The 71746-nt window shown below is 45.0% G+C and overlaps 1 protein-coding gene and 1 long non-coding RNA gene across 2 annotated transcripts; one reads left to right on the top strand and one right to left on the bottom strand.

The window, feature by feature from the left end:
* The first annotated feature begins 25501 nt into the window (after positions 1–25501).
* Positions 25502–31766, top strand: HMGB1 (high mobility group box 1). Its single transcript, XM_081214548.1, has 5 exons — positions 25502–25654; positions 27818–27981; positions 28209–28354; positions 28855–29029; positions 30072–31766. Exons 2-5 carry the CDS (start codon positions 27832–27834, stop codon positions 30246–30248), a joined length of 648 nt encoding a protein of 215 aa, XP_081070674.1. The 5' UTR covers positions 25502–25654; positions 27818–27831; the 3' UTR covers positions 30249–31766.
* A 10269-nt stretch (positions 31767–42035) lies between these two features.
* LOC308604972 lies at positions 42036–57669 on the bottom strand. Its single transcript, XR_014013585.1, has 3 exons — positions 57581–57669; positions 57198–57317; positions 42036–42566 (listed from the first exon to the last, which is right to left on the bottom strand). It is a non-coding gene; the product is annotated as an uncharacterized lncRNA (long non-coding RNA).
* Between the last annotated feature and the right edge of the window lie 14077 nt (positions 57670–71746).

Genomic DNA, 71746 nt, shown 5'->3' with positions numbered 1-71746 from the left:
TTGGTTTTCCACATTGGAGGGTCCTGGTTGTATTGAAAGGAGGAGAGGAAGGAGCCAATGGAAAGAGAGCTAGGGGATAATTTTGGAAAAAGAGGAGATGACCGAGGTCCTCAACGTCCCTGTCTAGGATGGAAGGGAGAGGAGGCTGAACGCCATGGAGGGGATAGTTTTCCCATGTGGAGGAATATGAGCTCTGAATGTCTAAGAGGCTCTGAGAATGCTGACAGTGTTGGTAGTGTGTGTGTTAGGAGGGTGGGCGTCTTCGATCTGATGGAAGGAATGTCTGTATGGAGGATTATTAAGTAACCATCAGCCTGAAGTTGACTATAAGAGAAAAAAGTACCAAAATTTGTTCAACTGTCTTTCCTCTTAAATGACTTGAAGTTTCAAGGAAATTGCCTGGAAAAGCAGTCCTTCTCCTCTCCCATTGAATATATTGTACTTTACTTTAAAAATCCAACAAAAAATGCAACATTTCTTTTATGAAGAATCTCCATGGAAAAAGGCAAGATAGGCGACTGGTTTCTTGGTCCATTTCCCTGCATATTTATTTATTTGTTTGTTTGTTTGTTTTTGGCTGCGTTGGGTGTTCGTTGCTGCGCGTGGTCTTTCCCTAGTTGTGGTGAGTGGGGGCTACTCTTTGTTGCAGTGCGCAGGCTTCTCATCACAGTGGCTTCTCTTGTTGCAGAGCACAGGCTCTAGGCGTGCAGGCTTCAGTAGTTGTAACACATGGCCTCAATAGTTGTGGCCCGTGGGCTCTAGAGCGCAGGCTCAGTAGTTGTGGCACACAGGCTTAGTTGCTCCGCAGCATGTGGGATCTTCCCAGACCAGGGCTCAAACCCTACACTGGCAGTCCCCTGCACTGGCAGGCGGATTCTTAACCACTGCGCCTCCAGGGAAGCCCTACCTGCATATTTTTTGATAAGGCTTTTATTTGATGCTCAGCATTTGCACTGCCAGGAACTTTAAGATAAATGCATTTCCTGGATATGTGTGTTCTACGGCAATGGCCAACATTTCCCGCTTCTAATCACTGGCCACAAGTGCCCAGTAGCTATCAGGGATAGAACTGATGGTGCGAGGAGGAGACCTGTGTGTGAGATTGTGCGTGTAGGCAGATTGCCGAAGAGGCGATCACTTACTAGGGACTGGAGTTTGGTGGGTAACTGACTGATAGGAGGCCTGAAGGGGGAGGCGTGGGTGTGGACATGGGCTGCATTTGCTATCAGGAGTGGTCAACATTTAATACATGGGCAGAATTGACAAGGAAGAGATTCTCTCCTGTCTTCACCCTCTTCCTTCTTTTGGCCATCCCTGCTTCAGAGGCCCGATGGTGTCATTAAAATTTACTTGGAAAAAAACCCACCTCTGAATAGTTGAATTTCCTGCAAGTTAATATACATCAGCTTTGGAGCTAAAAAGGTTAGTGGCATGTCAGGCTGCATTACAGGAATAGAGCAGCAGAAGAAAGGAGATGGTAATCCTACCTTCCATCTAGAGGACTAGATACTGTCCTAGGCGTCCCATTTTTAGAGGGGCACTGACCAACCTGGATCACAAGCAGAGAAGAATAGCCGGGGCCACCATGGTCTCTGAGGAATGACTAAAGGCCTGGAAAACGGAGACCCAGTGACTGTCTTCAGATACTTGAAGGGTTGTCTGCCATGTAGAAGAACAAAGTAATTATTCAGTGTTGTTCTCAAGGGCAGATCTAGGAGAAATGGGAGGACGTGACCAGGAAATATATACTGGATTAAAATAAAGAAATTTCAGCTAATGAGAGGTGGTCAAAAGTGGAATGGGAGAAAGCCTGCAGAACAGCATCATCCATATGATCCCATTTTAGTTTGAAATTGTACACAAAGTCTTTGAGCAGTGGAGGGACAGAAAAAACACACTGGCAGCAGATTAGAAGGTGTGTGAAAGAAGTAGGCAAGGATGGCCAGTTAATAGACCACTGAAATAATCCAGAGCATTATTCCAGTAGCAGTGGGCATTCTGAGTCAAAGATGACCCAGCCATCCATTGACGGATGAATGGATCAATAAAATGTGGTTTATGCATGCAGTGGGATATTATGCAGCCTTAAGAAGGAAGGCAGGGGGCTTCCCTGGTGGCGCAGTGGTTGACAGTCCGCCTGCCGATGCAGGGGACGCGGGTTCGTGCCCCGGTCCGGGAAGATCCCACATGCCGCAGAGCGGCTGGGCCCGTGAGCCATGGCCGCTGAGCTTGCGCGTACGGAGCCTGTGTTCCGCAACGGGAGAGGCCGCAACAGTGAGAGGCCCGCGTAAGCAAAAAAAAAAAAAAAAAAAAAAAAAAAGGAAGGCAGGGCTTCCCTGGTGGCACAGTGGTTGAGAATCCGCCTGCCAATGCAGGGGACACGGGTTCGAGCCCTGGTCTGGGAAGATCCCACATGCCGCGGAGCAACTAAGCCCGTGCGCCACAACTACTGAGCCTGCACGTCTGGAGCCTGTGCTCTGCAACAAGAGAGGCCGCGACAGTGAGAAGCCCACGCGCCGCAATGAAGAATGGCCCCCAATCGCCGCAACTAGAGAAAGCCCTCGCACAGAAACGAAGACTCAACACAGCCGAAAATAAAATAAATTAATTAAAAAAAAAAAGAAGGAAGGCAGTTTTGACACATGCTACAACATGGAGAACCTTAAAGACTTAATGCTTAGTGAACTAAAGCAGTCACCAAAGGGCAAATACTGTCTGACTCCACTTATATGAAGTACCTAGAGTAGTCAAATTCATAGAGACAGAAAGCAGAATGCTGGTTACCAGGGGCTGGGGGAGGAGGGGAATGAGGAATTGGTGTTTAACAGGGACAGAGGTTCAGTTTTGGAAGATGAAAAAGTTTTGGAGATGGATGGTGGTGATGCTTTTTGCACAGCAATGTGAATGTACTTAATGTTATTGAACTGTACACATAAAAATGGTTAAAATGGGGCTTCCCTGGTCGTGCAGTGGTTGAGAGTCCGCCTGCCGACGCAGGGGACGCGGGTTCGTGCCCCGGTCCGGGAGGATCCCACATGCCACGGAGCGGCTGGGCCCGTGAGCCATGGCCGCTGAGCCTGCGCGTCCGGAGCCTGTGCTCTGCAGCGGGAGAGGCCACAGTGGTGAGAGGCCCGCGTACTGCCAAAAAAAAAAAAAAAAAGGTTAAAATGGTAAATTTCATGCTGTGTATGTTTTACCATAATTTTTAAAATACACTTCTGAATTTTTTAAAAAGGGAGAGAGAGAAATTTGAGAAGGTTTAAAGGTGTGAAGAAGGAGGACTGAAGGTAGTTACCAAGCTATTTAGCTTAGCTGACCAGGTAGATGATGAGGCCATCAACCAAGAAAGAAAACATTAACCAAAGAGAGAAATAGGGTTGGGAGGGGAAGATTATGAGCTCAGTTTTAGAAACGTGAAGGTTGAGTGGCCTGAAGAACATTCAGGAGGAGATTTTTTAAATAACAACTTTATTGAATTTTACACAATAAATTGCACCTCCTTAAAGTCTACAACTGAACAAGTTTTGAGAGCCACATGTACCCATGAATCCATCACAGCCAAGATACTGAACATTTCCATCATCCCATCCCTTCCCCAGACAAGGACTGATACGCTTTCTGCCACTTATAGATTAGTTTGCATTTTCTAGAGTTTTATATAAATGGAATTATATGGTATGTGGTTTTTCTGTATCTGACTTATTTCACACAGCATAATGATTCTGAGAACCACCCATGTTGTTGTCTGCATCAGTAGTTATTCCTTTTTATTACTAACTGACGCTCCACTGTATGGATATTTCACAGCTTGTTTATTCATTTATTAGTTATTGGGCATTTGGTTTATTTCTAGTTTTTGGCTATTACAAATAAAGCTACTATGAACATTCCAGTGAAGTCTTTGTGTAGACACCTGTTTTCATTTCTCTTGGGTGAATACCTTGGAGTTGAATGACAGGGTTGCATGTTTACCGTTTTAAGAAACTCTTAGTAGGACTTCCCTGGTGGTGCAGTGGTTAAGAGTCTGCCTGCCAATGCAGAGATCACGGGTTCGACCCCTGGTCCCGGAAGATCCCACATGCCGCGGAGCAACTAAGTCTGTGCACCACAACTAGTGAGCCTGCACTCTAGAGCCCACAAGCCACAACTAGTGAGCCCACACGCCACAGCTACTGAAGCCCTCGCACCTAGAGCCCGTGCACCGCAACAAGAGAAGCCACCACAGTGAGAAGCCCGTGCACCGCAACGAAGAGTAGCCCCCGCTCACAGCAACTAGAGAAGGCCCACGTGCAGCAGGGAAGACCCAACGTAGCCAAAAATAAATATAAATAAATAAATAAATAAATTTGAAAAATATTTCTGGTTTTGGACTTCCCTGGTGGCGCAGTGGTTAAGAATCTGCCTGCCAATGCAGGAGACACGGGTTCGAGCCCTGGTCCAGGAAGATCCCACATGCCACAGAGCAACTAAGCCCCTGCACCACAACTACTGAGCCTGTGCTCTAGAGCCCGCGAGCCACAACTACTGAAGCCTGCGTGCCACAACTGCTGAAGCCTGCGTGCCTAGAGCCTGTGCTCTGCAACAAGAGAAGCCACCGCAATCAGAAGCCCGCACACCACAATGAAGAGTAGCCCCCGCTCGCCGCAAGTAGAGAAAGCCTGCACACAGCAACAAAGACCCGACACAGCCAAAAATAAATAAATAAATACATAGATACATACATACATTTATGTTTTTAAAATTTTCTGGTTTAAAAAAAGAAAGAAACTCTTAGTTTTCCAAAGTGGTTGTACCATTTTACATTCTTATCAGCAGTTCAGCATCTTCCTCAACACTTGGTATTATCAACTTTTTAACCTTAGCCTTTCTAACTGGTGTGTAGTGGTATCTGATTGTGGTCTTGATTTGCACTTTCCTGATGCCTAATGATGTTGACCACTTTTTCATATGCTTATCAGACATTCATGTAATTTCTTTTGTGACGTGTCTGTTCAAATCTTTGCCCATTTAAAAAATTGCCTTGGTTGTCTTCTTGCTGAGCCATAATAGTTCTTTATATATTCTGGATACCAGCCCTTTATCAGATTAATGTATTGTAAATATTTTCCATTCTATGCATTATCTTTTCTTTTTCTTAATATCTTTCTAAGAGCAAATTTTAAGTTTTGATAAAGTTCAGTTTATCAGTTTTCTTTTGCATGAAATTTTGTTTTTGTGTCCCCTGTAAGACACTTTTGCCTCCTTCAATATTGAGTAGATTTTTTCCCCTCTGATTAACTCTAGGCCTTTTCTAGTTTTACATTTCGCATTTAGGTTTATCACTCATTTTGAGTTAATTCTTGTGTATTATGTGAAGTAAGGGTCACTGTTCATTTTTTTCCCCAGTGGGTCTGTAGTTGTTTCAGCAGAATTTGTTGAAAAGATTTTCCTTTCCCCCACTGAACTGTCTTACTACCCTTGTTGAAAATCAGCTGACCATATACATGTGGGTCTCTTTCTGGAGTCTTTGTTTTGTTCCAGGTGGAGGTATCTAATAAGATGTTTGAAATAGGAAATTGGAGCTTTTTTTAATTTTATTTTTTGTTTTTGCTAAATATCAGCAATATATCTTTGTCCAGCCCACGGAGAAAAGCATTTCTCTTCAGGAAAGCCTACCTACTGCCATCAAGTTTGCTCTTCAATTCTTAAATTCTGGATTGAAATATATATTTCTTATGGGCTAGAATTAGAGCCAAGACCTACAATTATAAGGCAAAGGAAAATATGAAAACTTGGGTTTAGACTTGGTCAAATGCACAATGGCACCAAGTATTTGGGCTCCCTAATTGTTCACTAAACTTATTCATGTGTTAGTTCTGTAGAAAAACGTACAAGAGAAAGAAATGAAGATGCCTGGAAAACACCTTAAGGATCTGGGAACTGTCTCTGCAAAGACAATCAGGAGGGCTTCCCTGGTGGCGCAGTGGTTGAGAGTCCGCCTGCCGATGCAGGGGATGGGGGTTCGTGCCCCGGTCCGGGAAGATCCCACATGCCGTGGAGCGGCTGGGCCCGTGAGCCATGGCCACTGAGCCTGAGCGTCCGGAGCCTGTGCTCTGCAATGGGAGAGGCCACAGCAGTGAGAGGCCCGCGTACTGAAAAAAAAAAAAAAAGACAATCAGGAATCTGGACATCAGCAGACTACTCAGCTTTTTCTTGGTCCTATTCATGCCACATAAAGTCATCTTCCAGGGCACCAGGATCACTGGCGGGTTTCCCTGGCACTGGTGTAGGTGTGTGGGCCTTTCTGTCTCTAGACTCCAAGAAAAGCAAATCCTTCACAGAAATGGATTCAACCACCATCTGAGAATAGTGCTCCTCCCACCTCATAGAGGTTCGAGAAATACTTTCGGTTACCACAGAGGTTCTCTCTTATTTCCCTCCATTTATCTAGGTATCAAGACCTGAGGAAAGACGGAAACTGGTCCAAGATATTAAATTTATTATAAACAAGAATTTTAAATAAATATGAGGGCAATGTTGAAGACATAATAGAAGAGACTATGAAATTCAGTTTTAGTGGCTCATTTAAAAGGAAAGATAGCTGAAGAACTTGGATTCAGAAGTGTGTGACCCAGGGGACCCAGGGGATCTAAGTTCGTATTCTGATTTCGGCACACATCTTAGAAGTGGTCACCTCTGTCCCGTATCTTAATGAGAGCTACACGTGCTATTAGGAGAACTGCATGATGTCTGCTTACCTATGCTTATGTAATAACAAGTAAATTTAAAATTATATTCTAGACAAATCCTTTCCCACTTACATATGCAGTGTTTTTGGGGTTTTGTTTTGTTTTGTTTTTTGCTTTTACAACTTAAAATTTTGACCCTCTTTGTACCAGTACAAACTGCCTCTTTTGGGTAAGAAAAATAAAGTCAGTCAACTCAAGAATCAATCTTACGTCCTTCAACAAGAGTTTCTGAAAGTGCCTGGAAATTAAAGTTACAGGGTTTTGAACTGCTGAGTTAATGAGCTTCCTGAAAACAAAGTGTCAAGTTCACCAGTTGCTAAACCTGCCCCTAAAGTGACTTAAAAATGTGTTTAGAAAAAAAAATGTATTTAGATTCCACGGCAATAAACAGAAAGGAAAAAAATTTTTCCCCCAACGTTTGTGGTTTTGAGTGTTTGCCGTGGCATATATTTGCACTGAATATTCATGTTTAACCTTTTGTCTAATTATTTGAATTCAGGTTCTCAGGTATTATCTATATATCTATATCTATAGATGTGTGTGAGTGTGTGTGTGTGTGTAAGACAGCATAAGACGTTTTCTATAATTTCTATAATTAGAAAAGTTGTTAGCTGTCTGAAATCATGTTAAGCCAATGGATGCATTTTGAACACTGTCTATCCACTACTAGTTCTTGATTTACTTCTTTGGACCTTTTGAGTCTGAAACTTTTTATAGTTACCTCCATAGCAGCAATTCTGATCCATTTCTTGATGATGTTGCAATTACTAGCTTAGCATCTAAATTAGAAAATTAAAATAATGCGGTTAAGAGTTTGTTTTGTTTAGAGTGATAGTTTCCAATTTTATTGCGTTTTTATTATTTAAAGTTTATCAGCAGTAAATATAATTACTTCCATCTAATATATAAACATAAAGTTTGTACGACCACCTGGTATATTTGCTTGTGTCCAAAGGTTACACAACAATTCTGTAACTCTTTAAAGACTTTGGCAAAGTGCCTTCCCTCTTGATTTTAAATCATTATTTTGTAAGGAAAAAATAATTAGAAAAAAGATGTTTCTTTTCTAAGTGCAGGCCAGTTTATTGAGCCAATAAAGAATTTGTTTGAAAATAATTCCCAGCTTCTAGGACTACTAAGAGAATAAATTTTTTTTTCCTTTAATTAGTATTTTAGAATTTTATTTAACGAATGCCAAATGCAATGTGAGCTCAAGTTTTTTAGTTCAGTTCTAAACTTAGAACCCGTGATTTTCAAGTGGGTTCTAAATTTGGCAAAAATGTCTTCTCTCTGCCATAGTAGCTGGTGTTTTCCCATTCTTAAGGGTTCATACATCTTATTTTCTAAGCAAGCAGTCCTGTTTTTCTTCATTTTTTAATAATTTTTTCCATTTCCTCTTTGTGGAATACCATATGTGATACAACCTTTTTTAGACCATAAAATAAAATAGATATGGCAGCGTTTGCAAAGAAAATGGGGGGGAGGGAATGGTAAGAAGGAAAAAAAGTCATTTAGCTTCTTTCTTACAATGAAAAGATAAGTACCTTATGTCTTAGATATTGAGTTACACAAAGTTTATATATAGGTTGTTAGAAATCACCACGTCAGAATTCAATTTGAATACTTATTTTTTCTGCAAATTTCTGCATAAATGCACATGAATCCCGGCCCCTCCCTGAGAAAAATGTGGGGAAAACATCACCTCCAGAAGTGTGTCCAACAAAGCCATCTCCTGTGGTCTGCTCTTCGCTGAATGTTTAATCCCACTCCTTGCAGGTGAAGACACAGAGGTAAAATGCTAAACCCAAAACTCACTGAGTGGGCGGCACAGTGGTTGAGAGTCCGCCTGCCGATGCAGGGGACGCGGGTTCGTGCCCTGGTCCGGGAAGATACCACATGCCGCGGAGCGGCTGGGCTCGTGAGCCATGGCTGCTGAGCCTGCACGTCCAGAGCCTGTGCTCCTCAACGGGAGAGGCCACAGCAAGTGAGAGGCCCGCGTACCGCAAAAAAAAGAAAAAAAAAAAACTCACTGAGTGCAGAACTCAGGCCTGGTGAGCCGGGGACACGGGCCTCTTCAGGGTAGAGGTTATTAGTGGACAGATGTTCTACATAGTTGAAAACAGCCACTTCCTAATCCTGCAGGGTGTCAGAGGGAAGGATACGGAGATCTCTCCCCAAAACCGGCACCCACACGTCTCTCACTCATCTGCATTTCTGTCCTTCAGCCCCGCGCTCATATCTTTCTCTGTCCTATTCCTCGTATCCCATTTTTCCCATTAGAACCATCTTTTCATTAACATAAAATGACCCAGAGGAAAGAAGACCAGCATTTCAAAGGTGAAATGTTTGTGTTCTTTCTTTCCCTCCTGAGACAAACTTTTGGAATCTGATCCTCAGCTGCACACCTCTGCCGAAGTATTTCTCTCTCTGTTCGAGCAGCTTCCTTTTCTCCCCACGATGATGTTGTTTGGGCACTTGGACGGGTCACCCCAGCCCGGAAGGACCAGGCTCAAGCTTGGTCTCTCACAGCGAGCATTGCCCAAGCGCCTCCCTACACATCTTGGCAAATCGGCATCCCGCTTGCTTGCTCGCGTCTCTCTGGTCCTCACTCTCTTCTCCGCTCAGAAGGAAGAACCATCAGGCCCCTTCTAGCAGGTGGCAGCCGCCAACAACAAGCCAGCGGCCTTGACGGTCTAGTCCAACAGGTTCCCCTGCTTTATTTTCTCTTCTGCAGTGCCAAGAGGGGAGGACTGGAATCCTTCAGATATGTCCCGCTCCCAGGCTTCCTGGGTCCTAAGCATTCTGACCACCAGGCTCCCGGCAGAGGCAGCGGTCGGATTTTCTGGGAGGTTTGGCCCTCCCGTCCTCCATACCACTGCCACCGGCAGCTGTCTCCCCTCCCCACCCTGCAAGTGTTGGTAGGATTCCACTGACCTCGACATTCCTAGAGGGGCTGGGATTGGCATGGACATCCAACCTTGAAAGGAATGCAACAGAGTGAGCCATCTTGGGCACTGGCCCTGTGGGCAGTGTGCATCATCTGAGTTCAGAGAATAGGTGGTCTGAGTAAGCAAGTCAGATGGGATTAGCTCAGCAGATCAGCCAGGCCAGTCTCCTGCCTCTGACAGTGGCACAAAGGGCTATTCTGTGAGAAAACATTGTTGCCCTGTACCGCGTCAGCCTCAAACGTTGGGTTACTGCACACGCCATTCTGGTTTTCCTTAACAGTATGTTTATCTGGCACTGTCTCCAATTTCTCTATTTTGGGCCTCAATCATCCGTCACAGTGTTTTTGTATTAAATAATCTAAAGGAAAGCATTCATTAGGCTCGGAGTCAGGAGTTGTGGGTTCTTTCTGTAGCTCTGTCATACGGTAAGGTATGACCTTGGGCATTTACCTTCTCTGGGCCTTCATTTAAAACATTGGGGTCCAGGGCTTCCCTGGTGGCGTAGTGGTTGAGAGTCCGCCTGCCGATGCAGGGGATGCGGGTTCGTGCCCCGGTCCGGGAAGATCCCACATGCCGTGGAGCGGCTGGGCCCATGAGCCATGGCCACTGAGACTGCGCGTCCGGAGCCTGTGCTCCACAACGGGAGAGGCCACAACAGTGAGAGGCCCACGTACCGCAAAAAAAGAAACAAAAACATTGGGGTCTGGATTTGATTACAACCGTGTTCTAAAACACCATGAGTCTTCTTTAAACTCTACTGAACAGTATAGTAAATAGAAAATAGTATTTAAAATAATATCGTATGACACAACTAAGGAGCCCGTGAGCTGCAACTAAGGAGCCTACCTGCCGCAACTAAGACCCAGCACAACCAAGTAAATAATAAATAAATAAATAGTAAAATAAAATAATATCGTATGATACTGTTTCCCCCACAATTGCCCCTGCATTACTTTGGTTCAACTTTAAGGAAATACCTCTATTTCTAGTCTTATAGGTTTACCCCACTGATTACAGATGTATTGTCTTTTTTTCCTTTAATCTTTCTTTCTTTCTTTGGCTGCCTTGGGTCTTTGTTGCAGCTCTCTAGTTGTGGCCTGTGGGCTTAGTTGCCCCGAGGCATGTGGGATCTTAGTTCCCCGACCAGGGATCAAACCTGAGTCCCCTGCATTGGAAGGCGGGTTCTTAACCACTGGACCACCAGGGAAGTCCCTTTTTTTTTCTCTTTATAAATCTACATTTATAAACTTTCCAACAAGGTCTCAAGATGCTCTTATTTTTGTTACCTATCTCTAAGAGACACCTCAGCCCTGAAGGAAGCAATCCGAACTCGAGGCAGGATAATGGTGTTTACTGTTTACCCCACAGTCTGGTGGCTTTGTGAAAGCAGCACAAAGGTTTTGTCTTTGGGGGGCTGCCCACAATCCCTCCCAAGATGCCTTTCCTGTGTTATAAATAGGAATTCAGAGTCCATCATCTTATAAATATTTGAAACTTCCCCCCCAATATTTTACTGTTTGCCACATGAGTACATATCTCCCACTTTTTGCACATTCACAGAGCTTTGTGAGGTCTTTTGGTTGTTTATCCCCTTGGATCTTTATCACCTGGAAGAAGAATCATCTACAGAATTGAAAGTTGTATCATATATTTCCACTTCCATGTTATTAAAAAAAATTTTTTTATATCTATTTAGTTGGTTGCACCAGATCTTAGTTGCAGCTCGCCAGCTCCTTAGCTGTGGCATGCCTGTGGGATCTAGTTCCCTGACCAGGGATCGAACCCAGGCTCCCTGCATTGGGAGTGCAGAGTCCTATCCACTGTGCCACCAGGAAAGTCCCCATGTTATTTTTCCAAATGTTGAAAAAATACAAACTCTCGTACTCATCCTGCTCCCTGGGAGAGGGTAGAAGTTGGTGGGGGACGGTGAGTGAGGAATGAGATGCAGATCCTACCTGAAGGATGGGAAAACTTAGCATTTTGTGTGTGTATGTGTGACTCAACATTTTTATAGATTATACTCCATTTATAGTTATAAAATATTGGCTATATTCCACATGCTCTACAATATATCCTTGTGGCTTATTTATTTTATACAGAGTAGTTTGTACCATTAACATTTTGCTTTAATGTGAATTTTAGTGGCAGGTTATACAGGAGTTGGTAGCAAAGTCATGATTAGACTCACATCTCTTCATTACTTTCCCCACTCCATCACATTTAAGCATTTACTCATGGATTGAGTGGCTCTATAGGCCAAGCACTAGGCTAGATGCCAAGAAAAATGGTGACTAAAGCTCACCCTGCCCTTGAGGTATTTGCAGACTATATGGCTACACACATGGGCAGCTGCAGGCCTGGGTGAGGATGCCAGGGGAGGAGGGGTCTCAGAGTGGGGCGGTCAGGGGAGGCTTCTCAGAGCAGAGATGTTTAAGCTGAAAGACAGGCAGGAGGCAGGTCAGTGGAGAATTATCCTGATTGAAGGAATAAGTACCTGAAGAAGCACACAGTCTAGGACCTCCCGATGGCTCAAGACAGCGGGAGCTCAGAGCGCGGGGCTGGATCTGTCAGCAGATGCTGAACACGATGCTTTGCTAAAATGTTTGAACGTTCTCTTGAAGGCAGTGGGAAGTCATAGAGGGATTTTTAAAGTAGGGGAATATCGTGATCATATTATCTTATTTACTTCAGAAAAATCACTTGGAGTTTTCTAAGGCTAAGGCCCAGAGATGCTAGGTACTTTGTTGAAGTAAACCAAGCAGGAGACCATAGGTTCAGCTAAGATGGTGGTCTTCGAAAGGAGGGAAGTGGGTAGATCAGAGACATAAATGAAAGAGGTAGATACCACAGGACTCGATGATTTGTTGATTGTTGGCAGTTAGGGAAAGGGAGGAATCAATGATGCAATTCAGGTTTCTGGGCCAGGCTGCTCAGGTAGAGAGGACCAGGAGAAGTTTCTAACGACGAGTGCAAAGCTGGATGAAGCCTTGATTCTCAGGGCCACCTTAACGCAGTGCTGAGTTTCCCAATACTGGAGGACTCAGAACGATGAGGGACTATTTTAAGAATGAAGTGAGTTTTCTGTGCCTACGTGGCCCACTCACCTTTGGGTCAAGAGTGCTGGGGCGGACTTCCCTGGTGGTGCAGTCGTTGAGAGTCAGCCTGCCTGTGCAGGGGACACAGGTCTGAGCCCTGGTCCGGGAGGATCCCACATGCCGTGGAGCAACTAAACCCGTGCGCCACAACTGCTGAGCCGGCGCTCTGGAGCCCGTGAGCCGCAACTTCTGAGCCCATGTGCCACAACTACTGAAGCCTGTGCGCCACAACTACTGAAGCCCATGCGCCTAGAGCCCGTGGTCCGCAACAAGAGAAGCCACCGCAGTGAGAAGCCTGTGCACCGCAACGAAGAGTAGCCCCCACTCTCCTCAACTAGAGAAAGCCCACGCGCAGCAACGAAGACCCAACGCAGCCAAAAATAAATAAATGAATAAATAAATTTATTTTTTTAAAAAAGTTCTGGGGCGCTACCCCTTGAGGAGATTCTCTGACCTCTCAAATGTTCCGTTGAAATTTCTCCTCAATAATCGGTAAAGAACATGAGTTTTCTCACTTCCCACACAGACCCCAGAAGGAAGCAGTACTGCACAATTTTGGCTACAGCTGTCATTTTGCTCCCTTTGGAATGTATCTTTTTGAGATTGTTGGTTTTTAGCGCCAAAGCAGAGACCATAAGGACACATCCACGCCGGACGTCATGTAAAGGGAGGGGTTGGGCTTTGGAGTCAGAGAGACTAAGTGGGTCAGCCTAGGCGACCTTAATTTCCTGCTCCGTAAAATCAGAAAAGTAGCACCCACGCCAAGGACTTGCTGCGAGAATTACAAGGAGGTAAAAGCATTTTCGGTGCCTAGCACGTGTAAATGCCCGGTAAGTATTAGTTTCTGCCTCCGCCCCACCCCCGTCCACGGACACTGACCCCTGAACATCACTGCCTTCTCACCCTGATGGGAGAAGCCCCGCGCTGCCTTTCCCTTTACTGTCTCGCTAACAAATGCGAGGGTTTGGGGGCTTCCCTGGCGGTCCAGCGGGTGAGTCTCGGCGCTTCCAATGCGAGGAGGCAGGAGGGGGCAGGTCCCATCCCTGGTCGGAAAACTAACATCCCACGTGCTGCGCAGCCAAAAAACAAACAAATAAATACTTTAAAAAGGGTGGGGGATTTTTGTTGTTGTTTTTTTAAATGTCTTAGGCAACAGAGAGAAAGGAAGAGAAAAGCAAAGAAGAGAGGAGGGGGAAGGGATCCGAATTAAACCTGGGAACTTTTCTAAGTGTAAGTTTTGCCTAAAAGCTCTTTCAAGTGTCTAAACATCGGTTCTTTCTCAACCACAGATGTTAACCTATGGCTTGTGACGATCGTATGGGTCTTTGGTAGCACAGTTAAGACTAAGAATACTTGACCTGAGCGGGAATACCAGGCTCATGAGTAAGACAGTGGCTTCCCTCCGTTCGTAGGCTGACTCGGCTCCACCTGTCTGTCCTTGAATCTTAGAGTTCCAAGCTATGATGCGATGGGCAGCTCACTGTAGAAAAATGCGGGTCTTCTGCCTAGAGTCCTCTTCAGATCTTTCTGCTTTGGGAGATATGCATGTACATTCCTTCTGACTACTCTTTCTGGTTTTAGATAGCATCTAAGCCTTGCATTTAGGGCTCACAACCCGCCTCAGGCTAACTTTCTTAGATGTTGGATAGGTTCAGGGAACATTTTTGAGTGGAACACTCTGGCACTGGCTTCTACTTTGGTAGCCGTCCCCCCTTCCCCTCTTTGGCATTCTTTCCTTCTGTTGCTCTAGCAGTTCTTCCTCTAATCTCATTTGTGTTCTTTTGTTCCATCAAAAAAAAAAAAAAGCCAAAAAAAAAAAACCCTTTGAAAAAGATAGGAGGCTCGATTTTAGCCATTGAAGAATTTATAGCCACGTAAAGATATTGAGTCTTCTAATTATCTTTAGGAAACATGTAGCTTTTAAAGACACCTTGTTACCATATAATATTTAGGTCAGGATATAGTTTCTCTCTGCAAAAACATTACATTTCTTTAGGTAAGGTAAGAACACACAGGACGAAAAAAGATTCAAGAGACTAATATTACGCTTCTTTTAAAAGATGGGCAGGAAACCATAGAGATAGCCTGACAAAAATCCATTCTTCTGCTTCGGATGAGGTTATTGATTTTCTTAGTTACTGTTTTTCCCTGAAGTGTTGAAATAAGTGCCTTTTGATGCCTGGGCTTGAGAAAAACGTGTTCCTCACAGCCACTTGGCAAGTATAAATCCCAGGAACTAGGTGCTTTAAGTACTGTGTTTGTGAAGCAGGAACTGCTGTTAGTCGGGCGCGGGCGGAGAGGAATGAGGCTGGGGAGGGAGGGAGCGCGGAGCGCTGGGGCTAGAAACCCCAGCAGTGGGTGGGAGTGACCAAAAGACAGGAGAGCCGGTCCCTGCTGGGGCCTTGCAGGTCCGCCTTGCTTGACTTCCCCTGTCCCACCACGGCCGGCTCCACCGAGGGAACCCTTGTCACCCATACTGCTCCCAATAAATCTGGAGTGGTTTCAGGCAAATCTGAACTGGTTTTACCCAAATGTAAAACCTAGATTGAATTTGTTGAATTCTTCGATGGCGCCCATTTTGGTGCCAAAATGAATTTGCTACATAAGAAGGAGTACCATTTTGGGGGAGTTTATGAATTTTTGTGATATCTGGTAATATGCAGGAAAAAAGTGTGTTAACCTCAAAATCTGCCACATGAATGCAACCGATTAGAAACCTGGTGTTACTGTTTTGACTTTAAGGACTTTTCATAAGATCCGGGAATTTAAAAAATATATGTATTTACAAGCTTCTGAACTATAGCAACCTTACACAGTAAAAAGCAAGAAAGAAAATCTGTTAAAGCAGCAGTTCATCAAACCATTGCCCCAGATCATCAGGATAGGGGCCAACCTGAATAGAATTTAACCACATAAAGTTGCCAATATCCACTGATTTTGACCAACAAAGATGACAACACAACAATAGGTTTTGCTCCATGTCGCGCTAGGATGTAATTCAATCTATGAAGGGAAGGGAATTGTAGACATGGTTTATTAAAATTGAGTATCAACGGTGTGATAGGTGTGGACAGAAAATCGAACCTCACCTTGACATTCAGCTATCATTTACTGAGTACCTGTGATGGGCAAAGAGTGCTGGAGAAACAAAGATGCGTAAAACAACATAATATGTAATATATGTATACAGGCTATAAAATATATAATAATCCATTGTCATTATATTTATAACACTATAAAAGCCATTGGAAAGGTACAGCCAAAAGTGACAGAGCTCAGAAATGACAGAAAGCTCATCAAGTTGAGAACTGTAAACGGTTGGGAAAGTTTTAAAGGACAGGTTGGATTTAGCAGCACAGGTGGGGGAAGGACGCTACAAAGCAGCAGTGTGGCCAGAAGCTCAAAAGTAGGGAAGTACAAGGTCCAGTCTGACTGGAATTTAGGAGAGCAGTGGGAGGGAAAGCAAGGGAGAAACGTTGCCTGACTAGGGAAGGCCTTGAAGGCCAGGTGAGGATTTTGTAGTTAATAGGGAAGAAAATGTTGTAATTAAATGGAAAGTTTTTAAGCAGTGGTGGAGCTTTATGCATTAGGAAAATATTAATAATACCAGTTTTTAAAATAATCTAAAGTAAACAGCCAACATCTGGTGCTCATTTACAGAACTCTAAGCAATTTGCATACTCGGCTCAGCTCTTTATGTATATGAGCTAATTTAAACTCACAACTTCCCTTTGAAAGGGGTATTATCATTGTACAAAAGCAGCTGAGCCTCATAGAAGTTAATTCACTCTGCCTAAGGTAACACAGCTAGCTAGTGCACAGGCCAGGACTTTAACCTAGTCGTGTCTGGTTCCAAAGCCACCATTCTTAACCACAAAATAACAAAGGCCAGAACTAGAGTTGGGGGCAATAGAAAGGAAAATAAAGGTGTGGGGCGTTGATTCAAAAGTACTGTGACATAGATGTTACAGAATTTGATGTGAGGGAAGAGGAAGAAAGGGACTTAGACTCCTAGAATTGGAGCTGGTGTGGGAAATCGGCAACTAGGGAAATCAGAAAGGGGTCTGGCTTAGAGAGCGAACCTGTGAGCTTTGAGAAACTGGTACATGGTGGGGTCCAGGATAGAGCCTCAGGCTGAAAGGGAAACTTAGAGTCATTTACATAGAAATGGAGGTTAAAACTCCACGTGCAGTTGGTCACTGGGGTCTCTAAGAGAGCGGAGAAGCAGAGAGAAGATGACTCAGGACTGAATTATGGAAAAAGAAGGAATAGTGAGTAAAGAAGATACAGCAGTAGCGATGAGAGGTAACAAGGTTTTCATGTAAACACGGATACTTTTCCTCCTGGCACGTACCTGATTTTGATTTGTGTTAACAGGGTGGTCGTATTTGGATGACAGTGGAGACACCTTAACTTTAGGGCCATGATAAATGTGCATGATGTTTATATATAGTGTATATCTCTTTACCGGGAAGAATTTCTAGAATACCGACAAGGTCTGAATTTCTTTAAATGATCTAAATCTTTCAGTCTTCTATTAGCAAATTTCTTCTCTTAAAAAGTTGGAGTTGGGCTTCCCTGGTGGCGCAGTGGTTGAGTGTCCGCCTGCCGATGCAGGGGACGCAGCTTCGTGCCCCAGTCCGGGAAGATCCCACATGCCACGGAGCGGCTGGGCCCGTGAGCCATGGCCGCTGAGCCTGCGCGTCCGGAGCCTGTGCTCCGCAACGGGAGAGGCCACAACAGTGAGAGGCCCGCGTACCGCAAAAAAAAAAAAAAAAAAAAAAATGGAGTTTTTGTTTCTAATTTTAGAAGTAGCATAAATTGTAGAAAACTAAGGAAATATTGAAGAGTCTAAGGAGACAACAAAGCTTACCTTTCACCTGAAATAAACACTATTAATGTTTTTTAGTATATTCTTCCAATCTTTGTTGGATTCACATACACACTTTTCTTTCAAACCAGAGATCCTTCTGAAAATAGTTTTTGTCATGATAAAGTAATATGAATATTTTTACGTGGCATTAAGTTTAGTATTCATAACAATTTGATGGTGGCATCATAATAATCCGTCATGAGGATGGACCAAAACTTACTAAACCAAGCCACTTTCATTGAACATCTAGGCTGTTGACACATTATAGATAATTCTGCAATTAATATTCTTATTCACACCTTTGTGCCTTTTGCTTATTTCTGATTATTTTCTTAGTATTTTTTGAAGCAAAATCACTGGTCAAATGCCATGAATGTTTCCAAGGCAGAGTTCTGTTCCTGAATGTGACTGTCAATTTGCTGGTAGTGCTTTTGTTAGAATATAGTAAATCATGCTATCTCCTTCCTACTTCCTCATTTCCGTTCTTGGAAAGCAAAAGGAAACCTTAGAACAGGGATCAACAGCAACCTCTCAAAAAAAGCGTACAGGTTTTTCGTTGTTGTTGATTTTTTTTTCAACACCTTTATGAACAAGAGGTATGGGTTGGCAGTCACCTTCTATTTAGCCCACAAGCCATTTTGGGCACTGTTTTTTAAACAAAAAGGCTGTCTTTTGGGGAGCTGAGGCCATCTTCCCATCGGTGCAGCTTCTGCTGGCAGAGAGACTCCTGCTCTCTGGCCTCTGACAAAGACAAATCCAAGGTGGTGAACCCCACCCAGGTGAGGAAGGTGTTTATCAGGCCTGCTAGGATTTCTCTCCTAGGCCTCAGGGGATTTTCAGATGTCTTCTTTGCATTTCCTGGAGGCCAGGAGCGCCTGATTTTGTCTTGGTCTCCCAGGCAGAGCAAGGCACTCCCCTTTCCTGTCTCCAGACTGTTTCTCTGGACTTGGGACGGTCCACAGCTTTGGCACCAGCCTCCTTGAGTGTGCTCCTGGCCGCAGGTCCTGGATTCCAGGCATCTGTCCTGGCCTTTCCTCCCTTCAGTCCCATCCCATCAGCTGGCATCACCCACACTTGTCACTTAGGGCTGTAGTTACCCTTGATGGGAAATGGGGCTTCTTTACTCGGGCTTTAATGCAATGTTTTGCAAACGACAGAGCCCATTGGCGGGTTGGAAAGTAAACTTAGGATTTTAAGAAAAAAAAAATGTCAGACTTCATCACCATGGTAGGTATTGTTTCATGAAACTGTTTTCAAGTTTGTTTGGTTTTTTTTTTTTTTGCCACACTACTCAGCTTGTGGGATCTTAGTTCCCTGACCAGGAGTCGAACCCACGCCCCCTGCAGTGGAAGCGTGAAGTCTTAACCACTGGACCGCCAGGGAAGTCCCATAAATTTGTTTTGTTTTGTTTTGGCCACACCGCGCGGCTTGTAGGATCTTAGTTCCCTGACCAGGGATCGAACCCAGGCCCTCGGCAGTGAGAGCTCGGAGTCCTAACCACTGGACCACCAGGGAATTGCCATAAATTTTTTCAAGTTTTATATATGCAAAAATGTATGTGTCCTATTCAAAAATCTTGAGAGTCGAGACTATAAACTTACGTCAGATTCCCGTGAGGATATGGGTTATATTTAGGTGGGAAAATGTGATCGCTTTTTATTTTATTAGCTAGGCTAATAACTGGAAGGTCAGGAGGCTTAGTGGAGAAAATGTCAGCTTTGGAGTCAGAACTGGGTTTACTATTACTCTCTCACTAGCTGTGTGACCTTGGACAACTTAAGGGATCTCTCTGAGCCTCCTTAGAATTATTTGTAGAAGAGAGATAAGCATCCTGGCCTATAGGATCACTGTGAGGACTAAACAAAATTATCTGTGTAAAGAGCTCAGCATATCGGAGAGATACGATAAATAAAGCCTACTTTTGTCTGGGCTGTAGGACATCCTGTGCAGCACGGCCAGACTCTCTGTTTCACATCAGGAGTACATGGTACCTGTAACAGCACCAAAAATGGTCTGTTCCTCACCTCTAGTTCAGTTTCCCACTCTGTGTTCTGTGTGATGATAATAAGTGTTTCCTACGAAAAGAGTCTCTGAGGAAGAACGTTTCAGAATCGCAGGTCGTAGTCCTGAAAGTCTAAGGACCCAACTCAGGACTGGCAAAACTCAAGTGTCCCCAGGAGCCAGGCAGGCAAGGCGGCAGGCCAGATGCTTAGGGAACGGTGGGGCTGCGCAGAAGACAGAACACATCTCCTTTGAGGGAGGCGGCCCCTATTCACTCCACAGCATCGTCACCCTGCCCAGCCATGGAGCCAAGGTTATCGGATCTCTGATTTTTCAAAAGAAGCCAAATATCTGGATTTTTTTAATGTGAAAAAAAATCCAACTTTTTAAAAACACCACGTTAACCAAATGGCACATCTGAGGGTCTCATAAGCCAGAGGCCTGCCAGTTTGCACCGTCTGACCTAACACTTCATGGCTCAGCCAACAGTACAGTCATCTCAGGCACTCGAGGGAAACCTCCCAAGGTACTCCTGGAGAGTGCTCTTTTAACATAATTTTGTAGCAAAAACACACTTTAAGCACAGAATATATAACTCCACTGACAGAAGAAATTTCCACCGAATGACGAGGAAGCGCATCATTTTCACGAGGTGTTAAACGCCACAGGCAGCAGGAAAGTACAGGGCAAGATTAGCAAGTGGGTAGCGATCCGTCGTCCCTTTCTGTGTTTGTTTCATAAAACACTAATTCGTTTTTTAAAAAACAGCTTTGTCGAGAGATAATTCACATACGTACGATCTGATGATTTTTGGTGTCTTCAGAGTTGTGCAACCATTACTATGATCTAATTTTAGATCATTTTCATCTTCTTAAAAGAAGCTCCACACCCACCAGCAGTTACCCCCCTTCCCCGCATCCTCCACCCCTGGCTACCCCTAATCTACTTTCCGTCTTTATAAATTTCCTCTTCTGGACATTTCATATAAATGGAACCATATAATATGTGGGGTTTTTTGTGTGTGTCTGGCTTCTTTCACTTATCATAATGTTTTCAAGGTTCATCCATGTTGTAACATGTGTCACTACTTCATTCCACTCTATCGACGAATAATATTCAATCACAAAGATACACTACATTTTATTCATCCCCTCAACAGTTGATGAACATTTGGGTTGCTTTTTGACTATTACAAATAATGCTGCTATGAACATTTATGTGCAGGTTTTTGTGTGGACGTGTTTTTATTTCTCTTGGGTACATACCTAGGAGTGGAATTGCTGGGTCACGTGGTAACTCTATGTTTAACCTTGGGAGGAACTGTCAGACTGTTTTCCAAATCGGCTGCGCCGTTTTACATTCCCACCAGCAGTGTATGATGCCACCAATTTCTCTATTTTCACTCATGCTCCCCATGTCTGTCTTTTTGATCATAGCCATCCTAGCAGGTGAGCTAAGACATTTGTTTTTAAGGTTTATGGCACTTCTAATAGGGCACCTGAATTTGGCCTGTTGACGTGGCTCTTGAGATCAAGACCTAAAATACTGATCTTTTCTGAATTTAGATCACCATTTTATAAAAACTTTTACTAATGAGTGTCCCCCTCTTCATGTGTACCATTCTTTGGCTAACCAGAGAACAGGAACCTTATTAAGAAAAGGTAATTTTTCTTCCTTATTCACCAGTGAAATATTACAATTCTAGAGATATTATTGGTATAAATTCGCTTCCGGGAATTCCCTGGCGGTCCAGTGGTGAGGACTCTGTGCTTTCACTGTGGAGAGCTGGGGTTCAATCCCTGGTCGGGGAACTGGGATCCCGCAAGCCGCAGAGTGCAGCCCAGAAAAAAAAAAAATCACTTCCATGCCATTTTCTTTGCCTCAGCCATCAATGCTGCCCACAGCTGAAGCCACTGATTTCCCCACCTGCAAGCCACATTGGCACAGAAGACTCGGGCCAAGGCAGAAGTACTTAAGCAGCCCAGGACAAGGTTCCCCTTCCCCATGCGCTGACAGATATCATAACACCACCTCTCTGCCTTCCTCGGGTCTTTCTTTGTGCCCATCTGTTTAATCCTCTAATGTCCTTGCAAGTGAGATGAAGCATCACCACCTCTAAGCAAGAGTTGGGGAAATGAGCACAGACCTTAGTGGCTACCCGAGGCCACACGTGGTAGATTGAGGGGTGGGACTCGGTGTCCTAGGTCACAACCTGTATGCTTTTCTCTACCTGAATTCCTCTCCTTTATTGTCAGCATCCAAAAAAGAAAAAAAAAAAGAAGAAGAAGGTTTTAAGTGTACAGGACCCTTAGTGCGGTTGACCTCGTCAGACATTTCGGTTTACTGTTTCTATTCCTTTTCAGAAACTGGCCCTTTTTGAGAAGGAGAGACAACAGAGGATTCATATAACTTGACTTTAGGCTTCATCGCATGAGGAGGAATCAATATCCTCCAGCCAAAGACTTACAGCCCCCTGTCTGCTTTTTGTATTTTTTTACATTAGAGTTGTTTCAAAGGCCCACGGCAAGCAACCTTTGGGCGGACATTCTTGGAGTTTTCTGTGCTAAATTCTTATTTGGCTTGCCATAGTTCACTGTATCCAACTAGGAATAACCTTGGCCTAGTTGGGAGCTGGTAAATACTACAAATATATGCGTTTGTCTTTATTTGCAATTGCCCCTAGCCCCCAACTCCATCTTCCTCTTTTTAAGTTATAAGAATGAGGTGCAGTTGACATCTATCCTCAATATTAATCCTAACATTTACTTATTGTTCTGTTTTCCTGCCTTCTGATTTAGAAATACCCCAATGTTTATCGCCAAAGATGGAAGAGGAAGATTAAAACAATAATTTGCGTAAGTACTCTTTCAGCTATTAAATCATTTATTCAACAGACTTTATTTACTGCCTGCTGTATGCCAGGTACCCTGCTAGGTGCTTGGGATGCAAAGATAAGATAGGATTCCTGCCTTTAAGGGGTGCATTGCCTGCTGTGGGACAAACAGACATATAACTGGATAATTACAATTGTGAGCACAGTAATTAATGTACAGAATATTATGAGATTCCAGAAGAGAGGCACTTCTCCTGTCCTAGAGGCAGGCTCCAGGAGGGATATAACCCGTATTCATGAAGATCTGTAATTTAGTTGGCTAAATTGGGCATGGGAGAGAGTGTTCAGGCTTTTTGAATTAGATAACTTCGTAAGTTGGGATTAAAACACCCAATAACCCTAAAGTAAAATATATGCCAATTTGTGGCTAATGATTCATGTTGAAGAAGGAGAGGGTCTAATATAATAAAATAAGTGAATGTTAAGGTTGCAGGCTTAGAGCTAGAAGTTGTAGGGTTTACTTAAAAAGTTTCTCTCCTTTTATGTTCCTCCCTTTGTATCACAAAAAGCAAATAAGAGAAATGTGCCTACAAGTGCAGGTTTTAATGCTCTGGGACATGGCCTCTGTTATACTTGGGAATAACTGAGGGCACCATCACTAGACTGGATGAGGATTTAGTGCTGTCTGAGGCTAAAATTTTTTAAAAAACTTAATTTGCAACCACTGCCCTCATATAAAATTAAAATATGAAGAAAAACTCAAGGCTAACTAACTGCACTTGATGTTTTCTAACTCATGGGTTTGAAGAGGTCTGCATAACATAATTTTAAACCTTTGAAGAAAAACTTTAATCTTTACAACAAGCCCATGATCACTTCCATTTTATAGCTGAGAGATTGGAAGCACAAAGGAGTTAAAAAAAAAAAAAACCTTGCCAGAGATCATACAGCTAGTAAGTAGCAGAGCTGGGATTTGAACCCAGGTCTATTTAAATCCAGTGCCTGTAATTCACCGTACCATCCTGCTGAAATAGAAACCTGTGTGGGCCCATTGCTCTTGAGTTGTTCTGTGACCATAAACTTACCCTGGCAGGAGTAAGCTTTTAGAGACAACTGGTAAAAGAACCTAAAAAAGTGGCTGGACTGGGGCAAACCCAACACTGCTCCTGGAAAATACCAATAGTGCTTTCTTCAGATAATATTCAAATTTTGATATCACGGATGCCATCTAAAGTGTGGATAATTCATATGAATATTTTGTAATATAGTCATCGAGAAGATAAAACAGAATTGAAATAAATACCTAGATTTAAAGAAAGCATAAAATTTGATTAATAGAGGGAAGTAAAAAGAAGAGTAAATATGTGTGAAGGTAACAGTATAACAGTTAACTTTAGATGTTTGCTTTTTAAACACCGAGTGTACATTATACTAGTTTATATGGTCTTAATATCATACTTTTTCATGTTCATATGACATGCATTGCCCATTCACCAAGACTATAATCCTTGAGACCAATTATGTATTTTTTTAGTAAAAGGAATAAACATTGACCTCATAGGTCAGGAGAGGTTATCTCTAAGTCTATTCTCGATAGCTTAATACATTTGAGCAAATACATTATGTTATGGATGCTTAGACTGGATATATGAAATAAAATTGACATAATAAAATGAGTGATTTTAACTTTGGTCTGTTACATTTGGAGGAATTGGCTGGTGGGTTTAGAAGTGTATAAACATACCATCAGAGAGTGAAAAAAAAGGGAAGTCTGTTATAACTGAATAGGGGTGTGGTCTGCTCAGGCTACAGAGGAATAGATAATAGTTTCATAAAGGGCTGATATAACCGTAGAGTCTTCAGAACTGGCTATTATAGCTAGCGCATTTTTCTTTACAGACATAATAAGTATGGCTATTAATACCGCCAGCTTGGTGAGTTAGAGAAACACACTCTCTGCCTCTATCTAATCCTCCGGGTAACAATATACCTACAACTCCTGTAATCCTAGAGCAGTTACATGGATGCACTAAGTGGTGTGATGGGAGGGAAAGATAGCATCACAAGGATTCGTTTGATTATAACAGTAACCCACACCAAGTCAAAGAAAACAGCCAAACAGTTAAGAAGGTGGTCTCTAATGAATTTGCTAATTCTAGCAGGCCCTCGCAAACATTTCCTGCTAGAGTACCCCATATCAAAACGAAGTGGCTGTGTGCTTTAATTACATGGAATAATCATTTGATTTCCAGGAAGTTGAGACCGTGCTTTGTATTTAAATAAAAAGTTCTAGACGAGCTGTGAAACTCGATCAATCCAAGAAAAAGGGTGAAACTAAATGCCTGTTCGGTGAGTCAAGGTTTCAGCTGCTCAGCAAGCCTGACGGTACGGGTTTAGGAGCCCAGAAAAGGGGTGTTTTAAAGCCGGCTGACTGGATCGTGTCACTTTCTTATAGGAAAAGCCCTGCCTTCCCAGAGATCTAGAGTGTAATGCAACCATATGTTGCTGACGAGCTCGAATCTTGGCTGCCTTCGCCCCTCTGCACGAGCAGAAACCCCGGTTTTCAGGGGCCGTGATCTCATCGTGTCGCTCTCACTTTTGAAGGTCTGTTAAAAAAGTCTGGGGCCTCTTATCTTAACGGCTTTGGAAGTGAGTTTGGGGTGAGAAGGGGGGGGAGGCCTGTGGGTGTCTCTTTTGCCTGAGGAGCTGGAGACACTTGTGGAAAAGTCAGGCCCTTTTCGCTCCGGCGGCCGCTCGGGCGTGGGGCTGGCTTGGGTTAGACACATGCACACATACACCATAGAGCTCTGCTTTCCCGTAGCAGCTGCTGCCTCTGCCTCTGCCTCTCCCGCCTCAGCCTCTTTGCCCGGCATACACACACATTCAGATTTGCGCGCTGTTTCAATCCTTGATGACGTGTCCCCGGAGACAGCCAATAGCAAACGGGCTCTGGTCAGGACAATGGGAGGTATCGGACCAATGAGAGAGCCCCGTGAGTTGGCGGTAGCCAATAGGAGCCGCGCTGGCTGGAGAGTAATGTTACAGAGCGGAGAGAGTGAGGAGGCTGCGTCTGGCTCCCGCTCTCACAGCCATTGCAGTACATTGAGCTCCATAGAGACAGCGCCGGGGCAAGTGAGAGCCGGACGGGCACTGGGCGACTCTGTGCCTCGCGGAGGGTGAGTCTGGGGCAGCGCCGCGGCGGGGAGAGCGCCTCCGGCAGCTCCACAGCCCGCGCGGCGGCCGGATCCCCGCGGCCGGGAGCCGGCGGGTCAGGATCCACACAAAGGCAAATGAGGGGGGACCGTGGGGGGAACTGCGCACGGAGCGAGCCTCCCCTCGGGCGCCGGGAGCCCGGCCGCGCGCCGGAGCCCCGGCCCCCGGGCCGCCGGAGGCGCCGCGAGCCCCGAGCCCCGCGAGTTTCCACCCCCGGCGGCGTCCGCGCTGACTGGCGCAAAAAAATTTTTTTTTCATTAAAAAAAAATTTTAACGTGTTTTCGGCCCCCGGGCCGAGCGTTCGGGCGGCCGGCGTGCGCGGGGGGCGGCGGGCCGCCGGGCGGGCGGGCGGCGCTTCACGGCTGCATTGGCCGCCGCAGAGCCGGGCGCCGGCGGCGGGCAAGCGCGGGCGGCGGGCGCTGCGGGCGGGCGGGCGGCGGCGGCGAGGGGCCGGGGCCGGGGGCGGCGGCGCTGGGCCGGGCCCGCCGGCCTGAGCCCGAGCCCGAGCCCGAGCCAGTGTCCGGGCGCGGCGGCGGCGGCGGCGGCGGCCCGGCGGCGGGGGGAGCGGCGCCGCGGCGCTCGCTGGAACATGGCTGACTCGGCCCGGCGCTGCTGGCTGGAGAGAAAACAAGGCGGGCGGGCGCGGGCGCGGGCGGGGGAGCTGGGCGCAGCAGTTCCGAGGCAACTTTTTTTTTCGTCTTCTCACAGCCCCGCGTCGTCCGTGCGGGGGCGGCGGGCCGCACGGGCCGCGCGGAGGGAGAAGGGGAGCGGCGGGCCGGGGGCGCCTCCCGGGGCGGCCCCCCGCGGGCGGCGGGCTGGGGGAGGGTCCGGCTGCGCGCCCCCCGCCCCTCCCCCCGGCCGTCATGGCCGAGTGTGTGCGCCAGAGCGCGGCGCGCACCCCGCCCGCCTGCGCTCGCACTCACACTCTCGCACACTCACTCGCACACACACACAGACACATACACACACACATACACACACACACAAAGGGAAGGAGCCATATTCTAGCTCGCGCTCGCCCTCGCGGCGGCGGCGGCGGCGCAGGCGGGGAAGACGCGCAGCGGCCATTCCGTGCGCGCCGGCCCCGGCGGCCGCGGGCGGAGCCAGCCCCCATTTCGAGCGGGGCTGCTCCCTCCGCCGAGCCGACAAAATGGGGGAGGCCGGCAGGCCTGCGCGGGCGGCGGGCGGCCGGGCGCACGTGGCGGCGCCGTGCGGGGCGGGGAGCCGGGCCCGGAGGCCGGGCCGCGGCCCCGCCGTCCCGGCCGGCCTCCCCTCGCGGCCCCGCAGTGGGCGGTTGGCCGGGGTGGGGGTGCCCGGTGGCGGGAAGGTGTGCGGAGCCCGCCCCGCGCGGCGCCCCGACTTCCACGGCTCAGAAAAAAAAAATACTGCCCTGGTGGGGGCGGGGGGCAGCCCGAGCAGCGAGCAGGAGTGGCTTTTGTCCCTCATCCTTGTTTACTCGAAGAAACTTCAGACCGGACGTGTTTAGTCAGAACCGAAATGCGTCTCGGGGCCAAGCCGATAGCAAAGGAAGCTGCCTGGCGGTGGCAGCCGCGCAGATAGCGCCGCCATCCCCCAGCCCGGGCCCGAGCGGGCCTCCCGCTCCCTCCCCCCGGCAAACTTTTATGCCGAGAGAGTATTTACAGTGATCCCTGGGACAGCTTTAGGTGAGCCGTGGACTTGGCCCGCGACCCGGAGAGGTCTGCCCGCTTTGGCTCTCACCTAGTTGTTCCTTACGTAGCGCTGAGCCGTGAATCGGCAGCGTCGCTTTTCTGACCTTTGGTTTTGTTGATTGAAAACGATTTTTTGCATTTAATTCTTCGTTTCTTTTAAATGACCGGTTGGGTATTCACCCAGAACAGATACAGGCAGCGAAGTAACAGGCGCCGTGTGAGTATACCACTGTGTGTCCACTTTTTGGAGATCCCACTCAAGGACCGTTTTTCGCCTGGTGTAACCTTTTCTAGGAATTGACTATCACTGCCATTTTCTCTGGTATTATGAGGGGTTAATGCCACTGCCCTGTTAAACAACCAGTGCCTTGCTTTTCATTCCCTCCCCAAGAAGTTAGAGTACTTTCAAATGCCGAAAATTTCATTGTTAACATTACGCTTTTATATATTTTTTAGAAAAATAATTAAGCATGGGCAAAGGAGATCCTAAGAAGCCGAGAGGCAAAATGTCATCATATGCATTCTTTGTGCAAACTTGCCGGGAGGAGCACAAGAAGAAGCACCCAGATGCTTCCGTCAACTTCTCAGAGTTTTCTAAGAAGTGCTCAGAGAGGTGGAAGGTAAGAGGGCTTAAAACATACTAAGGAGGTACTAAAGGGTGAAGTCCAAATTGGGATTTTGGGGTTTTTAAAAAGCCTCGGTACAATTTGCATAACGTGAGTGGTGGTGTTGGAACAGGCTGCTAAATATTCAGCAAAGGACACTGGTTTTGTTCCTTTTAATACTTAAGAGGACAGCTTGTTAAAACTTTGTTGTCGAGTTAAGTTTACAAGTTATTATTTTATAGACCATGTCTGCTAAAGAGAAAGGAAAGTTTGAAGACATGGCAAAGGCGGACAAGGCCCGTTATGAAAGAGAAATGAAAACTTATATCCCTCCTAAAGGGGAAACAAAAAAGAAGTTCAAGGATCCCAATGCACCCAAGAGGCCTCCGTAAGTATCTTTTGCCTGTTTTTATTTTCAAGGAGTGTTTTGCAGTAGAATCAGACAAATTTAGCAAGCCACCTTGTGGATTTGGGGTCTGTAATCAAAGTTTCTTCGCTAACTCACATTGGTATGTTTAAATTTCGTAAATAAAATTCCTGTTGGATGGCAGTTTTAGTTAGAGCAGTGGAATTGGATTCTGGCCTCTTTCACCCAATATATCTCCTAAGTGTAATTTTAATTTTGATTCTTTTCTTTCCTGAGAAATGCCATCCGTCTAGGAGTAATTTGCAGAATGTTCTCTTGGAACGCTGATAAATAGTGTATGTTCAGCTAGTGGTGTCATAAGTTAGCTCATTGTGTAAATTAAGTTTAATGAGGGATATTTAGCGTTTCATAATATTTATATCCTGTGAAATATGTGGTAGAAATTAGAAGCAGCTTTTATACAGCAATACGACACAGTTGTTAGTAAACCTACAATTCTAAAGTTAACTCTCTCTTTTTAGTTCGGCCTTTTTCTTGTTTTGTTCTGAGTATCGTCCAAAAATCAAAGGAGAACATCCTGGCCTATCCATTGGTGATGTTGCAAAGAAACTGGGAGAGATGTGGAATAACACTGCTGCAGATGACAAGCAGCCTTATGAGAAGAAGGCTGCTAAACTGAAGGAAAAGTACGAAAAGGTGAGTATGGATTGGCTCGGTGTAGTGATGAAAGGGTACGCCAGGTGTTAAGACGAATGACCATACTTGGTACTGCATCTTAATTTCCTGTTATGATTCCTAAGAGTTTGAGGTGTAATGCACTTTTAAGTATAACAGCTATTCAGTGTGCCACTGGCTGTACTCTTAAGTCCCTTTCCATGTTTTAAAGAACGTAGAAGATCAAATAAATTGTTAGTGTTGTTTGACTTAACGTTATTTGACTCGGGTGGTTTTGTTATTCTCCAGTATCCAGATTTATGAAGATTTTGGTAGTCACTTTGAGTCAAATGATTTAAGTATTTTAAATGATCAGGCACACAACATAAAAATAGGCTGGACCAAGTAACGTAGATCTGTATTGTTCATAAACACCCTGAAACATTTATGTTCCCTCACTTAGATTTAAAAAAAAAAAAAAAAAGCTTTACTAAATCAGAAAGTTATGAGTTTGTTGATCTGTACAGTAAATTGATATAATAAAATAAAAAGCTGTAGCCTCTATACTTTGAGTTGAAATATTAAAAGTCAAGTTAGAGTTTAGCTCATTTAGTCATTTTGGAGAAATGTATCCATTTCTGGATGTTTCTTAACCTAATTGCATGCTCAGTGGCAAATAACTTTTTTTTTTTTTAAGACAAGATTTTCTACGATGGATTAGGTAGGGTCTGACAGTATAAACCTGTAGACTGCGTTTTTGCATTCAGAAGGTGGCAGTGTCTACCCTTGAATCAGTCTCTACGTTCTAGTTTTAATAAACTGAACTTAGGATGTGGTACGTGGTTGTACTTCAGTGAGGCGTAACAATGCTGATGTCAAACCGTGTCATTCCATGAGTTACGGATTATTTACAGTTATAATATTTTTACGTGTGTTTCTGAAAGTCCACAGATGGGAGTGCAGATGTGTTATTTTAGTATATCTGAGTCCTTATTTTTTCATAAAGTTTCGCCACCTTACTCTCATTTCTCTCCTTAACTGTTTTGTCTTTCCAACCACTTTCTTCCTGCCTTTATTTTGGAAGGATATTGCTGCATACCGAGCTAAAGGGAAGCCTGATGCAGCAAAAAAGGGAGTCGTCAAGGCTGAAAAAAGCAAGAAAAAGAAGGAAGAGGAGGAAGATGAGGAAGATGAAGAGGATGAGGAGGAGGAGGAAGATGAAGAGGATGAAGAGGAGGAGGAAGATGATGATGATGAATAAGTTGGTTCTAGCGCAGTTTTTTTTTTTCTTGTCTATAAAGCATTTAACCCCCCTGTACACAACTCACTCCTTTTAAAGAAAAAAATTGAAATGTAAGGCTGTGTAAGATTTGTTTTTAAACTGTACAGTGTCTTTTTTTGTATAGTTAACACACTACCGAATGTGTCTTTAGATAGCCCTGTCCTGGTGGTATTTTCAATAGCCACTAACCTTGCCTGGTACAGTATGGGGGTTGTAAATTGGCATGGAAATTTAAAGCAGGTTCTTGTTGGTGCACAGCACAAATTAGTTATATATGGGGATGGTAGTTTTTTCATCTTCAGTTGTCTCTGATGCAGCTTATATGAAATAATTGTTGTTCTGTTAACTGAATACCACTCTGTAATTGCAAAAAAAAAAGAAAAAAGTTGCAGCTGTTTTGTTGACATTCTGAATGCTTCTAAGTAAATACAATTTTTTTTATTAGTATTGTTGTCCTTTTCATAGGTCTGAAAATTTTCTTCTTAAGGGGAAGCTAGTCTTTTGCTTTTGCCCATTTTGGATCACACGAATTATTACAGTGTTTATCTTTCGTATAGTTAGCTGATAAAAAGCTTTTGTGTACACACCCTGCATACTCATGATGAGGGTAATAAAAGTTTAATTGAGACAGTTTTCATCCATAACTGAAACTCAAATCTTGATCGGTTGATACCAGATTTCACATAGCCCAGGTTCATTTACAAAGTGAAGAGTAACCAATCTACTCACAGCACGGGATTATTAGAATCAAACATTTTGAAAGTCTGTCCTTGAAGGACTAATAGAAAAGTATGTTCTAATCTTTACATGAGGACTCTACATCTTTTAACTCCCATTACCATGTAATGGCAGTTATATTTGCAGTTCCCACGTTTAAGACTGAGAATGTATCCCCAAAAGCGTGAGCTTAAAATACAGGACTGCCATATTATGTTTTTTTTGTTGTTATTAGTCCCAACAAAGGCTCTGGAGAAAAAGTGCTGGCTGTAAATGTCTTCTCCTATTTATCTAAATATGGATTGTTTAGGAAACTTGAGATCCTCCATTAAAGGTATTTTTAATTAATTGGGCCAACTTTTTAAATTGTATACCACATTTTAAATCAGGTATATTTTCCTATATTATGGTTTGCCCCTTTATAAATAGACATGAGGGAAGAAGACAAACTTTGTATTTCAGTATGAATTACCTGATTTATTTGAATTTTTCTTTACAAAACTCAAGCTCATTCATCAGGGTCATATGTTTATCTGCTTAACAGTTTAGGGAACAATTTGGCAATTTTGTGGTTTTTGAGATTATCGTTCTCTTAAAGTGCCAGTGTTTTAAAATAGCGTTCTTGTAATTTTACACGCTTTTGTGATGGAGTGATGTTTTGTTATATAATTTTGACTTGGATTCTTTCCATTTGCATTTGTTTTATGTAATTTCAGGAGGAATACTGAACATCTGAGTCCTGGATGATACTAATAAACTAATAATTGCAGAGGTTTTAAATATTAGTTAAATGGCTTTCACTTAAGATTTTAAGGTTTTGTTATATACATATTTTAATCTTATTCTCAGTTAATACCTCTTAGCAACATCATTTAAATAAGTGTAAGGGCGGGCAAAGTTTATCCCTTAAAAAATACTCACTTTACCCTTGTAAATAGGTTAATGGGCTGATAAAGATTTTTGTGAAACATTCCATGTGTTCTCATAGGCTGCTGTTTACATAAATCAGGAAAAACTAATTTTGCTTTCCGACTACTGGATTAAACAAGATAGTTTTCTAAAGCAAGGCACATGTAAGTAAAAAGCAGGAATAATGATTATAAATCTAAACTTAAGTTTTCTAAGCTAAAGGAGAGGACCGCAGTAGAGGGGCTGAAATTGTGTCAAAACTTATCAGATTTTTAGTCAAGAGGAACAAGTAGTTATCTCTCATTTACATGGAAGTTTGCTGTAGCTAAAGAATCATTGTTTATTGCTAGTAGGTGATCCAGTTAAAATGAATTCAGCCTCAAGGAACTTCAGTGGGTGTCTTGTGACAGCTACTGTTAAGGTGTTGAGAGCGGGAACAGGTTTTTTGGGGTTAACTGGATTCAGATCTTGACAGGAGGACATGGACAAAATCCCTTTTCAATCGGAAAACATACTAGCTCTGTTGACTATTTCAACAGTATACCCTGAAACTTGGATGTTCAAAACTCAAGTAAATAGAGGTAGGAGGCATAACAGATTTTTTTAAGTTAATGCATAGGAACTATTTTAGTGTCTAGAAATAGTTACAGCATTATGGGGTATGAAGATTTTCTTAACATCAAAAGATTAAACAGTATAAACTTTAGTATTAACTTGTCTGCATTTTAAAAATTGATATAAAGTCGGCATACTGATTAACACTTAACCAAAGTAATTGTCTCCTAAAGGTTGGGAGCTGTTGCTGGTTAGTGCCTCTTCCATCAGGTGTTGATACTTGCTCTATGTTTTTATTAATTAGAGTGAAATCTGAAAAAAAAATCTTTTGTGTGTGCTGTGCACCACAGGGGTAAGACTTAGATGATAATGATGGAAAGTGCCTGTGTGACAGGCTGTTCAAATACTTCCCTCACAGCCTGGGGGATATTAAGTACTGCTTAGACGGTAGGGTACTATCTGGCTATATTGAAAACTGCACTGGAAATACAAGATGGAAATTTTTGAATGGAACGTGTGGCCAACTCCCTTGCTTGGCATCACAAACTGACAGTTCAAATCTAGGTCTGCTTGGTACAACAGGCCTTCTGAAAGGGCCTGAAATAGCTCTTTTTCAGTACCAGCCAGCTACTTTTTGCGTATGATGGTATCACTGTAAATTTGCACAAATTCAATACAGCTTAAATCAGGATTAACTGCTGCTCAAGTGTGAACCATTGGCCAGTAATTAGCTTGCTTAATAAGTTGTGGTAGGTTATTTTTAAATTTTTTCATATTTGTGCTTTGTCATTTTAAAATGACTCTTGAAATGCTTTTAAAACGACGTAAAAGCCAGGAAACGGTTTGGATACCTATGCAACAAAAGATGCAAGCTGGTTCATTTCTTGTCCCCCTCATAGCAAAGACGTGAACAGCAGTGCTAACTAACGCTCGCCGGAACCTGGGAAGTTCCCTGGGTCTAAGCCAAGTTGCTCCCTGCAGTAATAAGGCAAAATGTGGCCCTGTTCTAGGAATGCTGTTACTTAACGCTACACCACGGCACAGGACAAAGAATGACAGGCATAACTTAACAAGCCACACTCCAGAATATATAGCCCCATCTTCCAGTGGGTTTCAGTCTGAAATCATATCTACCAGGAGGAAATTTAATCACTTAGGCCTCTAAGGCATGTCCATTGGTTTGAACCTTCTGTATCGGTCACCTGCTGAAAAAGGAAGTGGTAATATAGATCTGGAATAAGATGAGGAATTATGATAGACCTTTAAGTGGTGGCGTGAGGTATGTGGAGACTGAAAGCCAGTAGTGGTGAGAAAATCAGGGATTAAAGAGATTCTTGTAAATTTTTATGATGTACTTTTTTTTCTCTTTAGTCACACAATTCAAACATAAGTGACATTTCATGGTATGATACCCCATGATATATTTGATCATACTTTTACTGACGGTCATTCATGTTGCTTCCTATTTTTTGCTATTCCTAACAATACTGCAATGAACGTCTGTGTACATTTTTGTTAGGCTTGTGTAGGTCTAGATACCTTGAAGTAGAATTGCTGAGTCAACAGATAGGTAGGTGCATTTAAAATTTTGGCAGATATTGACAAATTGACCCCTCCCCCAAGACTATCTATTGTGAAACTTTTTTTTTTTTTTTTTGCGGTATGCGGGCCTCTCACTGTTGTGGCCTCTCCCGTTGCGGAGCACAGGCTCCAGACGCGCAGGCTCAGCGGCCATGGCTCACGGGCCCAGCTGCTCTGCGGCATGTGGGATCTTCCCAGACCGGGGCACGAACCCATGTCCCCTGCATCGGCAGACGGACTCTCAACCACTGCGCCACCAGGGAAGCCCTGTGAAACTTTTTAACAATGATTTTTAAGATATAATAAATCAGGTTTTTAATGGCTATTTCTTTGGCTCCGTGAAATAAATGTCCATTTTTAAAAGATAAGAAATTAAAATACTGAAATGCTGCCATTTATTCAGAGCCACCCAAACACAAGAAGGTAGAATCAGAACTGAAAGACCCCTGGGTTGACTATTGACTATTTAAACTACTCTAACAAATTATTTCTCTATAAAGTTACTGCAGTAACTAAATATTTAAGTAATCCATTGTGAAAATGAGGAACTTCCTATTTTGGCATTTTCAATCCAGTAGCTTTATCTGGGGAGGGCTTTTTCTAGCAGAGATTGTGTGTCAATCTTTACAGAAGCTACAGCCAACGGTTTTGGAAACTAGTCAAGGATTGTGTGGGCTGGATTCTGGGCATTAGGAGATAGTTATTGGTAAAAAAAAAAAAAGGAATGGATACTGAGGATCTGCCTTAAATGGAATAAAATCGAAGACTGCTTCACCTCCTTGCTGGAGATGGTACTTTAGGTAAAGGGTATACCCCAAACGCATTTATAAATGCAACCGTATTAATAGGCTTTAAAGTGGAATTAAACTTAGTTCCTTAGAGGTACATAGAATCTCTAGTTACAGTCTTTACCATATTTTTGTTCACTGGGTTTCAACTACGGATCATCCTATAAAGTGTTCTGAACATAACCAGGTAAGTAAATAAAAAGTCCTAAAGCAAAAGAAGTATCGGTTGAGGGTAAGAGAGTACTCAGTGTAATGCCCACAAAGGTGTGAAGAGTAAGAACTTGCAGGCTACTCAGAGCAAGGACGTGGCAGCCTCTTCCCCACTCCCCAGCCTAAATTTCAGGGAAGCTCAGGTCTTGTTCTGCCATCTGGAGTCTGCCTGGCTGGGACTTGGGCATAGGGAGTGGGCTAGGTGCACTCTGGCTGAGAAGGACCAGACAGACTTTTGTTTGTTTGTTTGTTTTTACAAGAGGGACAAGAGGTGCCATTGCTTTGGGGACTGACAACAGAATAAAGTGTGGCACCAGTGTAGGGTCCTAGCGCATTAGAGATAAAAGGCTCTAGGCTCTTGCAGTCCAGCCTATGCATTTTCACAGAGCAGTGGGCAAAGGCCCATCAAGACTCAGAGGCTCACTCAAGGACCAAAAGCAGCATCAAAACGATCTAGCAGTGCCAGGCTCACAGCAGGTGCAGAAAATTTTCCAGTTCCTTCCCCTTCTCTGTAAGGACAGTAACTAGGGGCTGGAAGGCTTCCTCCCTAACCCTCACTTTCCTGCCTGGGTCCTCCTGCCTCGGCTACAATTGTGGATATTCGAGCAGGTCAGCACCCTCCGCCATCACTGTGATTCCTCTCTGGCCTTCCTCCTTAGGTTTACTTGGACTCAGGACACTTGCTGACAAAACAAAACTAAAATACTGCCAGTCATTTAGAAAGTGATAAGCTACCTGATTCTAACAGGCTGGGAGGCACCAGAAGAATGTGTACTGCTTAGGTGTCCTTAGAATTGCAGCATGAACTTCCACAAGTAGAAGGATAGCAATACACTACAATCACTTTTGAAAAACTTGTTTACCCTTATTGTGAATGAAATTTGCATTCATTGAAAGAAAACAAATAAGCAGGGAAACAAAAATCTACAAGTCTATTAGTCAGGAAAACTATTAACATATTGTGTGCTCTTCTAGTTTTATATATATAACATATATATATACAGATATATATTTGATTAATATATAAATTATATGTGTGTATATATATATATAATTTTTTAACCTGAGGTGAGATTCACATAACAAAAAAACATTTTAAAATTAACAATTCAATGGCATTTAGTACATTCACAGTGTTGTGCAACCACCGCCTCCAGTTCCAAATATTTTCATCGCCCCAAAAGGAAATCCTATACCCATTAATTCTTCCCTTCCCCCTTAGCCCTTGGCAACAACCAATCTGCATCATCTCCATGGATTTACCTATTGTGGCTAATTCGCATAAATGGAATCATACAGTACGTGACCTTTTGCGTCTGGCTTCTTTCACTTAGCATAATGTTTTCAAGGTTCATTCACACTGAGGTATGTATCATATTTCATTCCTTTTTGTGGCTGAGTAATATTCCAGTGCATATATATATATATATATATATATATATATATATATATATCTCACAATTCACTTATTCATTCATTCATTGATGGACATTTGACTAGTGCTGCTATGAACGTGCATGTACAAGTATTTGTTTGACTCCCTATTTTCAGTTCTTTGGGGTACATATCTAGGAATGGAATTACTGGATCATACGGTAATTCTGTTTAACTTTTTGAGGCTAAGATGGCTAAGATGACCCTTCCACAGCAACTGAATCATTTTACATTCCCTCTAGCAATGTATAAGCATTCCAATTTTTCCACAACCTCACCAACACTTCCTATTTCCCTTTTTTTTTTTTAAATAATAGCCATCGCAGTGGGTGGGTGTGAAGTAGTATCTCACTGTGGTTTTGATCTGCATTTACCCTAATGACTAATGATACTGAGCATCTTTTCATGTGCTTATTGGCCATTTGTATACCTTTTTGGAGAACTAATTCAAGTCCTTTGCCGATTTTTAAGTTAGGTTGTCTTTTGGTTGTTGTATATATATGTTTGCTTTACAGAAAATGGCAATATATTTACAAACACTCTACTTGAAAACTACTTTTACTGCTAACAGTCTATCTTAAAACTTTATGTCATCATATATTCTTATTCTGCTCTGCACTGAATCATTTTTACTGCCTGCATATTATTCCACTGAATAAATGTAAAATACCATAAATTATCTTGTCGATCCCATCTTATTAGACATTTGTGTAGTTTCTGATTTTTTAATTAGTTTCATTGAAGCATAGTTGATTTACAATGTTGTGGTAATTTCTGCTGTACAGCAAAGTGATTCAGTTATACATATATATACATTCTTTTTCATATTCTTTTCCATTAGGTTTATCACAGGATATTGAAATATCATTCCCTGTGCTATACAGTAGGACCTTGTTGTTGTTTATGGATTTTTTTTTTTACTATTATGAACAAGGGCAAGATGACTAGACTTTCCTTATACCCATACTTCTGTGTCCATGATTATTTTGTTAGGTTATAAATATATTCCTCAAAGTGAAATGGCTGAAATTGAAGTCAGTTTTTGATTGAAGTGAAACGATGAATTTGGTGAGTGCTACCAAGCTGCCTTCAGCAAGTTTTCATTCATCGAAATGTAGTAACTTTTTAAAAGGCTATTGAGACAATTTTATATATAAGGGATATGTAGGGTCATGATTTCTAAGATTCCATAAAGGTTTGAGCCTATAGCAGTGGGGGAAATTGTGAAAGGGATAAATCTTCAAAAGAGAGATGAAAAGTTTGAAAAAACTGGAGAGCCATTGGGTTGAAATGTCCATTCCCCTTTACGTTTCTGTTATTTTACTATTTTTCAGGTTGAAGATTAACAGAAAGAGCTTTTATATACAAGTAATTGCAGCACTGCAAAAAGAGAACGTGTAGATGAATTGGAATGGGTGAAAAGACTGAAAATTTTGCAAAAGCATTAGAGCTTTCTTGCTTTTCATTTCATTGTATTATTATTCTTCATAATAATCTACATGATTTCCAAAACTTATTAGTCATTTGTATCAGAATTTTTTTCTTTAAATAAGGTTAACTGTGTTTTCACATATGATTTAAGACCAAGATAGTCTACAGTTCTGGGGAGTACATGTCTTATCAAATGGTGGCCAAGAGGTCAACATGAAATTGGATTAATTATAAAAAAACTTATCTTCTAGTCAGTCCCATAGGGACCTATGTCATACACTGATGAGTACTGGATTTTACACTATATAGATCAAACCTGAAAAGCAGTGTAAATTTCTCATTTTTTTTAAAGACCTAAATTTTAGAGGTCAACATTGCAAAACTTTATGTCATGAATTTATATACACTGAGCTTTTACAGATAATTATAATGAACCATTAGAAATAATACTGATTTTATTTTTTTAAATTAGGTAAGAGATACGTTATTGTAAATATAATACTTGGAGTTTTTTTTACATGTTAAAGTCTTGAAGGTTTTTAAAGAATTATAGTTAAGAATCAAACTGACTTGAAAAAAACAACAGAGATGCAGTTTTATTATTATTGTTTTTTGCCATGTCTTCATTTTTAGGCCAAATCTAACTTTTTCTCACCTTTAAGACCAAGGAGTCTTAGTAGGCTATTATTAATAATAATAGTAATGTTTAAAACCTCACTTAAAAAATCATAGAAACATTTCTATTTTGTTTTATTATAAATCTCTTTTTAAATGGGAAAATTATTAAGAAACTGCTAGTGCAAACAGAAGTTAACCTCAAAATATATCTTTACTAGCTTTCATGCCTCCACCATCAAATAGGACGAAAGGATGACCCAAAAAATGAATAAATGCTGATGTCAGAGTTTAATACATGCTTTACCTCTTTTTATTTAAATCTGTAGACCAAGAGTAAAGCATATGATAAATAAGTGGACTTACCTAGGAGCCTGGGATACTGTTTGGGAGTTTGATGATGTTCCAGTCATGCTTTGGCAAGTTAGTGGACAACACTTGGGCCAAGGATGGCAGCTAGCATGGATGGCAGGGTAACTGACCCAAAGCTTCAGCAGGAGCTCCCAGGTAACTGGGTATGGAGGACCTGTTCTAGGGAACTTTGTTTACAACGGTTGACATTGCCTTATTGATGGACCTACTGAGCACCCAATCAAAGCACCTCCTTTGAAATCGAACAGGCTCTCTGGAGCCACATTCCAGGGAAAGGAAATCTGGAACCTTTTTTTCTAGAGATAGGCAGCTGGCTGTGATTTCACTGCAATAGACTTACAAGGAGTAGCTATTACTAATTTTCAGAAACACAAAGGAATTCCTAAAACTGTTATTCTTCCTCCCAAGGGTTTGGGAATGTGGGTCTCCATAAAGTTTCTGGTCTCTTTAATTCCAGGGAGGAAGGCAGTTAGGTAGGTAATGAAAATTGTCAGATGACAGTCATCTTCCTATCATCTACTCTAGATTCATTCTTTCCCAGGATCCAATTTTAGCTAAAAACATAAAATAAAACCCATCTGGTATCACTTCAGAGAGTTAAGAGGAGAGACTCTGAGAAGGATTTTTAAGGAATAAACTAGCAAAATGTATTCGTGATAAAGCTGATCAAAATTAGGTTTGAAATCTAAGTTTTCACCCAGTACAAAGAAGTCTTTCAAATTTTTTTAAATTAATTAATTAATTTTGGCTGCGTTGGGTCTTTGTTGCTGCGTGTGGGCTTTCTCTAGTTGCAGCGAGCGGGAGCTACTCTTCGTTGTGATGCGTGGACTTCTCGTTGCGGTGGCTTGTCTTGTTGTGGAGCACAGGCTCAAGGCACGCGGGCTTCAGTAGTTGTGGCACATGGGCTTCAGTAGTTGTGGTGCAGGGACTCAGTAGTTGTGGCTCACCAGCTTAGTTGTTCCGCGGCATATGGGATCTTCCCAGACCAGGGATCAAAGCCCTGTCCCCTGCATTGGCAGGAGGATTCTTATTTATTTGGTTGCACCAGGTCTTAGTTGCGGAAGGCGGGCTTCTTAGTTGTGGCATGCAATCTCTTAGTTGCGACATGCATGTGGGATCTAGTTCCCTGACCAGGGATTGAACCCGGGCCCCCTGCATTGGGAGCCCGGAGTCTTATCCACTGCGCCACCAGGGAAGTCCCTGGCAGGAGGATTCTTAACCACTGCGCCACCAGGGAAGTCCCCAGCAGATTTTCTTGAGTATAAAATATTTAGGTTTAGAGAACATTTGCTTTTAGAGTTGACTCCTTCAGTTCCATTAATACATAAAGCTAATTTCATTAATGTCATTAAATCTCCCTTTATGGGCTGAATCCTTATTAAATACAACAGACTACGTTGGATCTGTCACAAAGTCAAATTTGTTGAACGAATTGAACTGCGTCTTTCTCAAATTTATTTTAACCACGTTTTAGGGGGAAATCTTCCTCTAAATGATTGTGCTTAAGATTATATTATTGTCGCTTTCTATACCCTATAATTTAACCTTGAAATGACATAAGATTGCATTAAACAGTGACAAGTGGTATACATCACATAAAGAAACTAAAGACCACTAATATTTAGCCAATCCGACACCGTGGGTTGGAAAATATATAAAGCCAGGGAGAATGAATTTCCTTACCCCCCAGATAAATCCGGTTTCTCTCCACAGGTTGATGACAACACAGCCTAAGAATGGAAAGCTGAGAAATCCAGCTCCTTGACTGATTAGGAGGCAGCTTCTCCTTCAGGGTCCGTTTATTCACTTGCAAAGGAGCCAGGCACCCTGCTTGGCACTGGAGACCCAGCGATCAACAGAACAGACCCAGGGCTGCCCAGACGAGTGTCTAGGAGCCCACATGTTCCTGAAGGAGGCAAACATGAACAAGTAAACAAACACAGAAGAAAGAACATTGAGGGGCTTCCCTGGTGGCACAGTGGTTAAGAATCCGCTTGCCAGTGCAGGGCACACGGGTTCGAGCTCTGGTCCAGGAAGATCCCACATGCCGCAGAGCAACTAAGCCCGTGTGCCACAACTACTGAGCCTGCACGCCTAGAGCCCGCGAGCCACAACTACCGAGTCCGTGCTCCACAACAAGAGAAGCCCGCGCACCGCAACGAAGACCCAACACAGCCAAAAATAAAATAAATAAACAAAATAAATGAATTTATTTTTTAAAAATGCTGCTCAGGGTAATGTGATAAAGGCTCAGTGATGGAGGTGGGCGACACGGGGCGGGGGGCGTCTGGAAAGGTCTCTTTCCAGGAGATGTAGCAAAAAAGTTCGCTCATTTTCCAGCTCGGTTAGTTGCCCGCCTGCTCGCCCTCTTTCCGGGGCCCTGAGGCTCAGGACCCCCACCCCGCCCCCCGGGCAGCCCCAGCTCCCCGGGACCCTGCAGGCCGCTCTTTCCCAACTTCCCGGCCTCTCCCCTATCCGGGAAGGCCCTGCCGGGCCTCGCGTTTTCCCAGTTGCTCCAGGGAGAGGCCTGGTCTCGGCTCTCAGGATGTGGAGGATGCAAATAGCACGGCCAGCTGCGGCCCGGAGCCGCCGGGAAGCGCGCCAGCCGCCGCCTCGCGGGCCCGGCCTCCCCGCGCCCGCAGCCGCCGAGCAGAACCCACGCCCACTGAGGCCCCGCGGCCGGCGCGGAGGGTGCCCTCTACCGCCTCGCTGGTGCGCCCGGGGTGAGGCACGAACAACGATCGCGTGCCCGTGCAACGTCTGCTACTTCTCTCCACGGCGGCGGCCGGCGGCGGCGGCGGCCCGCACCACCGATCCCCTCCTCCGCGCGAGGTGAGAGGGGACGGGCCCCGATGAGTAGGGCTGATCCCCGGGGGCCGGGAAGCCAGTCCAGGCCCTCCGGGATCTCGGTGCCTGGCCTTCCCCTCGGATTTGTTCAGTCTTTTGACATCATCGCCTTAAAATATTTTTCTCCTAAGTTTCCTGCTAGTTAGTTACAAGACTCACATTCTCCTCTGGCCACACTCCTGAACTTGCAAACATAGGTCTTATTTAGAAAGCACCATGGCACGTTCGTCTTTACCCTTCCCCCCCCACCCGCCGTGCCTTTCGGGGATCTTAGTTCCCGTACCAGGCACTGAACCCCGGGCCCACGGGCAGTGAAAGCGCGGAGTCCTGACCACTGGACCGCCAGGGAAGTCCTGCAAGTTCGTCTTGAAAGAAGGAAGCCTAAAAGGAAATTAAAACGGACCCCTTGCTTTGCCCACACTCAGAACGGGGAAGGGGTCTGGGTGGCCCCCAGCCCCGCGCACTTCTCCCCAAAGGCAAGTGGGAGGTGATATCCGGGAAGCAGAGCGTAGTTGGTGCCCAGGGCACTCACCCTTTTCGAAGGTGGGCACACGTTTGATGGGGGTGCAGCTGGCAGCAGGGGGCTGCTGGGAGCCGGCCTTTCACGGAGACGGGGGTCGCTTCCCCCCAGCCCCTGCCTGGTGCTGGAGGGGAGTTCCGGTCCCTTCCCAGGCCCAGGTGTCCTAGCAGGGTGGCTGGAGCCTGGCTGGTGTCGCAGGCCCGGTCCCACCCGGGCAGTGGCCTGCAGGCTGCAGCCAGAGCCCCCCCCACGGGGCCGGAGGTGCTGGGGTCAGGGAATCTTCGCATGGAGAAAACCTGCTCTCCCGAGGTAAGTGGGCTGAAAAAAGTAAAAATAAAACACACACAGCTGCTGAGACTGGCCCAGATTCTGCTCTGACGGTCGGCCTCGGTCCTGGGGGAGCTTCTCGGGGCAGTTTTAGCTTCATTCTCAGCAAAGGAGAGACAAGACACAGTTCAGAAATGAGTGTGTAGCCCCATAACTGTCACAGGAAACGGCTGCAAATGACCGTGACATTGTATCTTACTTTCATCTTTCTTTCTTCTTTTTATTTTGTTTTTCATTGTGCAACCAAAAATGTTAAGATTTCAGCTGGTCCTGAATACATGTTACTTAGGAGGACTACCTCAAAAAAACCAAAAACCAAAAAGACCAAAAGACTTTTAAAACAAACCCATACAGGTTGACAGGTCAACGCTGAAGATTTTGTGAAATAACCAGATTTGCAGTGAATGGGAAGCCCCATTATATTCTTACCCTTTTTCAATTAAATTTTAAACATGCTGTAGCAAATATGTCTGTTCCCCTCAGGTGGGCGTCTTGTTTCAGGGTTCCTTTCTGCTGCCTGAGAGTGCTTTAGTCTGCCAGAATCTCCCCTGAGAGGGAAGGAGCGCTTAATGTGGAATATTAACTCCTCTGCCTATTATATGCGTAAACCCAGGTCTACCTCTCCCCCAGGGGCATCAGAAATTGCTTTTGTGCACCGTTTGGTGAGGCCTTTGCATCCAGAAACAAAGAAAAATGGAAGAAGAAAACAAAAACAATGCCCCAAAGAAATAAAAGTGTGACGTCTGAAGACCTATAAAGCACTGAGTTTCAAGTCACTGATTTTCAAAAATAGTTCAAGCACAGGCTTTAGACTCACACTGCTTTGTGCCAGCCCTCACCTGACCACTTGCTACATGCGTGTCCTTGGACAAACATTTAACCTCCGGTGCCTTGATTTACCCATTTGTAAAATGGGCACAATAATTGACTTCATAAGGCTTCACGGCAATGTGTGAGACTTTAATAAAATAATCCATGTAAAATGTGACACAATGCTTGGCACTTGGTTAGAGCTCAATAAATAGTGAGCTATTACTTTTTACATAACAGTAACAAGTTACATAATAAATTATTAGCTTATTATAATTACTGTTATGTTATTACAAAGTCTCATTCTTTTCTCCTCCAATTTGGGCTTCCACCTTAATGCAAAACATACTATAGTGGCTTTATTCCTAATTATCTGAATTGGATGCCAGTGGTTCCCAATCACCCGGGGAGATTACAAAGGGACTGATGCCCGGGTCTCACCAACAGGGATTCTGATTTAACTGATCTGGGGTGTGGCCTGGGCTTTGGAAAGTTTGAAAGCTCCCCAGGTGATTCTAATGTACAGCCAAGTTTGGAAACCAGCGCTTTTTGGTGTTGTCCTAATCAAAAAGGCAAGCAGATGTTTATAGTTCAAATAAAATTAAAGCAGTCTGTATTCTGAGCTAATAATTTGACTCATTTTGCTGCATTAGCCATTCAAATCAGCCAATCGACTGACTTATATATTCACTGAATTTATAAGCTTTGACCGAGTTGACCAATTAATTTGGTTAAAAAGTTTGATTCATTAAAATCACATGGCCACAGCCTCAAATAAACTGAATTTGTTGGAAATCAGCTATGATTGTGTAGGTATTTGGAAGTTTTTAGATTGTACATTACCACAGAAGTTCACCTTACTTAATTCCATTCTGTACATTTGCTAAGAAACTGGATATTAAATAAAAATGCTGATAGTTTTGGACGGATTTGACCAATTCATTCAGTAAAAAATTTGATTTCTCAAAGTCCTATAGCTACAGGCTAACGGAAATTGAATTTGTTGGGGACCAACTAGGATTTTAAGTGTAATTGGAAATATAAACTACTACAGGAGTACACATTATTTAATTCCATCCTGCACACTTGCTAACCAACAGGTTATTAAATCAAAATGCTGATAGTTGGGATGAGATTAATGTTGTCTTGTCCCTTTGATCTTGTCCTGGGGACTTTTGACAGCATGTAGGTTGCTATCAGATTTGGACACCACTGTCTGTGTACAGTTAGCCTCTTTAAAAAATTAATGAGCGTGTTTGTCCACTTAGCGCTTCGGTCATAGTGATCCATCAGATGAATCATGAGTGAGGTAGCATTGACAGCCTCTGCCAACTTCCTGTCAACATTTTCTGTTGGAGGCACAAAGTGCTAGATTAGAAAAAGTCCCTGAACCTTGTTCCCCAGAAGTTCTGGATCGGTCATGGACCTGAGGCATCACAAGCTACTTTTTTTTTTTTTTTTTTGGCTGTGCCGAGAGGCTTGCGGGATCTTAGTTCCGGGACCAGGGATTGAACCCGGGCCCCGCAGTGAAAGCACCCAGTCCTAACCACTGGACCGCCAGGGAACTCCTATCACAAGCTACTTGAAGTAGCTGGGCACAGCAGACCTTCCTGGGATGTATCCCTAACTGGACAAAACAAAATTCAACCACCACTTGTCTCCAAGTGTTTATGTTTAAAACATAAAACAGTTATCAAGTTGAAAATCAGGCAATTTTATGTGGATGGGCTACTTCCCCCACTGCAGTACAAGTTATTTATTAATTTGGGTATTTATTTGTAAGGGGCAAAGAAATAACATCATTAGAAAATACAGGGGATAAGAACAGTATTTTAGGGACTTCCCTGGTGGCACAGAGGATAATACTGAGCGCTCCCGATGCAGGGGGCTGGGGTTCGATCCCTGGTCAGGGAACTAGATCCCACATGCATGCTGCAAGTAAGAGGTCACATGCCACAACTAAGGAGCCCACGTGCTGCAACTAAGACCTGGAGCAACCAATTAAATAATTTTTTTTTGTTTAAAAAAGAATGGTATTTTAAAGTTTCCCTTCTGATTATTTTATGAAAAAAGGAATTTTGGCTAAAGATTGGATAAGAAAGTTAGCTTATAATGGTCTAAAGTGTAGGAAGGGAATGAATATTTAGTAAGTGCCTATTCTGTGCTAGGCTCTTTCTGTGCATAATTTCCTTTAATCCTTACAATATCTCCTCAAAATAGAATCAATCCCAATTCATAGATAGGGTAATTGATGAAGTAACTTAAGGCTGCACAGTGTGAAGTCACAAAAATGGGATTTGAACCCAAGTCAGTCTGCCCCAGACCCCATAAGCTATTCACTACATGTCAGGGTGATCAACTGTCCTGGTTTGCCCAGAATATGGGACTCAGTTTTAAAACCATGACAGTCCCCAGAAAACCAGGACAAGTTGGTTACTCTTCTTGGTAACCAGAGGTTACTGCTCCCTTAGCCAGCCAACCAGATTCCAGGCCCCAGGTCTGCCCCTGGTGGGAAGCATGGGAGGCCTGAATCCCTCACTGATTTCAGAAAATAACATATCCAACCATATTACATTCCCACTGGGGAAAGCAAGTTAATGGCACATCTGACCAAATTACTATATCCTTTGATCATGTAGGTCAAGCACTGGCAAACTTTTCCCCTGAAGGGCCATTTTTTATTTTGCAGGTCACAGGGTCTCTGTCACAGCTACTCAACTGGGTCCTTATAGTGGGATGCAGCCATGGACAATACAGAAATGCAGGGGTGGGCTGTGTTCCAAGAAAATTTTAGTTACCAAAACTGGAGGTGGGCTGGATTTGGCCCATGGATAGTTTGCCAAACCCTGATGTAGTTTATCCATAACGAATCCTTTGCATAGATAATTCAATTTGAAGAAGAATTTATTTCTAGAAGTTACTTTAATTGGGGGTAGGGCTGGTGGGCAGTTGGAAGCTGTCTTTTGGACTAACCTATTCATCAGTGAGTCGTGCCTACTATTTTGGGGCCATGGAATTTGACTTTTCTAATCCTACTCAAGTCACACAGTGTGTGGGTGTGTGAAGGCGGCAGTATGGTATCTCCCATCACACATTTATATCCCGTTCCTTGTCTGTTGGGAGATACTTGTTGCATTCATTTCTCCACTGTCTTTTCAGCTTCTATTTTCAAACATCATTTAAAAAGTAATTCCTGGGCTTCCCTGGTGGCGCAGTGGTTGAGGGTCTGCCTGCCCATGCGGGGGACGTGGGTTTGTGCCCCGGTCCGGGAAGATCCCACATGCCGCGGAGCGGCTGGGCCCGTGAGCCATGGCCACTGAGCCTGCGCGTCCGGAGCCTGTGCTCCGCAACGGGAGAGGCCGCAACGGTGAGAGGCCCGCGTACCGAAAAAAAAAAAAAAAAAAGTAATTCCTACTGCACTCTCCATCGTATTAAGATATATTCATTTGTTTCAATGTAGCATTTTCTTTATTGTGTGCTGGAAAAATATTCCTTGCTTTTTCTATACTGAAAAGCAATGCCCCTTTAGCAGCCTCTACCATCCCAACATTCATTCACGCAGGCCTTCATCCACTCACTGGGTACCTACTCTTCGAGGGTGGGGGGAAGGGCCACTCAAGACCTTGTGCCCATAAACTGGGAGATTGGGATTGACACGTACACACTACTATACATAAAATAGATAACTACTAAGGACCTACTGTATAGCACAGGGAACCCTACTCAATACTCTGTAATGGCCTATAAGGGAAAAGAATCTAAAAAAGAGTGAGTATATGGATTTGTATAACAGATTCACATTGCTGTACACCTGAAATTAACAGAAGACTGTAAATCAATTACACCCCAATACAAATTTTTTATAAAACACCAAAAAAATAAAAACCTTATGTCCCCATGAGGAGAAGATACAAAGCAACATAGGTTTTTTGTTTGTTTGTTTGTTTGTTTCTGGTACGCGGGCCTCTCACTGTTGTGGCCTCTCCCCTTGCGGAGCACAGGCTCCGGATGCTCAGGCTCAGCGGCCATGGCTCACGGGCCCAGCCGCTCCGCGGCCTGTGGGATCTTCCCAGACCGGGGCACGAACCCGTGTCCCCTGCATCAGCAGGTGGACTCTCAACCACTGCGCCACCAGGGAAGACCGCAATATAGTTTTAAATGCAAAAGGGACAGCAGGCATGGCTTAAGGAGATGGGGGAGGTGGGAGGGGAAGGAAATGCAAATTTGGGGGGAAACTAGCAAATGGTAAGGCTTGGGCTCAGGATTTATAAGCCAAGCACAGAGGGAGATAATAAATAGATTAGCTCAGGAATAGAAGAGGTGCTCAGCAGTTGGAGACAGCAAGGGGTCATAGGGAGGGCACAGTTGCTGAAGCAAGCAGAAGCCACTGTACGTTCTGAAGCAGGAGTTGGGCAGGGTTAAAAACAGCGATGTAGGCAGGGTGTGCTGCTGGTTTCCAGGGCTGCTGGAGTTGGGAGGCTGGGTCAGAGTGTGGCAGTTGAAATGGACAGTAAGGGACAGGGTCCACAAAAATTCCACAGGACTCAAGAGGATGACATTAGTGTCCCTAATTCCAGAAAACACGGGAAGAGGTGATGCTCATTTAAATGACGATGACTTCAGGTTTCAGCTGAAAAACTTCAGGTATTTTCATACTCCTTGAGTCAAGATGTTCCCTGGGCAAGCCAGTGAGAAATCAGGGTTACCTGTGCAGATTTTATGTGGAATGCCCTACAGAGGTGATAACTGAACCGGGCAAGGAGTCTCTTATGCTGTTTTTTTGTTTGTTTGTTTGTTTTTTTGCGGTACGCGGGCCTCTCACTGCTGTGGCCTCTCCCGTTGCGGAGCACAGGCTCCAGACGTGCAGGCTCAGCGGCCATGGCTCACGGGCCCAGCCGCTCCACGGCATGTGGGATCTTCCCGGACCGGGGCACGAACCCGTGTCCCCTGCATCGGCAGGCGGACTCTCAACCACTGCGCCACCAGGGAAGCCCTCCTATGGTTTTTTTTTTGTTATTCATTTGCTTAATGATCTCTGCCTAAACCTTTCATGTTTGGCTGAAGAGAAGCATATTAGAACCAGTGTTTCTTCCAACTTACTCTGAATGCCCAATGCACAAACTCCCAGATAACATCCACGTCGGACACGTCTCTACTAACCATAGGTTTTGAGTTAACCTGTAAACGGCCCAGATTACCAGCTCTGGCAAGGTGAGGTTCTGACCACTGGTTTTCATTACTGGGGTCACTGCTCATCCTGGCCGTCTTGCCCACACCACAGTATTCACTGAATTTGTGATGGGTAAGCTTGCACTTGACTTAGGAGAACTGAATCAAACTGCGTATGACTCTCAAAGCGAATCATTTAAAAAAGGTATTACAACAATTAAGAATACATCAACACATATTAGATAAATATTTAGATAATGCATGCAAGAAATGCACTATTTTGGTTTGATGATAAAATCAACTATTCACCTGAAAACATTTCATAATTGTATAATTGATCAATTTAACCCACTGACTTCAATTTCCTAACCTTACACTTGTAAGGAAGGCATTAATATTGAAGATTATCATGATATCCAGGAGAGGAAAATACTGTAATAAATAATTTAGCTTCTTTATGCTTCAGTTGCTTTCCTAAATTACTTATGAAACAGCAACAAATACTAGTGGTGCTATTGGGAAAGTTGACATTATCCATTTCTTATTTAACAACAGAGTCATTAAAAAAGAGAGAGGGAGGGAGAGGGAGGCTGGGAGTGAGAAACTCATTATTGTATTAAATACAGATTCTGGTATCTTGAGAAGCTGCATGTTTGGTTTGGCTGAAGGATATCAAAAGCCACTAAGCAAGAGAATGACATTTGTTGTAGCCAAAGTAAACAATTTTTATTTCTGTTTTCCATAAGCAAGCATATGAGTAGAACATAGCACATTTCATATTTGTACATTTTGGGAAAACATGTAGAATTATAATCATCATAATATAAAACACATCCCTTATGCTACTGAATGTTTCATCACTGCTTTGGGAACACTGCATGGGCAGATAGTATAGAAATTCGTGATCCCGTGAAGTTTCAGTACTGCTATGGACTGTGTATGGGCCGGACAGAAAGACCTGCACTGGAACTGTCTCAGTTCTGTGAAAATTTATTTTATAACCTGTTTCCAGAAGCTGTGATTCAAATATCATAGTAACTTATCAAATATAACCCTCATTGCCAGGAAAAGTTTCCTTGAGCCTCACTGAGATTTTTTTTTCTGATCTCACTAGGGATGAAAATGTTTTCCACTCTCCATAAACTCCAAGATTTTCCCTCTCTCTCCAAAAGAGAGTCATTTCGAGGCAGAATCCCCACTCCCAGACGTAAACGTGATCAAATGCATGCCTTTCCAGCAAGGCTTTGCCCAAAAGTTCAGACAAATTGGAGTCCTTTTTATGAAATATCGTTTCTTTTCTTTATACCCTAACGGTTATGCCTGCCAGACAAGATGTTTGCAATAACCTTCACAAACTTCCATATTTTGAGAAATCAATTGTGGGTGTTAAGACTGAAAACAGAAGAAATTAATGAAAAGAAGTTATTGACAATGTAAATTGGGAATTCCCTGGCAGTCCAGCAGTTAAGGCTCGGCGCTTTCACTGCCAGGGCACGGGTTCAATACCTGGTCAGAGAACTAAGATCCCGCAAGCAGCACGGTGCAGTCAAAATAAATTAAAAATGTAAATAAAGTCTTCAACAGTGCTCAGCCTATGGTACGTGCTCAATGAATATTAGTTATATAATTTTATTATTCGGGAATATGCACAGTTAATGACAAATGGTAGCATATACATACACACTTAAAATGTATCCACCGGGCTTCCTTGGTGGTGCAGTGGTTGGGAGTCCGCCTGCCAATGCGGGGGACACGGGTTCAAGCCCTGGTCTGGGAGGATCCCACATGCCGCAGAGCAACTAAGCCCGTGCGCCACAACTACTGAGCCTGCGCGCCACAACTACTGAAGCCCACGCGCCTAGAGCCCATGTTCCGCAATAAGAGAAGCCACTGCAATGAGAAGCCCGCGCACCGCAACCAAGAGTAGCCCCCGCTCGCCACAACTAGAGAAAGCCCGCGCGCAGCAACAAAGACACAATGCAGCCAAAAATAAAAATAAATAAAATAAATAAATTTATTTAAAAAAATGTATACACCTATTTATGTATATAAGGGGTATGTATAAACAGAGAAGTGTCCAACTTTTCTAATTGCCAGAAATAATCTTTGCTTGTGAATTAATTCATTGCTGTTTGCTGTTTATTTGTTCTTTTGTTGAGAGTTGGACAGCACTGGCAGAGGTGTGAAATGGCTCAGTTATTTTAGTTAATTATTAACCCTGAAGCCTCACCATAATTATTCTAATCTCAGCATTGAAGCAACTTTGGCCATTGATGAAATGCCTAATCAATGAATTAAAATCACAAAACACACTGCACGGTGCCACCTTTATCACAGATCATAGGAGGTTAGAATGGGAGGGGCAGTCAGGTGTCCTCCAGCACAGTGCCCTCGTTTTACAAGTGAGGACACTGCAGCCCAAAGATGTAAGGTGACTGGCCAGAGCCCAAGGCAAATATCAGAGGGGTCATTTCAAGACTGGACTTTTACTTCCACATCCAGGCTCTGTCCAGTCTCATTATCTGGAAGGCTTTTTCTCCTCTGAAAAAACAAGTCTGTCTGATTACACCGTGTGAAGCCATTCCAGCTGGATTTGCTTCCTTGGCCTCTCGTGGGTGACGGCCTCCTAAGCCTCTCAAACGCAGAGAAGAGGGATTACGGTTCTAAGATGATGAACTGAAGGGGCCCCAGCAAGCCTCCCCTCAACCTCCCCTTTCCTGCTCTGCTGTTGTAAATACACAAACATATACAGGTGCCAAGTAACACCACCTCATTTTAGAATAAAAAAGTCTGCTGTTTTGTTTTCCAAGTATATTTTTAAATGAAGTCTTTGAAAATAGGTCACAGGGATCTCTTATATCTAGACAGCATTGTTGGTGAGAATTGGTTATTGATGAGTTCAAGAAATCACTTGTCTCTGATTCTGATGTTCAGAATGGATGGTCCAGTTAGGCAAATTTGCCTGAAACCACACCTGCAGAACCTGGAGAACAGGCTGGAGGCTCCTGAACTCAGGGTTCTGGTCTCCTCTATGCTGTATCTCCAGCACTAAACGCAGTGCCTTTGTACATCGTAGGTGCTCCATGTAGTTTGTTGGATAAATTAATGAAAGAATAATAAGCAAATTAAATGCCTGTTTCTCCAAAGTTTCCATGGGAATCGAAAAGAACCTTAATCTGGAGAAAGGCATTGGTGCTTTCTAAATTATATCTCCCAAACTATCTTGGCTACACTGCCGAGGCCAAAAAACCAACCAAACAAACAGAAACCCAAACGCCCTTTAAACTTTTCCATCCACCTCTGGTAGCCATTGCAATGCAGCCAAAAATAAATAAATTAATAAATTAATTAAAGGAAAAAAAACAACCAAAAAAACCTTCCACCCTGTCATTCCTCCTTCAGTTTTGAATTCTAGAAAGATGGATGTGTGTGTTCCTGAGCCAGGAAGACAGTGTGCCGTGGGTCTCTTACACGGCAGCTGCATTTCACAAAAGACAAGTGCTTTTTACCTGGTTTTGCCGGTGGCATTTAAGAATCTGCACTGGACTTTGCCACATCCATTTTTCTATCCCCAAAGCACCGCTGTGAGTTGATGGGAGGGAAAAACATTAACTTCACTTCAGCCTGAAGAGAGGTCAGTGACATGTCTGGAATCACACAGGGACTCAGAGTGCCTGCCTGGGTGGTTCCTGAATCAGTTTGAAGGTTGGCTATTTAAACAGCAGGAGATATTTATTCATTTTGGAAATCTCTTAGTCTGTGTTTCTAAATGGTCGACATGTAGACGAAGGGGGCAAATCATTTAGGGTCTACTCACTGCTCCCAAGCCAACGAAGTGAAAATAAAACTATTCAGAAAAGTTTGTAGAAAACTTATCTCATGATAAATCTACAGTTGGGTTATTAGGAAGGTAGAAAAGTCCATTTGAAAGATAGCTCCAGCTTTTGAAGTGGATTTCATGGAGCAGGTCAGGGCCCTCATGACTGTCCCACCCCCATCCCAACTGCGAGAAAAATGCCCCCGAGTGGCAAGACCAACATCTAAGCCCACTTGACATTTAAAAAGTTTTCTTGGGGCTTCCCTGGTGGCGCAGTGGTTAAGAATCCACCTGCCAATGCAGGGCACACGGACTCGATCCCTAGTTTGGGAAGATCCCACATGCCGTGAAGCAACTAAGCTTGTGTGCCACAACTACTGAGCCCACGTGCCACAACTACCGAAGCCCACGTGCCTAGAGCCTGTGCTCCGCAACAAGAGAAGCCACCGCAATGAGAAGCCAGCGCACTGCAATGAAGAGTAGCCTCTGCTCGTCGCAACTAGAGAAAGCCCGCGCACAGCAATGAAGACCCAACACGGCCAAAAAATAAATTAACTAATTAATTTTTAAAAATTTAACATAAAATAAAACGGGCTTCCCTGGTGGCGCAGTGGTTGAGAGTCCGCCTGCCGGTGCGGGGGACGCGGGTTCGTGCCCCGGTCTGGGAGGATCCCACGTGCCGCGGAGCGGCTGGGCCCATTAGCCATGGCCGCTGAGCCTGCGTGTCCGGAGCCTGTGGTCCGCAACGGGAGAGGCCACAACAGTGAGAGGCCCGCGTACCGCAAAAAAAAAAAAAAATTATACTTCTTTACCTGAATTTTCAGGTGTAACTCACTTTGTAGAATACTTGGAATACTGAAATCCTCTCTGATTTTTATGACACAATTGGACTTGTATTTCTCTATAACAAGTATTAGACCCAGAAAAATACAAAGCGCTCAGTAAGAATGCAGCAAAATGTACCCTGCAAAATCACATATCTAAAGGTAAGATTATCTTACTGATAAATTATTAGAAGTCTACTCAAATTAAGCTACAGAATATGAATGCAAAGTAGTCAGAGTTACTTTTATATTTGGCATAATAGATAAGAAGCTTAAAAAGAAAAGCAATATTATAATAGGACTAAACAATGGGACAGCAGTCACTTGGTTCCTGTCACGTCTTCTCCCCAATATTCTGTAACAGAATATACAAGTTGCATTTATTGTGGAAGCTTCTGGCATTTGGAAATGAATGGCTGATCTTGGTTAAAGCCTAGAGGAGATATGCAGACACTGATTCAAGATGCAATAAGATAACCGGTTTGCTCTTTGGCCTCAGATAGAATCGACGCTGAGTAAGGGCTGTGTAGACCAGGGTTGGGAAAGGCCATTTGGCAGGTAACTGAGGTAGCTAGCAGTCAGAGCAAACAAGATTGCAGCAAATGTCCGGGTACAGATAACAACCCAGTATACAAGAATTCAAGGTAGGTTGCTGATACGGCCTTTCTTCCCCAACTGGAATAGAAGTTCCACGTGGGCAGGGATGTTACATTTTGTTCACGGCAGTTATCCCCAGCTTCTGGAACAGTTCCTGGCTTATAAATATTTGATGAGTGAATGAACATAAACTAAGTTTCAGAAGACATATTTGTCCAAGGAAATTAAATTCCACAAATATCTAATGAGCACCTAAGCAGTGCTATGCTAAGTGTCCTTGTGTAATGCAGAAGTCGCTGCAGTGTGGCTTGGGAAAGCATGGTTCTGGGCAGGGGGATGGGGGGAGAGAGGCGCTGATGAGATCAACGAGTGTCTTTGGGAATACAGCCATTTGGGACGGTATTAAATGCTGGACGGTAGGAAAGGCAGAAACTGGGACCCAAATGCCAGGCCTGACGTTGGAATTCAGTTCCCTGAGCTCCCCGAGGACAGGAACCACTTCATTTGCCTTGCGTGCCTGGTGCCCGCTCAGGGCACTTTCCAGCAGGTGCTCAATAAATGCCTGTGGATCCAGAAGCTGGCAATAGGGATCCAGGGAGGCATCCAATCTAGCCTCGGGATCAGCAAGCTGGCCGGGACCAGCCTGGGACTCGGCTCAGGCCTTCCTCTGTCTCCACCTCACTCCCTTGAATGACCAGGGCCAAGTGCAGAACGGGGACTGTCCTCTAGAGTGAGGGCTGAGGACTCGTGCCCCAGAATTAAATGTTAAAATGTCAAACCCCGGGGCCCTACTTGAGACTTCCTATATCTTAGAAGAGGGGCCCAGAAACCAGCACTGTAATCAAGTATCCCGGTAAGTCTCTTACACACACCAAAGTTTAGATTCTACTAAAGTAGGATTTCGTAGACAAGAAAAAAGACCTAGTAAGAATTCTCTCTCAAATATCCACATTAGTAACTGAAATCCCAAGGGCATGAGAAATTAATATTTTGGGTGGTTCCTATGGACCAGGGACTGTTTAAGATGCTTTCACATATAACTTCTTAATATTCAATAATTCAGAGGGGTAGTTTTATTATATCTATTTTTAAGGAAACAAGCTCAAGGATAGTAAATAACTTGCCTAACACTGCACAGCAAGTACCTAGTGGGAATCCAAACCAGGTCTGTTTAATTCCTGAGACCACACGCACCCCTATGTCTTGCTGCATCTTGGGCAAATGCAGAATGGAGGGAATCTGGACATTCCAGAGCACCTGTCTTTAGGGAGTGTACGCAGACTCAGTTTCTGATTGGTTGAATCTGTCAACATGAATTTCTGGAAATCAAGATTTGAGGTTTTAATTATACATGCATTAGGTCTAGGCAGTGAGTGTCTAAACCACCTATGACTTTAATAATCCTTATAAAAAGGTCACACACCAGATGAAGTGATTTGTCTGGGGCAGAAAACTCGCGCATACCTTAAGAGGACAACAGGGGAGGTGCAGACTGTTACATCTGACACTGCCGCTCTGCTACAGGTCATCTCAGATTTCAAAGAGAGCCCAAGGGACTTGCCTGGTGGCGCAGTGGTTAAGAATCCACCTGCCAATGCAGGGGACACGGGTTCGTAGCCCTGGTCCGGGAAGATCCCACATGCCGCGGAGCAACTAAGCCCATGTGCCACAACTACTGAGCCTGCGCTCTACAGCCCAGAAGCCGGAACTACTGAAGCCCGCGTGCCTAGAGCCCATGCTCCGCAACGAGAAAAGCCACCGCAATGACAAGCCGGTGCACCACAACGAAGAGTAGCCCCCACTCACCGCAACGAGAGAAAGCCCGTGAGCAGCAACGAAGACTCAATGCAGCCAAAGAAGAGAAGCCAAAAGTCCAGCTTTCCCTGTGAAATATCCGGAATTTTTTTTTAATTTATTTATTTTTGGCTGCATTGGGTCTTAATTGCTGAGTGCGGGCTTTCTGTAGTTGCGGTGAGCAGGGGCTACTCTTCGTTGTGGTGCACGGGCTTCTCACTGTGGTAGCTTCTCTGGTTGTGGAGCACAGGCTCTAGGTGCCCGGGCTTCAGTAGTTGCGGCGCGAGGGCTCAGTAGTTGTGGCTCGCGGGCTTAGTTGCTCCGTGGCATGTGGGATCTTCCCGGACCAGGGATCGAACCCGTGTCTCCTGCATTGGCAGGCGGATTCTTAACCACTGCACCACAAGGGAAGTCGCCTGATTTTTAAATATAGATAAGGAATTCAAAAGTTTAAAACACACTTCAAAGGGCAAACAAACAGGTCTGGAAAACAAGGACGGGGCCACGTAGCGCCAGTCTACAACCTCTGGTCTGGAGCTCCCTCCCAGGGACTTAAGCTACATGGAGTAACTGGGATATTAATAGTTCCGTGAAACGTGCGTCTGTGCATCCTGTTTACATGAAGGTACACCCTATCACTGCTGCTGGTTTAATGTGATAAAATGTGCATCACATCGTCTTTGACTTTATGCAGGTGTATGAGACACAGCCTTAAGGCCAAATTTTTGTAAACTGAATTGGGCCTTTCTATTTACTTACCATTGTTGGGATGCCTCATTCTGGTTTTGGAGTGATCTTCAATTGGCATTGGCCAATTTAAAATTAATGATTCGCTGGCTCATTTTAAAGCAAAATGGAGTAAATTCTCCGGGGGAACAGCCTTCAGTTTTAGTAAGCACCCTCTACTGCATCTGCTTTATTTTTTTAATTTAATTTTATTTTTAAATATTTATCTATTTGGCTGTGCCGGGTCTTAGTTGCGGCATGCGGGACTTAGTTCCCTGACCAGGGACCGAACCCTGGCCCCCTGCATTGGGAGCGGGTAGTCTTTACTGGACCACCAGGGAAGTCCCTGCATCTGTTTAATATTAACTGACTGCATTTGGAGATTTCCTAAGAAGAACTTCTTGGTACTTAAGCATTAAAACCGCTGTTTCAGAGCAGAAATTCTCTCACTTACAGAGCTGATAATGCGATTCGCTACATATGACGTAATGATACACGTTCGAAAACAGGAACTTTAGAACAACTAATAGGGGTTTTATCCCTATTGTTTAATGACTTAAAATGTTAAGTTACGTAGAAGGACTATGAACCAGCCAATGAATTATTGTTGTTTCTAACACTTCCACGGTCTAAATAACACTTCACTCTTTTGGTATTGGCAGCGCCTTAGGGAATATTTTCATCTCTATTTTAAGACAGGGTTTCTTTTTGCAACGTGTATGCATTTATGTCGTGTTATCAAGTGAGGCAACGTCAACCGATCAAAGCAGAAATCATCATCAAATCAACTGAACACAATGTCACAACGTCACCCGTCTAATAATGGATGTTAAACGCAGTACAGACGCACAAGCATCAGTGTGAACGGATCAAAAAGGCACTTACAAGGATGACCCGCAAAGACTCCTAGTTTCAAGACCCAACAAAAAGCCTCCAGGAAGTGAAGCCGGCAGGTTTTAATCTCACTGATTTTCATGGCTATGTTTTTTTAATTGTAGTTTTCCACTGTAAAACAAAAGCGCATCAAAGGAGTCTGGTGGATTTTGGAGAAGAAAAACCTCCTCTCTCCCGGAAGTCTGACGGAGCCCAGATCCCGGACTGAGCGGCCGCGGCCCCGGGGAGCGCCCCCCGCCCCCCGCGCCCACCGGCCGGCGTGCTGCTGCCCCCGCTGCCGCTGCTGCCCAGGCCAGGGGGGGCGAGCTGCGATTGTGTTTTTCTTTTTTGGGGGGTGGGGGGTGTGTGTTTCAGGAAAGCTCCGCGGTGCTGACCTCATCATCCAAAGCGCGTCCGCTGCCCGAGAGCGGTGGTCGCAGTCAGCGCCCGCCGGTCCTCCGGCCGCCGGCAGGGCTCCGCGCGCCCCCCCTCCTCTTACTCCACACTTCCTCCTTCCTCCGCCCCTCCCCCTTCCCCCCTCCCCTCCCTTCCCCCCTCCCCTCCCTTCCCCCTCCCCTCCCTTCTCCCCCGCCCCTCCCCATCCCCCCACCTTCTCCTCCTCCCACCCCCTCCTCCCCTCTCTCCCTCCCACCCACCCACCACCTCCTTCTCCCACCTCCTCCTTGCCCCACCCCGCCCCTCCCCCACTCCTCCTACCTCCCAGCCTCCAACTTCCCCCCACTCTTCCCTTCCCCCGCCCTCTCTCACCTCCCACCTCCTCCTTCCTCCGCCTCCTCCCCCCCCATCCCTTTCCCCTTCTCTCCCCTCCCCCGGCCCCCAGGGCTGCGGGCGGCTCCCTGGTTTCGGCGTCGCACACACGCCTGGGCAGAGTGTGGTGCCCAGGCCCTCGATCTGGAATTCAGACGGGAAAGTTTGCTGGCAGCTCCAGCGTCCGGGCCGCCCTCGGGCCCGGCCCGTCAGCGCCCGGAAGGCGCGGCATTCACACAGGGGCGGGTGGCAGCGCCCTCCGCTTGTCTTGCTCACTTTCACGAAGATTCTGCCCTTGAAGTTGAGCACGGATTAAAGAGCGGCAGTGCTTTCTGTTTTAGAGAAGAAATGAGGGAGCCGAATGGGACCGAGAGGGAGAGAGGCGAGGGGGAGGCGCGAGAGCCGCGGAGCAAGTTGGCGCCGGTGGGCTGGGGATGGAGGGTCCTCTAGGGCGGAACTGCATCGTCGGATTCCGCGCAGAGGTAGGTAGGTGCAAAGACAAGGTGGCCGGACAACGGAGACCCAGGCAAAGAAGTGTGTGGTATTTCTGCTGCCCGGAATGAGGCCACACAGTCTTGTTTCCCACTTCTTCAGACTCAGTAGATCCAGATCAGATCGCGTGAGTCTGTTTTATTCCCATTTGCACATGAGGACACTGAGGCAGGGACAGGCTAAATGACTCGGCCACCGCCTGTCACAGCTCTTAGTGGCCGACCCAGGACTCAAACCTACATCTCTCTGACTCCAAACCCCTATTCTACTGTGACCTAGTATTTGCTGGTTCAGACAAATGGCTCAGTTTTAGCACCGATTGAATCCATGCCTTGTTTGGAGCACAGGCAGGTAGATTTGCAGGTAGGTATGTGCTCAGAATTCATCCAGATTTGTATTTCACAATGGACATAATCAGTGCATCTTTACCCCTCAGGATGTTGAGGAGGCCTTTCATTAGCAGGAATCTGAATTCCGAGACTCTCTCCAGAGGGAGTGCTTAAGGAGCTGTTGTTTCCAGTTAACCCGAGTCTCTTGTGGCTCATTAGGGAGATTCCCTGGGCCCTAGGCCCATATCCCCGGTGCAAAATTGCTGGACTATCCAATAAGAGTTTTTAAATCCCCCCAATTCCTATTCTTCTACAGAGGAAATCTACGATAGTGAGGGCGGGGAGACCAGCAACTCAAGTTAAACTTAAGGTTTAATGGCACTCTTGCAACATACCCAGAAAGTTCTGCTGGGCCATGAAAACCCTGGGAAAAACTGGGATTTTGGCCCCTCTGGTATTTTACAAACTGTTTACTCTGGAGACTAAGGATATGGGTAGTGATGGTGATGGGACATTTGTGTTCCCCCGAGTATGTGTGCCCCTCTCCTGTTTATCCCCAGCAAATACAAAATACACCTGGTTCACTTAGGCTCTTGGATAGTAGTTTCTTTTCAGAAGATTTCAAGATACCAGTAAGGATGGTTTGGGCTTCAGTTGCTATTTTTACTTCTACTTAATATCTACACACTCATCAGTCACCAGAACACACCCTAATCGTCACCCCAAAACGAGGGAAAGATTTGACAAGTCTAGCCTTCCAAGAAAGCCCAAGGGAACATGTTTGACACATGTTCCAATACAGTGCAGGGGAATCGGTGTTTAAGATGCTGTGTTGTAGAATAATACCTCAGGGTGCTAGCTGATGGTTCATTTATTCCTAAACCTCATACAGCTCCCATATTGACTAAATCCCCCGTAGGAGCACTAGGAAGTTCTCCTGGTTATCCTTTCTCCTTTTCTACAGGTTAAGCGCTGAAGCCACCAGAAATGAGGATTAGTACAACCTGACACCCAAGCCTTGTTTTTGGGGTGGGTGGGTGCTGTGGTGGGCCTGCGGCTCCTTAGGCAGACAGCCAGGAGAGGAAGGGAGCCGGTGCCCGGGCCGGCTGTGGTAGTAGCGTGAGCCCCGGAAATGCGAGGGGCCTCGGTGGGTCTGGGCAGCTGCTCCACAGCAGAATCGGGCTCTTGCCTCCAGGTGGTCAACTACCTTAGTCTTTTTTCATGACAGCCTATGGGGGGCCTTCGGGCAGGCTTTCCTTGTGTTGAGGAGGGAGCCCTGGAGGGTGGTCAGAGAATCTCCTGCTTCCTGCCAGGCACCCTGAAGAGGAGAAGAGAATCAGGGGAGTCAAGTGAATCTGACAACCCACCTCCCTTTGCAAGTACAGTTGGCTCAGAGCTGCTTCCTCATCTGGCCTTGGAGCCTTTGCAGCTCCTGGGCTCCCCTGTACCCTTGACTGCCCGGGCGTGTCTGCCACCGCCGTGCCCTGGGCCCCAGACCCTTCCCGGCCATGGTGCCTCTGCTGGATCCCATTCCTATAGGGAATCCAGAGGCAAGGCCAGGCTAATCTGCTCCGTGAGAAACAGTGGGCAATGTAGGTGTTTGCCTTTTCACCAGGACCATCGACAGATAATACTTGGATGCCAGGGCTGGCTCTGGGACGGGGAAGCTTCAGGCCTTTGCTGTGGCAAAACAGTGAGGGAGGTACTCGGGGTTTTCAGCACCTCTTAAATCACCCCAGAGAGAGAGAACCACTTACTTCTGCACAACGGCTCTGCCGCCGACTCTGTCCCAAGAAGATGAACTACAAGTAATAAAATCAAGATGAAGTTATGTGTAAATCTTTCCCGCTTACAAAGATGATAGAAAGTGGAAGATGAAAGGGATCTAAAAGACCATCTGTTGCTACCTCGTCATTTCACGGCTGTGAAAGCCGAGGCCCAGGGAGGTGTGGGGACTGACGGTCCCACAGCGGCTCCGAGTCAGGCGTTGCACCAGCAGTCTGTCACTGTTGCACTACATCCTTGCTGTTCCCTAGTCCTAGGGCATCTTTCAACTTTTGAAAGCAGGCAGAGAGAAATCCATCCCCTGGCATCTTCACCTCCCTCTATGTTTATTGTTTCCAGCTGCTAAAAATTGGCATTTTAAAAAAGTGGGTCATCCTGCCGGTCACTGAGGGTCAGGGCTCTGGTGAGTGCTGATTGAGAGGAGGGAGAACAGGCAGGTGGTTGGAAGCAAAACAGCCAGCCTCCTGCCCGGCGCCGGGGGATTCTGTCGCTCGAGTCCCTGGGTGTGTGCCCTCAGCAAATACTAACCCACAGAGTCAATTGCCAACTCCAGTCATCTGTACATTTGCCCTCCGGGAATGTGAAGCTGGAGGAAATGCCATTTCCTAATCTCATTGGCCTTGGATGGAAAGACGTTTTTGCCCAGTAGAAGCCTTCAAAGAGCAAATGTGTATTTAGGGCCTGCAGTGCCCTCCAGAATCCTTTAAGGGACCCGGCTGTCGAGAAAAACCCACAGATGGTTCTGGCTTTGTCTTTGCCTCAGTTAAGACCTTTGGGTTGCAAGTCATCCACTTGAGCTGGCTGAAGCGTGCAGGGGAGTGTGTAGATAAAGCCGTGTGTCATCAAGTCCAAGGACGGGTGGCTCCCAGGCACCCAGGCAGGACCCCTCTCCAGCTTCATCTCTGCTTCCTTTCTCTCGCTCTGCAATCGACTTTTTTCTTCTTGGTGGGCAGCTGGACTGGGTGGGAGATGATCTGCTACGATTACCACGCTTACATCTCCTCTCCTGCAGAGATTAGCCAGGCGACTGGCCGTCCTCAGCCCAATACTGAATTCCCAGGAGGGAGAATGTGGTTGGCCCATCCTGAGACAGGTGCACAACCTGATCCAAGCAAGGTGGCCGCAGGTAGGGTGCCCCAAGACAGACTGAGGGGCGGTTCTCCCTGACAGGAGAATGAAGTGCAGTGGGCAGACATTTCCCAAGGGTGACTATCCTAGGCTTCGATCCAATTAGCCATTGATATAGAAAAGTGGTAGGTGCAGGTGGGAGTCTGGGATAAATCAGACACTCTAGAGACTTAATTTGCCTAAATTCTTGAGTGACAAATTCTCTATCACGTAACTCTTGTCTTTTTTTTTTTTTTTTTGCGGTACGAGGGCCTCTCACTGTTGTGGCCTCTCCCGTTGCGGAGCACAGGCTCCAGACGCACAGGCTCAGCGGCCATGGTTCATGGGCCCAGCCGCTCCACGGCACGTGGGATCTTCCCGGACCGGGGCACGAACCCATGTCCCCTGCATCAGCAGGCGAACTCTCAACCACTGCGCCACCAGGGAAGCCCAACTCTGTCTTTTTAGAGAGCTGTTTCCTTGCAGTTCAACTCCTGTCCTCTGGGCTCTAAGAAAGCCCATTCAATCAAGCTGAGGAATGTCTTAATCTTTTATTGGTTATCATATATATTTTCATCCTGTAGAAGGGTGTTAGCTGGATAGATACTGAGAATGAAATAAAGGTGTAATATTAAATTTGTATGGTTGATATATATAGGTATGTGCGTATGTATATATTGGGTTGGACAAAAAGTTCATTCGGGGTTTTCCCCACAGTGGTACAAAAGCCCCAAACGAACTTTTTGGCCAACCCAATATATACATACACGTACACATGCCTACATTTTTATTTATTTATTATTATTATTTTTAATAGTACTTTTTTAAAATGCATTTTTTTCTTTTTAATTTATTTAATTTATTTATTATTTTTGGCTGCATTGGGTCTTCGTTGCTGCGTGTGGGCTTTCTCTAGTTGCGGCGAGCAGGGGCTACTACTCTTCATTGCAGTGTGCGGGCTTCTCACTGTCGTGGCTTCTCTCGTTGCGGAGCATGGGCTCTAGGTGCGCGGGCTCAGTAGTTGTGGCTCGCGGGGTCTAGAGCGCAGGCTCAGTAGTTGTGGCGCACGGGCTTAGTTGCTCCGCGGCATGTGGGATCTTCCCGCACCAGGGCTTAAACCCGTGTCCCCTGCATTGGCAGGCAGATTCTTAACCACTGCACCACCAGTGAAGTCCATACCTACATTTTAAAATATCCAACCTACTTCCAGAAAGGATTGGAGCAAATTCTAATAAAAACAGAAGAAATATGACAAAAAACCATTAACATTAAAAAGATGTAAAAGTCAAGTAGCGAACAGGTAGCAAACAGCGTGGCAGAGATGGACAGATTCTAATTCCTGGCCTGAACTGATTACTCAACTTGGCTCTGAACTTTCTAATATTCAAGAGAAAGAAGAAAATTTATGAATTGAGTGGCTATTATTATTTAAGCATCTAGAATAACATCTAGATGGAAACATCTAGAATAGTGGAAACATTTAGAATTGTGGATCTCAAAATATAGTCCAGGGCCTCCTGGGTTCCTCAAAACCCTTTCAAGGGGGTTCCATAGGTCAAATCTATTTTCATAATAATATCAAGACACTGTTTGCCTCTTTTAGTCTCATTCTTATGAGTATACAGTGGAGTTTTCTAGAGCAGCTGTCCCCAACCTTTTTGGCACCAAGGACCGGTTTCGTGGAAGACAATTTTTCCACGGACCGGTGTGGGGTGGATGGTTTCGGGATGATTCAAGCACATTACATTTATTGTGCACTTTATTCCTATTATTATTACCTTGTAATATATAATGAAATAATTATACAACTCACCACAATGCTGACAGGGAGAGGAGCTCAGGCGGTAATGCGACCGATGGGGAGCCACTGTAAATACAGATGAAGCTTCGCCCTCAGGCCGCTCACCTCCGCTGTGCAGCCTGGCCCAGGGTTTGGGGACCCCTGTTCTAAAGGCTACATGTCATGTCATATGCCCACAGATTGAATGCAAAAGCAGGTATGAGAATCCAGCTGTCTTCTACTAAGCTAGACCTTCAAAAGATTTACAGAAATTTAAAATAATATCACTCCTCACTAATTTATTTTTGTTATGTAAAATGTATTTTCACAAAACATTATGTTGATATATTTTGAGTCAATGCTATTATTTTAAATGAATTGATAAATTTTTAATTTTTGTTTTAATTTTTAATATGGTGAATGTTGATGGATATATCCTATATAAACAAAAACTCTGGGGTTCTCAATAATTTTTGACAACGTTAAAGGAGTCCTGAGACCAAAATGTGCGAGAATTGCTATCGAGAATCTATTATTTATGTACCTGAGATGGTGATTTTTGCTCCCAAAATTCCATTTTAGAAGGCATTGGGCATGTCTCTATTTGATCCTTGGCAAAACTAAAATCTTTTTATGAATAAAGTATTATTCTTGTAAGCATACATTTGTTTATTGCTCATTTTATCTGTTCAAGAAACATTTATTGAGCCCTTGTTATATACGTTCCAGGTGTGGTGCCTGACTCTGTGAAAGCAGTAAAGGGCAAGAGACACATGACCCCTGCCCTCGTGGAGATTTGTGATCTAGTTTGCAAAAGGGGCACAAGGTTGACTTGAAAATAATTCAGGATCAATGTAAAACCAGATGGAAACTGCTTTTGTTTATCTTCACATGAACTACCAATTAATAGAAATACTATTTATTTTACTGAGTCTGAAGATTTGTGGCTAAAGAATTTCCTGGCAGGAGGACATCATGTGCCAGGTATTGGATTTACGGGTGATTCAAGTTACAGCAGCCCTGGTCTGTTATTATTGTCTTGGAAGGTATGATACGTTTTGAGAAAATTCAGTATAGGTAAACAAAAATCTATATTAGAAAGTATTATACTTGTATTTCAAAAAGAGTTTCCTTTTTGGAAATATTGGACTTATCAAGGGAATGATCAATACCTTTATTGATGGAATGAACAGTTGATTGTATACTTAGAATATGATTCAAATGATCACAGTTTTTCAGTAACATGTATAATGCATTTAGGAAGACAAAACTACAGTGTACAGTTACAGTAAAAAAGAAGGAAGCAAGCTTCTAGGTATGGCCTGTGTCTGATGTTAGGTGAGCCTCAGGCCAGGAGGAAAAGTCCAGAGTTGGTAAGAGAAGTGGCAAAGCAAATAAGAACTGTGAGGTGTAAGTTCATTTCTTTGTTTTATAGCATGGTTGGGCTGGAAGGTCAAGATGGTGCGTGTACGTCTTAGTATCTTAGACAAAAATCTTTTATTGTGTCCTCGTTGATTAATGAAGAGATGTAGGGTAGATATAGGGCAAATTAGAGTGATTTGCAGCTGGTCGAACAATCACTTCCCAAAAGTCTTGGTAATGGATCCATTCCAACTTTGACGGAGGTCTCTATTGACTTGCCACAGGGCCCTATCTTCAGCTGCTCTCTATACAGTGTCATTATAAGTGATATCCTGAAGAAATCTGTTGATGGCAAAGATGGGAGGAATAGCTTATACATTAAGATGCTAGAACCAGGGTCCAAAAATATTTGTAAAAACTGAAACAATGTGCCCAGTGTACTAAGACAGAATTTAAGAGGAAAGTATCCACCACTGGGCGCCCAAAAGCCATCCAGACAAGTCTAGGATGTTTGGAACCTGACATGTTAAATGGAACCAGGATGAGGCAAATACAAAAATGTGTCTGTAAAGACCTTGTTCTGAGTAGGCTCCCACTTGGCTCTAGGATGTTTCCTTAAGCTCCATGGTATCAGTAGGTATTAGGACAGGGGGGGATGAGGGTGAGGGTGGGGAAGAAACTCACGTGGGGCATGTGGTTTAAGAGTACAATGTTGGGCTTCCCTAGTGGCGAAGTGGTTGAGAGTCCGCCTGCCGATGCAGGGGGCACGGGTTCGTGCCCCAGTCCGGGGGGATCCCACATGCCGCGGAGCGGCTGGGCCCGTGAGCCATGGCCGCTGAGCCTGCGCATCCGGAGCCTGTGCTCCACAACGGGAGAGGCCACAGCAGTGAGAGGCCCGCGTACCGCAAAAAAAAAAAAGAGTACAATGTGAAGAAAGGAAGAAAGAAAGAAAGAGAGAAAGGAAGGAAGGGAGGAAGGAAGAAGAAAATAGAGAAAGGAGATAGGGAAGAAAAAGAAAAAGAAAGGAGGGATGGAGGGAAGAAAGAAGGAGAAAGAAAAAGAAAGAAAGAGAAAAAAAGTATAATGTGCAAAAGAAAACAGCAAACTCAATAAATTGCTTCCTAAAAAGCCATCTCAGAGGTCTCAGATTGTATTAATAGGAATATTATGTCCAGAATAAAGGAGAGGATGGTCCTGCTGTACTCTGCAAGTTAGGCCTCACCTGGAATATTGGAGGCAAGTCTGGGTTACCACCTTTTACAGAGACTTTGGCCAGCCAGAAAAATAGAGAAGGCAGCAACTAAGATGGGAAGGGTCTTGAGATCACATCATATCCCTGCTCTCAACCCTGCAGAGTGAGGCCCTGTCGAGGCCACAGGACTCCTGGCTGCCTCTCAAACCTCACTTCCTACTTACCGTCTCACTTCCCCTTACTGTCTTGCCGACCTCCTTGATATTCCTCAAACACCACACATATACCATTGCAGGGCCTTCACTCCCTCCCCTCCCCCCATTCACATGGCTCATCCCCTCAGTTCACTCAGGTCTTTGCTCAAATGTCATCTCCTCATTAGGGCTCCCTTGCCTCCCAACTTAGGGGAGAAGCACTCCCCTTTCCCAGTCTCTGAACTTGCTTTTCCTTCAGTGTTTTTATCATTACCTGACATAATATTATACATTAACTTGTTTAACTGTTTATTTTCTGTCTTCCTCAATAGAAGACGAGAACCAGGAGGGCTGGGGCCTTGTCCGGCTCCCTCTTCCATCCCCCCCCCGCCCCCAGACACCTCAATGAGCAATTTTTAACAGACTCAATGAGTACAATGAGGCCCTATTGCAAACCTACAAGAGTAAAACCTCTGAGAGCTACTCAGACACTGAAGGAGCTACTTCGTGGACGAGGCTTTTCCCATGTGGCCACGCTAGAGTGGCGAGTGGGCGCTGAGGAAGGGAGCTTCAGGAATCTCAGGCTCCGGGTAAAGAACTGTTTCCAAGAGTTGGAAAGGGTGGGTCTCTGGGAGCAGCCCTGCCACTAGGCGTGTGTCCTCAGGTATGAGGAGGCTACTTGCCAGGGATATTGTTTAGGAGTTGAATTCGCTAATGCTGAAGACTTTTTTTCCATTCCCAAATTTTGTGAGATTGTGGCAGGTCAGCCCACCTCTTTTTCGTTAAAACAATTTTGAATTTAGTCTACTGAAATAGTTTTTCTATGTGAACACATTTTTAGTGTTTTGCATGTGATAATGGGATTCAATTTGTAGAAACGATGCCCATTTTCAGAAACACAGAACAGAATATGTGAGATTTAGAGGAGAAAGACTCTGATTTCATGGGAAATGTGTGTCATTCTCTGAAAGCATCCTAAGAATGACCAGAATGTACCTAATTTTTCTTATTCACATGTCTGATGTGCTTACCACCCTTATAGATAATCATAAACATTGCTTTCTGAGTATCTTTCTGTTTAAGACATGGCATCTCTCCCAAGGAGAATGATTTTAGCACTCAACAGCTGAGAAAGGAAGTGAATTATCCCTTTGTAACTGCTCGGGCACTTTAGGTAGTCAGGCAGGAATTATCCTGGTGTGGACACACAGACAACAGTAAACAAGACTCTGCTTTGCTTTTTCACCAAGGCAGTTTTCTTTTTTATAGCACTAAATGTTGTGTATTAACACAGAGCTCAGAGAACACAGAACATAGAGGTCTGTGTATTTTTATAAATTAAAACAAACAAAAAAACATAACAGTGCTTGTAGAGGACTCTGTGTTTCTCACTTGGGGAAAAAGCACAAAATATCAGTGTGGAGGGATTCCAAGTGCCTCTTAGCTAATCTCTGCAGTACTGCCTTACTCCCACAGTCCTGAAGCAGGCCCAGAGCAGAGAGATACGGCCTGAAAGTGTGTCATGGGAATTTGTGACTGTTTCTCTGGCTACGCGATGAGATTTTTGCTGCCTAGAAACGTCGGAGGTTGGAACCACACAGCTAGTGTTCTGTTAACCTAATATGTAGAAAAGAAAGTCTTTCCTGGAAGTCTGCATTTTTAAAACTTATTTCAAAAAGCGAACAAGAAAGCCCAAACATAATTTCAGCACATTAAAACAACAGCAGCAGAAACTGAGCTCTATGAAAGCTATAGAAAGAGTGAACCTTGGCGGTCCAGTGGTTAGGGCTCTGTGTGCTCTCAGCGCAGAGGGCCCGGGTTCAGTCCCTGGTCTGGGAACTAGGATCCCACAAGCCGCGGGGTGCAGCCAAAAAACAAACACATAAATTAAAAAATATAAATAAATAAAGAGTGGACCTTCTTTCTCTCCCAGCATCAGCCAGATTCTAGAGCACGGTTTCATGAGATGGGAAGTAGAGTGTGTGGTTGTTGAATACTAATTCCTAAGGAACTTCCCAGGAAATGAATTTGAAGGAAAATGAGATCAGTGAAGCCAGAGCAACCCCAGGGTCAGAAATGAGGATGCTCCTGTTACTTGGTCCTGGGTTATAGGACACCTGATGTTTCCCCGGGCATCGGCACCAGATGGTGGCTTTCCTAAGGGACTCTACATCCTTGGGGCTGGGCTTTGGGTCTGACCCAGCAGTGTGGGCAGGACCTCTCTCTCCTGGTTCCTCTTGTGCCCTATAGAATAAATCAGTGGAATCCAGACAACTAGCGGACCAGGGTCCCAGCCACACTGCAATTTCTTGTTTATGCTTTACCCGCCTACTGCCTGCACTGGGCTGCGCGCTCCCCAGGACAGGGACACGTCTTGTTCACCACTGCATCCCCAGCACCTAGCGCGGCCCAGCCCCGGAGGAAGGCAGCCGTCACTGAAGGTTTTTTGCACGTTACTGTTAAATGAAGTGAAAAGGTCCAAAAAGTTAACGCAAGCCTGCACTAACCCGCTTCGAACGGTGGCACAGACTGCGCGCTTGGGTTTGAGGGAGGGTTTTCCTCCTCCATGTGGTCTTGGATGTTCAAGTAATGGGCACCAGAAGCCCATCTGGTCACCTGAAAACTCCGTTCTTTGGCGGTCCGGGTAGTGAGGACAGGGTCTGAGTCCTTGCTCACCGTTGAATCTCGGGGTACAGAGCCTGGCACCTGGAGACGACCCACGAGCCCTCGTTAAAACAATAAAGTGATCGCTACTGGCCCGGCTTGTGCCTACTCGGCTGCTGTTAATACCGACTAAATGGACCTCTTTCAAAAGAGGCACGTTAGGAAACGGAATCGCCCCGAAGGGCAAACATGTTGGGGGAGCAACCCTTTTCCTACCGCCCTCTGGGAAGGTGAGGAGAAACCTGGGACGAAACTTCCCAGGGTCACGGTCCTGCACGGACCGCCGGCCTTGCGTTGCCGAGGTGAGCGGGCGTTCCCGGCCTCGCTCATCACACCAGAAAAGCCCCAGAACCAGAGCCGGCAGGTTGGGAGGCGAGGAAGGCATTTCCTGCCCCACGTGACAAGGTCACTCCTCTGACTCCTGCCGGATCCGCGCGGCCACCAAGTGTCTCAAAGGTGAGGACTGAAGAACCGCGGCGGCGGCAGTGGGAGGCGCGGCTCGCCGCCCGGCCGCGCTCCCTCCCCCACGCCTCCATTTGCTGAGTTCCTAATAGGCTCCGGAGCCAGGACGGAGACCCCTGCCGGCGGGACGCGGCACTGCGGCTCCCGCCCTCCGCCGCGTAGGCTGCGCCCCGGGAGCCAGCGAGCCGGCGAGCCGGGGAGGGTCCGCGCGGCACGGGACGTTCGTGTCCTTCGCGAGCCAGGTCTTGATTCCACCTCCAAGGGCTCAACGTGATCTCTTCTTTGGACGCCCTCCGAAAGATTTTAAAAGACATCTGTCCCCGTGTAGGGCAGCCCAAATGTCCCCCTGCCTCGGTTCCTCTCGACGTCTCCCGCCACCCAGGCCCCTCGCACCGACTGTACCCAGAGCTCCCGGGCGGAGAGGACCCGAGGGCCGCCGTCCGCAATCAGCGGGTCCTTGAAAGGCAGGGCAAAGCCTCACTCGGTTTCTTTCAAGTTCATGGAGGCTAGCCAGACGGCTCTCGGGCAAGCAGTTGCCCAAGCTTGCTTCAGGCAGAGCCCTAAACCAGTGCCTGTACCTCTGTGTGTGTGTGCGTGCGTGTGCCTGCGCGTGTATGGGAGGGTGTGCGAGGTGAAAGCGGGATGTACTCGAAATCACAATGAGAGAAGCAAACAAACTAAAGTGAGCGCAGAGGAAGAACGACTTCCTATGAGCCTGGGACCTCGTTGGAAAGGCAGGACTAAGCTTGCGATAGTAACCGCCACTTTCCTTGCCACCGAGTGGAGAAGCAACTCCACGAAGGCTGGAGAAGAAAAAGAATCTTGGGGCTGCTGGTCTGGAGCGAATTCCCTCAGAATGAGGGAGATTTGAGTCCTTGCAAGGCAAGGGGATGGATTAGGCCTTCCATGTCGGGAAAACAGTGGCTTAGGGTGAGCTGCTCCTGGCGGGGCTGGGCAGGTGGAAGGGTGCGCGCCGCCGCTGGTTCCCTGCAGTCCCGGAAGTGCAAAATGAGTCTGGAATTCCTACTTGGGATGGTTAGAGCGTGGTTCTCAAAGCGGCACCCCCTCTCCTGGGAACTCGTTAGAAATGCAAATTTGGGGGTCCCACCCTAGACACTGAATTACAGTCTCTGGGGGTGGGCCCCAGCAATCCGTTTTTAACAAGCCCTCTAGGTGATCGTGGTGTTCCCTAAAGTTTGAGAACCCCTGGATTAGGAAATGGAGAATAAAGGAGCCGGCCGGGTGGCAGTCCCGGTGCCAGACAGTGAAAGCCGGGCTTCTTGCCAATAAGTAAGTAGGAATAAGGGTGTAACGCTGACAGGCATAGGCTGGAGGCAAGGGGATCCAGTGTGTGAGGGAGAGAGTGCTGAGTAAATGTTATTTTGGTCCCGTTGATGTGAGGGCAGGACTCCCACGTGGAAATTCCTGGAGGCAGCGAGGAGGCCGAGCCTGAAACACAGGTGGGAGAGCAGGGGTGGGCTCACCTGTGTGGAGCCGCAGTGGGAGGAGTGGGTCAGCTCACAGAGGAAATAAGTCTAGTGACATATGTTCAGGTAGAACGTTCAGTGTTGTACACGCATCGCCACCATCTAGGACACGGGGATGGGGGTGGGACGAAAAGTCCAAAACTTACAGGGAAGAGCTGGTCAGTGAGGAAGAAGGAAAACCCAGTCAGTGCGGTGCCACGGAGGCAGAGAAAGGAAGGAGGTTCAAGAAAGAACCAGTGGGAGGAGGAGAAGGGCTCAGACATGAGCTGGCCTAGGGCAGTGTTTTCTGACCCATTAGACGGTGTGAAGCAATAAGGTTGTGAAACCAGCATTTCAAACAGTAATAGAAAATGTCAGCGTGTATCTTACATAGCAAAGATAGGGTTTCGTGAAACTTCTGTTTGGTATGGTTTTTTTTGGCGGGGGGGGGGGGTACAACATCATTTCTGTGTCATTCTTGCCAAAAATGTATAACGTTCGGGCAACTTGAAAAAACATCAGAGAAACCAAAATTGAGAGATTTGACCCAAAAACTGATCAATATTCTTCAAAAGCGTCAAGATCATAAAAGTCAAGAGAAGGCTGAGGCGCTGTCACAGATTCAGGGGACTGAGGAGAAATAACTAAATGCAGTTTGGGATCCTGGATAGGATCCCGGAACAGAAGAGGGACATTAGTTGAAAACTGGGGCCTTTAGTTTGGATAACAGTATTGCACTGATGTTAATTTCCTGGTTTTGTTATCGGCTGTCTCACATCGGTCCCCAACAAGGGTTCTCCTGGCTGGTGTTGTTTGAGCCAATAAAACAAGACCCAGGGCTTCCCTGGTGGCGCAGTGGTTAAGAACCTGCCTGCTAACGCAGGGGACATGGGTTCAAGCCCTGGTCCAGGAGGATCCCACATGCTGCGGAGCAACTAAGTCCGTGCGCCACACCTACTG

Source organism: Mesoplodon bidens (genome assembly GCF_964165515.1).
Source record: "Mesoplodon bidens genome assembly, chromosome: 17".
NCBI classification, from domain to species: Eukaryota; Metazoa; Chordata; class Mammalia; order Artiodactyla; family Ziphiidae; genus Mesoplodon; species Mesoplodon bidens.
This window is presented reverse-complemented; position numbering and strand designations above follow the sequence as displayed.

Bases quoted from the DNA above. Each gene is read 5' to 3' on its own strand.
- HMGB1 (XM_081214548.1), top strand. From the start codon at position 27,832: ATGGGCAAAGGAGATCCTAAGAAGCCGAGAGGCAAAATGTCATCATAT. The intron at 27,982-28,208 runs GTAAGAGGGCTT...ATTATTTTATAG, and splicing joins AGTGCTCAGAGAGGTGGAAG to ACCATGTCTGCTAAAGAGAA. The intron at 29,030-30,071 runs GTGAGTATGGAT...TTATTTTGGAAG, and splicing joins TGAAGGAAAAGTACGAAAAG to GATATTGCTGCATACCGAGC.